Source organism: Leucoraja erinacea, unplaced genomic scaffold (genome assembly GCF_028641065.1).
Source record: "Leucoraja erinacea ecotype New England unplaced genomic scaffold, Leri_hhj_1 Leri_252S, whole genome shotgun sequence".
NCBI lineage: Eukaryota > Metazoa > Chordata > Chondrichthyes > Rajiformes > Rajidae > Leucoraja > Leucoraja erinaceus.
Window position 1 is genome coordinate 105,001 of NW_026576153.1, and position 70,030 is coordinate 175,030.

At 46.4% G+C, this 70,030-nt stretch overlaps 2 pseudogenes; one reads left to right on the forward strand and one right to left on the reverse strand.

Moving 5' to 3' along the window:
* Positions 1–10,231: 10,231 nt before the first annotated feature.
* Positions 10,232–10,756, reverse strand: LOC129716513 (serum amyloid P-component-like; annotated as a pseudogene).
* A 43,933-nt stretch (positions 10,757–54,689) lies between these two features.
* On the forward strand, positions 54,690–54,868 carry LOC129716514 (U2 spliceosomal RNA; annotated as a pseudogene).
* The last annotated feature ends 15,162 nt before the right edge of the window (positions 54,869–70,030 follow it).

The window sequence follows — 70,030 nt, forward strand, 5'->3', positions numbered from 1 at the left end:
GAGAGTCTAGGACGAGAGGTCATAGCCTCAGGTTAAAGGTCGTTCTTTTAGGAAGGGGATGAGGAGGAATATCTTTAGGCAGACGGTGGTGAAACATCAATTTATATTTGTATGGCAGAGATAGATAGATTCTTGATTTGTACGGCTGTCAGGGGTTATGGGGAGACATAGTAAGATTAAACGAGAACTTACCAGTTTGAAGTTTGATCTTTATTTTATGAGGAGGAATGTTGAGGGAATACGTGAAGAACCCCGCTTACGATGCATGCGTGTCATCCTTCAAAGCAGCGGTGTGAGGTCACAGATACACTATAATGACCTAAAATAGTAAGATTATTAAAGAGATACCAGTTTAAGATATGACCATTCGAGGGTGGGAGCGGAGGGCACGTATTCTCTCAACGTTCCTCCTCATAAAAATAAAGATCAAACTTCAAACTGGTAAGTTCTCGTTTAATCTTACTATTTTACTTCGGAGTCACGTGAGTGACTACGTGAAGATTTCAAAGCTCTGTGACCTCATGCCGTGGAACGAGTCCATGCTTCACAACTGCCTTGGTAGTTTGGGAGAAATTGTTAATGATATTCAAAACATTCATACCAATTATTTAATGGAAATGATAAATAATATCTAATTAATTCAAATCATAACCCTGTATTCTTCAGGGATAAATTATCATACAGAACTTAAATTTTTTTCCCCCTGAAAACGTTCCCATACTGCTAACTGGTTTGTTATAAAATTTCTGAAAACGTTTTCTCCGACAACCATCCTGCAATCCTGAGGATTTGGTCCATGGATACATCAAGGCGTTTTGCTGCGGATGTAGCTGCAGCCCTGGTGGAGTGAGATTTAAATATGTTAGTGTCCACTCCCGCCTATCTTAACCCATATTTCAGCCACCGCGAAATGGTCTGAGTTACAGTCTACGGTACGGTTTCTTAAAGCTGATAAAACGCCATTCCCTTGCCTCTGATAGCCTTTGTCCTTTCAATGTATAACAAAACGTGCTTCACTATACAGAAGGCGTTTGTCCTCCGGGTAGGCCATAAATTCTATGACCTGCCCCGCTGATCCTGGTCTATTTTGTTTAATAAGGTCCTGGATCACAAAAAACCCAAACTTCCTGCCGCCATAGTCAAGCCCTCCAGTCTTACTTTTTGCAATAACTGGACCCTTTGCGCTGTGACTAGCGCCATCAGCATTACCATATCTTAGTTAGTTTGTCCAGATTTAATGCTGTAGCCGGCGACCAATTCCTTAGCATGGTCAGGACCACACTTACATCCCAGATTTGGTTGTATCTTGTTTTGGGTGGCTTGGTGTTAAAAATGCCTCTTAAAAGTTTAACTACCAGAGGATGTGATCCCACAGACTGTCTTTCTGTTCCTTGCCACCAATAACTTGACAATGCACTTCTGGCACTATTCACAGTGCTGTAACTAAGTCCTCCATAGTGCAGGCTGGTGAGAAAACTCTAGCACCGCCGGAACATCCTTATTTCTGTGGTCCAGAAGGTTATTATGGCAGTAATTAGTCCATTTTTAATATGACCTAAATACTGTTTTTGTGTAGACCTTCTTTGTGCTGCTGTGATCATGTCCACAGTTCTTTTTGATAGCCCCATGTCCCGTAGCGGTCTTTTAGAGTCTATAAACTACTAAATCAATATTTTCTATGGCATGGATAGCTATCCTCAGTTACTGGATGCACCAGTAACTTAGGACTATGTCTTAAAGTTATACATGGTTCCAGCACCATGTCCTGTACCACGGAAAACCATGGTTGGGTAAGCCAATCAGGCACTAAGAAATCCCAGATGCCGATTCCTGTTGAATTTCCCTTAGTACCCGATTGATTAGGCAGAAAAGGAGGAAATACATAAATGAACCATTTCCCCCCTAGTGCAGTGAAAATGCATCTGTAGCTTCTGCCCCAGGATCTGGTTCCAATGATACATACCTCGGTAACTGGTGATTTAAACCTGGATGCAAATCTAATATCCGGCCTTCCATACTTTACTGTGATTTCAGCAAATACCATTCTATTCAACATCCATTCAGTACTTTCAATAAATTTTTGTGACCTGGTGTCTGCCACTAAATTAGTATCCCTGGTAGATACGTAGCCCATAATCAAATATTCCTTTGGACACACCATTGCCAAATTGATTTTGTCAATTCATCACAAGATGTTGATATATTTCCACCCATATGACTTATATATGCCACCACCGAGGTATTATCTATCTGCAATCTAACATGCTGCTGTTTCATTCCTGAGCAATAAGATTTTAACCCATAAAATGCACTTAACATTTCTAAGTACTTTATACCCTTAGTGTTAAGTAGGTTAGCTTCTTGTATATTCCATCTCCCCCCACAGCTCGAGATGGTATCAGTTGTACCCCAACCAATTGCACTGGCATCTGTTTGTAATAGCACAGACAGGTTGTCAATAACTATTGGGTTGGAGCCATACTTAACATTGTGTTCCCACCATTGTAATTCTTTTATGGCTTCAATTGTTAGCTCCATTGGCCATCAAAAAATGGCCTCTATTAATTTTGAGTGCTCTAATCCTTTTGTAACTCTGTGGCTTTTCCTATTAGTAAAGTCATTAACATATTAAATGTGTTAATGGTGTCAATTTTGACTTAATTGGATGGATAATGAATCCCAGCTGTTCAAACAATTGTTTTGTGGCAACCACTGCCTGACATGCCAATTCATAAATTATTCCCACAATAAGTATTCATCCAACTATGCCATTACTCTATGATTTTGTTGTTGCGGCAATGCCAAAGCTGGTTTAAGAATTTTACCTCTGATGGGTATTGTATAGTAAGCATCTTTAAGATCAATACTTGCCATAAAGTAGCCTGCTGAAACTAATTCTTTAGCAGTGCTAAAAGTATCCATTTTAAAATGAACATATTGCATAACATTGTGAAGCGTTGATAAATCAATAATAATACGGCAACCCCCATCTTTCTTATTTCTAATAAATATGTTTGAGACAAATTCCTGTTGTTCAGGTTTGGTTTGTTCAATTACCCCTTTAGTGAATAATCTTTATAGTTCTATGTGGGCTTTAGCTTGTTCCCATTTAGTAAGCATGTATATTCTGTCCGGTGTATGTTGTACTGGAGGGTTTTGTTTGTGTAGAAACTCTATCAGATATCCCTTAATACTGCTAAGAATATATCTGTCTATAGTTATATTACACCATGCTTCCAAATGAAGTTGCAATGTCCCTCCAACTTCCGTGCTCCCTATTAATTCTGGAGCCCCAGATTCACCTACCTCCATGGTTATCGGTGGTGCCGACCTTGGTGCTCTCGGGCACTAGTCGCACGCGGTATTTCCCGCAGCCGGTCCCCATGCCTACGGGCACTGGTCGCTCCCGGCCGCCCGATATAACTATGCCGTTCCTTGCGGTCCCAGTACTCAAGGGCACCTGCTGGCGACTTATCATCCTGCAGCCACTCGTACCGGCTTTCCAGCTCCCTGCTCCGGTACTGGTAGGTTTTATCCAGTGACTGCTCCAAATCCACATCACTTTCACAGTAATGTAGTTTTCTCTTTGCCTTCCCGCCCGGCCGAGAAGTTGATTTTGCCGACGTGGGAATAAGTCAGGCACAGCTCTCCATCCGAGACTCCTGTGCCTCCTGACTTACTTCCTGCACCTTCTCCGCAGCCTTCCTTCGCGTTACTCTGTCCATTCCTAGAAATTCAGAATGCAGTGCAACAAACCTGTTAATTCCAACCACTGGAACCGTCCCCGGTGCTCACGCACTGGTCCCTCGTGGTTGTTCTGCAGCCGGTCAAACCGGCACCAATGCCCTCAGCACACTGGCCGCTCCTGGCTGCTCGCTCTCGCCGCTGGGACCGACACTGGTGCTTACAGCACTGGTCCCTCGCGGTCTTCTGCAGCCGTTAAACCCAGCACCAATGCCCCCAGCACTGGCCGCTCCCGGCTGCTCGTTCTAGCCGCTGGGACCGACACTGCTGCTTACAGCACTGGTCCCTCATGGTCGTTGGCAGCGGTAACAACCTGCAGAAATGCCCCAAGCATAGGCCACCCGCAGCTGCTCGTAGGGCTTCAACCCCTCTGACCAACCCCGTACTCACGGTACTGGTCGCTCGCCCCGGTCCTCCAGCCGCTTCAATCAGCTCCAATGCCGCTAGCGACTGCATCCAACCCAGACTCGCCTGAGTCTGGAAACCCCCGGGACATGTTGCTTCGCTTCCCGCCCGGCAGCAGTGAATCTTGCCGGTGCGGGGAGCGACGTCGGGCACAGCTGTTTCCTCTCCGGAGGATTCGCGTGCCGTCGGCTGCTGCTGATGTTGCTGGCTGCCCGCTGTCTCCACGGTTCTCCCCTCCAGCTTTCCGGCAGCTTCTCCTGCAGTTTCCTACCTGCAAGGTAAGTGGCAAAAATGTTGCAGTCTCTTACCTGCTTCTTTCCATTTACCTCTAGGGAGACGTTCTCTCCCATGCCTGACTCGTGCAATGCGTGTATGCGATATGACACGCATGCGTCGTAAGCGGGGTTCTTCACGTAGTCACTCACGTGACTCCGAAGTAAAATCAGGAGAATGGGGTTAGAAGGGAGAGATAGATCAGCCATGATTGAATGGCAGAGTAGACTTGATGGGTTGAATGACCTAATTCTGCTCCTATCACTTTTGACCTTATGACCTTATAAGATGTGCAAAAACAACTCACTCAGATATAACTACAGGTTAACTTGTTACATGGAGTGAGTGGAAGAGGTAATGAAGGGGTAGGTTTCTCCCTCACATTTCCTGGAAACACACTTGTTATTAGTAGGCACTGATTGTAGATTGGTTATTTCCTACTAACCAATTGTATGCTTGTTAGTAGTTGCTTTGCCTAATATGTGATTTATATTACCAAGATCTTGCTTACGTAATTCAGTCTGAGTAGCTGCTAGTTACTGTAATGTCCAGCAGACCAATGCTGTAAGTGGACTTTAATAAATATGTGTTGTATCTTGATGTGAGTACGACTCGACTCATCACATGGTGTCAGAAGTGGGATACGAACACACGCCTCCATTTGGAGACCAGAAAAAACAGGTTTTGCGTCAGGAGATCATGCAAAACCAGCGAACAACAGTCCTCTGAACAGGACCAGTTCTCTGTAATGAAGGTATCGTATGTTCCCACTGATTGCCTAAGCTGCCTGGCAGAGCACACGGCTGCTGACGAGACTTTACAATTGCTGTCCGCAGTCATCCGGCGTAGCTGGCCAGATAAACAACACAGCACCCCGCTCGTGATCCGCCCATACTTCCTGGTTCACGATGAACTGGTGTTACAGGACGGGATTATAGTCAAGGGCCACAAGGCAGTTGTCCCAGCCGTCCTCTGGGACAAGTACTTCGACGACATCCACAGGGGCCACCCCACGTGGAGGTAACCTTACAACGGGCACAGAGCATGTTTTACTGGCCTGGTATGACCAAGTATATACGTGACAAAACTGAAGTCTACACCATCTGCAAAAGCCTGACGCCACACCAGCCGAAGCAGCCCTTACTGCCGCACCTGGTTCCTCCTTTACTGTGGTCCACGGTAGCCACCGATATATTTGAATGGCATGGGAAATACTATCTGGTTCTTGTCGACTCTTATTCGTGCTGGTTTGACATTGATCTACTCCAAACCATCACATCTGAAGCAGTTATCCAGAAGTTGCAACACCATTTCTGCGTACGCAGTTCCCCTGCACACCTTCTGGTATGCTGCACCATATACTTACGTCGGGACCACCGCTCCACGCCCGCACCTGCAGGCTGGCCCCCGACAAACTCCTGATCACAAAGGCGGTGTTTCGAAGCATGGAGGCTATGGGCATTGTCCAACGCTCCAACAGCCCGTGGGTCTCCCCGCTGCACATGGTGCGAAAGGGCTCCAGGGATTGGTGGCCTTGCGGTGACTATTGCCGCCTTAACAAGGTCACCATCATCGATTGTTACCCCATCCCCCACATCCAGAACTTCTCAGCCCATCTGGTCGGGGCTAAGTTCTTTTAAAAAATAGATTAGTCCGGGGCTACAACCAGATCCCCGTGCGACCGTAGGATGTCCCAAAGGCAGCAATAATCACCCCGTTCGGGTTGTTTTAGTTCCTGCTGAAGCCCTTTGGTCTTAAGAACACCGTGCAGGTCTTCCAAAGCCTAATAGACACCGTGGGTCACGGGCTCAACTTCCTATACATCCACTTAAATGACATCCTCATTTCGAGTCACTCACAGCAGGAAAACTGCGCCCACCTTCGTTTATTGTGTCAGCGCCTCAGTTTGCATGGCCTGGTCATCAACCCTGCCAAATGCCAGTTCGGCCTCTGTGCCATTGACTTTCTGGGCCCCCGGGTGATGCAGCAAGGTGCAGTGCCTCTACCGGACAGGGTCAAAGCAATTCGCCAGTTCCCATGGCCATCCACAGTGCGGGGCCTCTAGAAATTCATTAGGATGGTAACATTCTACCACCAGTTCGTGCCTGCGGCAGCTAGAATGATGTGCCCCCTCAATGCCGTGGCGGTGTTTGGGCAACATTGCTTGTGCATCCGCGGGCCGACGTCCCCACAGCTCTTTCCATGGACGCCTCAAACTCCGCAGTCGGTGACGTGTTGGAGCAGTCGTACGGCGGTCACTGGGTGAACCCGGCAGAGCCACGATATAGTGCATTCGACCAGGAGCTGCTCGCCTTGCACCTGTTGGTATTTCCCAGAGGGCTGGGACTTCATTGCTTTCACATACCATAGGTCCCTCATCTTTGCGTTCGCCAAGGTCTCGGATCCTATTCTGCCCACCAGCAGCGCCAGTTCGTGTCTATTTCATTGTTAACCACGGACTTCCGAAACATCGCCGGTAAATGTAACCTGGTTGCGGACGCCTTGTCCCGCCTGGCTATCGCAGCCGTTCTCAACGTGGCCCCCAGAATAGACTACTCCGCCCTGGCTGTGGCGCATATCGAACTGTGTTCTCGTGTTTGGTGCTCGAGGACGTGCTGTTGGGTCCCTCGGATTCCTCGGGCAGTACCATGCTGTGTGAAGTGTCCACGGGACAGCCACTGCCTATTGTTCCAGTGGCCAGGTGCCGTCACATTTCCGACGTGATTCATGGGTTGGCCCACCTGTCTATCCCAGCCACGGAGGCGATGGTGGCCACGAGGTTCATGTGGCACCGGTTGTAGAAGCAAGTCGGCCGCGGGGCCCGGGAGTACATTCCGTGCCAAACATCAAAGGGGTATTGGCACATCCGGGCTCCGGGCTCCGGGCTCAGGAGTTCGCAGTGCGTCGCTGGCACATCGACCACGTGCATGTTGTCATCGTGGGGCCGCTGCCTCCGTCCCGGGGTGTTTGGCAACTGCTGTCAGTGGAGGACCGTGTTACGTGGTGGCCGGAGGCCATCCCACTCATGGACACTTCTGCCCAGTCATGCGCTCGCGCCCTCGTGGCTAATTGTACTGCTGCTTCGGGGTTCCATTGGACATCACTTCCGACCGGGTGGCCCAGTTTACATCCGAACTGTGGTCTGCAATGGCCCACCTGCTGTGGATGCAGCTCCACCATTCAACAGCGTACCATCCCCTGTCGAATGGGTTGGCGGAGCGGTTCCACCGCCAACTTAAGGACGCCTTGAATACTCGCCTCACGGCCCTGAATGGATGGACGAGTTGCCGTGAATCCTGCTAGGAATTCGGACCGCCACGAAGGAGGATTTATCATCGTCCCCAGCAGTGTTGGCTTATGGCGCTCCGCTCACCGTTCCCAGGGAATTTATCCCAGCCGATGATAGGTCCCGGGAGCCGCCGTCATCTGTGTTGGTGCGCTTGCGGGAGAGGGTCGGCACACTGTCTCCCGTCCCGACGTCTTGTCATAGGGTGGCTCCATTCCATGTGCCACCGGCACTCATGGATAGTCCTTATGTCTTTCTGTGCCACGATGCCCACAGGTCACCCTTGCAGTGCCCATATGAGGGTCCCTTGTGGTTGCTGCGCCACAGGCCCACAACGTTTGTTTTGGACAGGGGGGGCGGCAAGAAACTGTGTATGTGGCTTGATGGAAGCCAGCCCATTTGGACCTGAGCGAGCCAGTACAGGTGGGTCAACCTCGCCATCGGGAGCATCCGCCATCCAAGCTTCCTCCAAAATCTTCAAAATCAGGCCGTATGTGCGAGATCTGGCCATCTAGCGTCCAGTCCTTTTCAGTGCCTCTGGTTGTGGGCGGGGTCATGTGGTGGCACCTGGTGGTGAGCCACGTGCAGTGCGAACCCTCAGGTCAGGAAGGAGGAGTCAATGTCTCGGTGATAGGAGGCGCAGGTCACGGGGCTCCCCTGGGAGTATATAAGGTCAGGCAACGCCCGTGCCCTGTTGAAGGAGTAGGGAGCTGTATTGTGAGGAACCAGTAAAGACCGATTGATTACACAAACTTTGTGTCCCGTTTCATTCATGGCTGGACATCTGCGAGTCCCGCCGCAATGTCCATCTTGTTTCTCGGCAACCTCACATTCCCCACTGTGGTGGAAGGTGAATAAAACCCATCTCACGGTGCGAGTTGACCCACGAGGTACCCCGAGTTTAAAACAAATTTAACTTGTGGTAACTACGTACAGTTAACGTAGCGGGAACGTTGGAACTCGTGGACCCAACTTAGCGACTCATGGCACTAACGGCAGGTACCCGTGAAACATTTATGAAACCCGTGAAATTCAAACATGTTTAAAGTTTTCCAGGAGTAAAATGTACTGCTGAAGTTAAAAATGTAAACATTTAAACTCGTTGTAAGAACGTTGTGGCCCATGTGTTTACCTTTGTGACTCGTGAGTCTACCGTGGGCACTCTTTAATAGCCCTGTCTCATGGTGCGAGTTGACCCACGAGTGACCCCGAGTGAAAGATTCATGGTTGTGTACGAGACTCCAAGGTTATGATCAAGAGTTTAACCGAGTTCCCACGGGTATGTATAAGTTTGCCGTTTACTTCTCATTTCTGCGATGTTCCAAGTTCATCTCCCGAGTTACTCTTGAGCCAACCATGAATGAAGGTCTGTTTTAAGTATCAAATATAGGAGCTGGACAGCATCTCATACAGTAAATATATTCTGATTCATTATTGAAAGTTATTCAATTTCAGAATTTAAAAAAACTAGGCAGGATCTCGGTCCCACATTCACTGCCATTGTGCAACAAGCAGGCGGTGGTGGTGAAGCAACAGTGTTAAAGACAGCTCCATCCTGCGGCTTTTTAAAGGTAGAATTCAGCACGGCCGCATCTATTGATATGACCTACAAAGGGAAAATGCGCACCGTCCACTGCCAGAGCTAGGCTGGGATCATTCTCTGCTCTCATCTCTCTCTTTCTGTGTGTGCATTTGCAGGGGGAAGAGCGGTCTACCTCGATTGGGCACAAGACCTCTGCCGCCTGCCCCTTGAAGCCACAAACTTGTTTGTTCCTTTGGTACGCCCCCTCTGCCCTGCACCCATCCCAGCGCTGCCCCAGCTCTCTGCCCCATTCTCTTGGAAATGTCGCTTCCGCCGCTGTAACGAGGAGGGGTCCGGCTGGCTGGCTTGGCAGGTGGGTGAGTGAGCAGGGAGGGGGAGTGGGTACATCCACCATGGTTCCCTGCTCCCCGGAATGGCCGAGACTCTAGTGTACTGAGTTTGAAGCCATTACCCTGTCAGTGAGGGTGATGAGAAACTGGAAGGACAGTGAGTTGTCCCTTACCCTGACGTAAACAGCCCTTTATTCTGGAATCGACACCACTACTTCTGCTGATCTGGTTTAGAGAGGAAAGATTGCAAAGCAAGGTCATATTTTTTCACACAGAGAGTGGTGAATCTCTGGAACTCTCTGCCACAGAGGGTAGTTGAGGCCAGTTCATTGGCTATATTTAAGAGGAAGTTAGATGTGGCCCTTGTGGCTAAGGGGATCAGGGGGTATGGAGAGAAGGCAGGTATGGGAACTGAGTTGGATGATCAGCCATGATCATATTGAATGGCGGTGCAGACTCGAAGGGCCGAATGGCCTACTCCTGCACCTAATTTCTATGTTTCTATGTTTCTATATTCAACAAGTGCAGTTTGAGGACATTGCGTTTTGCTCTCCACATTTTGTTGGTTTTTGTAGCCAGGAAAGTTGCAAACATGCAATCATTATTATCTTTAATTCTTACGTACCCTCGTGATGTAAACGTTGTTAGTCTTCAGTCAATGATGTTCCCCCCTTTACTGAAACAACCCTGACTGATCATCTCTATGCCACTGGGTTGGAGAACATGATCCCACAGGTGAACATCAGTTATCTCTGACAAACGACTGACTGGCGTCAAAACCTCCACCGACTGAGTCTTGTTCCTGACCTAAAATAAACTGACCAGACCCTTTCACAACGTGACCCTTTCCACCAATCTTCCGTACACTGTGTCTCCCATTGACCCAGACTGTTATCTCACCCCCTTGAGACTCCCAGGTCACACAGATGTGTCTCAGTAAAGAATTCGTGTCTGGGATGTAAAACTTTGTTACAAAACTTCTTAAATACAGCCAGTTGTGTTTTAGATTCTTCCCAAATCAGCAGTTCGTTGTCGGAAAAGCTTGTTGCGTCGGAGAGCAAACTGTAAGAGTGAGTCGCTTCAGAGGCTACCCTGAAAGGCGGTCAAACTGGTGAAGTCAGGCGCATGCAACCTGACAAAGCTGTTGGATGTCAGTTTAAAGTTGCAGCTTACCATCTGAGATGGAGCACAAAGATGCTGTCCGCCCGCTGTAAAACTTTTACCTTCTTTCCTCCTTTTCTCCCGCGGTCGGGGCGATCGAACCATTCATAGGGTGATTTCACGAAAGGTCACTGGAGCGTAGATCCGCACCCACGTGACAGAAAATTTGAAGTGGAGTACATGCTATACATCCGGTACATGTTAGTGAATGGGAAAACACGCACTTTCACACCCGTTAAAAACATCGAAAACGGCCAGTTTTTGAGCTGCAATTTACTGTGCCAGTCGGGGTGACCATGAGGCACAGCTACCTAAAGACGGAGTGTCTAAAGCGGCAAGGAAATAGGTTCCATGAAATCTATCTTCTGGTGCCAACAGTGAGTTGTTCTCTGAAGCTTCACCGAGTAGTGTTTGAAGTCTCCTTAACTAGAAACATTGAAGTTGAATTGCAGTAGACTATTGTTTAAACAAACTCAGTCTAGTCCAGTCCGGTCCAGGGTGGCACGCTGGCACAGCGGTAGAGTTGCTGCTTTACAGATCCTGACTATGGGTGCTGTCTGTACAGAGTTTATACGTTCTTCCCGTGACCTGTGTGGGTTTTTTCCCAAGATTTTCGGTTTCCTCCCACCCTCCAAAGTCATACAGGTTTGTAGGTTACTTGGCTTGGTAGAAATCTAAATTGCCCCTTGTGTGTGCACGATAGCGTAAGTGTGCGGGGATCGCTGGTTGGTACGGACCTGGTGGGCTGAAGGGCCTGTTTCCACATTGTATCTCTGAACTAAAGCTAAACTGGGAGCTTCCAGAACTGGAATGCAGACTGTGTGTAAATGGCAGTCGCCAGTAGGGGAATGTTAAAGCAGCTGGGTTGGCAGAGAGGGGGGGGGAGCAGCTGGGAATGAGACAAAATGACAACAGTGACTAATTCTCTCCAATTTACAGTATGCAGTCATATGCGTTCCTCCATATACGTTCCTCCTGTCAATCTCTTGAATATAGTTGCAACCTGTCTGCTCCTTGAGTTTTGTAAACGCAGTGTACGTTGTGGGTCTACAAACAGATATGTACAAAAAGGCAAACAGCTCCCACACAGTATGTTAGTGGGCTGGATTGTACATGATCAGACCCACTGCCTGTAATAACCTGTAGCTCCACACTGCACATGGCCTGCTGGACTCTGTTCCACCACTCTCCTGTGGGCAGCAACCTAGGAAGAGCGACCTGGACGATGCCATGGCAACGTCTGATCTCTTGTGTTGCCAACACATCTGACAACCTCTGTTGCCATGGCAACGTCTGACCTCTTCTGTTGCTAATAAGGGACAGTTGAAAACGATGCAAAACGAATAACTGATCATTTATAGCACATTTATTCTTGTTGTTGTTGCATCTAATGAACCAGTAGTTTAGTTTAGTTTAGTTCAGAGACACAGCACGGAAACAGGCCCTTCGGCCCACCGAGTCCTCTCCGATGAGCGATCCCCGCACAATAACCCCATCCTACACTGGGGACAGTTTTTACATTGAATGATTGATTGATACCAAGGTAATTTGTGTGGACAACGAAATGCAACGAAACCGAATATCTCGGAGAAAACCCACACAATTCTCAGAAGGAACATACAAACTTCGTACAGATAGCACCCGTAACCGAGATCGTACCCGGGTCTCTGGCGCTTTAAGCGCTGTAATGCAGCATCTCTACCGTTGTGCCACCGTGCTGTCGGCTGCTCTAAATAAGAATTTAATTGTTTAATTTCCTATCCAGTGCACATAACAAATAAACACTCTTGCCTCTTGAAATAATTTAAAGTTACTTCAAAAAGATCAATAGGTTTCATTTAAATTTATATTAATTTAACCTTCAATTAAGTTAAAGCATAAAGATACAGAGAGACACAGAGGTATCTCAGATAATGCAGCTAACTAGTGGCTCTTGGGTTTGTTCCTTGCCTCCAAAGCTGACAGTGTAGGTTTTACACATTCTCCCTGTGACCGCATAGATTTCCCCAGGGTGCTCTGGTTTCCTTCCATATCTAAAACATGTCCTGGTTAATAGGTTAATTGACAACAGTAAATTATCCCCAGTGTTGGCAGCTGATGGGATAGTTTGTGGTGGTTGGAGCCAGGATGAGTGCAGTTGATATACATGTGAGAGAGAATATGGGAAAAGGGAAATTAGTGCAGAGAAGATTAACAAGATGTTGCCAAGACTCAGGGGCCTGAGGTATGAGAAGAGATTTGGCAGGCTAGGACTTTATTTTGTTGGATAATACATGAGGCTTTATCTGATGGAGGTGTATAAAATCATGAGAGGAATGAATAGAATAAAAGCAAGGTCTTTTATGATCCTAGCGATGAGATTGGACCGGCGAGACCGACGTCGGGCAGACCTATAGTGGTGGGTGACTCCATTGTCTGGGGTATATACTGGAGATTCTGTGGTGGCAGGCGAGACTCGAGGATGGTCTGTTGCCTCCCTGGTGCCAGGGTTCAAGATATCACAAACCAAATTCAGAACATCCTCGAGAGGGAAGGTGAATAGCTGGCAGTAGTTGGGCACGTGGGCACAAACGACATTGGGAAGAAGAGGAAGGAGCGTGTGTTTAGAGAGTTGGGAAGAAGACTGAAAAGCAGAACTTCCAGGGTGGTTATCGCGGGATTGCTTCCAGTACCTCGTGCTAGTGTGGGCAGGAACAGGGAAATAGGGGATTCTCGATTTAATGTTGTGTAATGAACCAGATTTCATAAGGGAATTTGAGATTAAGGAGCCATATGGAGGTAGTGACCATAAAATTATGTTTTAATCTACAATTTGAGAGGGAGAAGGGTAAATCGAGAAGGGTAAATCAGAGGTGTCAGTGTTAAAACTAATAGTGGGGGGGGGGGGGGGGTGTTACATTTGAACAAAGTGGACTATTGAGCCATGAGGGAGGAGCTGGCCAAAGTTGACTGAAAATATACCCTACAAGGGAAGTCAGGGACAGTATAAACTAAAAGCGAAGAAGTACAACGTAGCAAAGATGAGCGGGAAGCAAGAAAATTGGGTAATGTTTAAAGAGCAACAGAAGATAACTAAAAAGGCAATATGGGGAGAAAAGATGAGGTACGAAGGTAAGCTAGCCAATAATATAAAGAAAGATAGTAAAAGCTTCTTCAGGTATGTGAAGAGGAAAAAAATTGTTAAGAACAAAGTTGGACCCTTGAAGACTGAAAAGGGTGAATTTATTATAGGGAACAAGGAAATGGCAGATGAGTTGAACAGATACTTTGGATCCGTCTTCACAAAGGAGGACACAAACAATCTCCCTGATGTATTAGCCAGAGGATCTGGGGTGATGGAGGTACTGAAGAAAAATCCACACGTGGTATGTTGGGTAGACTGATGGGACTGAAGGCTGATAGATCCCCAGGGCCCGATGGTCTGCATCCTAGGTACTTAAGGAAGTGGCTCTAGAAATTGTGGACACATTGGTGATCATTTCCCAATTTTCTATAGATTCAGGATCAGTTCCTGTGGATTGGAGGGTAGCTAATGTTATCTCAATTTTTAAGAAAGGCAGGAGAGAGAAAACAGGGAATTATAGACCAGTTAGCCTGACATCAATGGTGGGGAAGATGCTGGAATCAATAATAAAAGATGAAATAGCGGCACATTTGCAAGGCAGAAACAGGATCGATCCAAGTCAACATAGATTTACGAAGGGGAAATTATGCTTGGCTAATCTTCCGGAGTTTTTTGAGGATATAACTATGAAAATGGACAAGGGAGAGCCAATGGATGTAGTGTACCTGGACTTTCAGAAAACATTTGATAAGATCCCACATAGGAGATTAGTGGGCAAAATTAGAGCACATGGTATTGGGGGTAGAGTGCTGACATGGATAGAAAATTGGTTGGCTGACAGGAAACAAAGAGTAGGGATTAACAGGTCCCTTTCAGAATAGCAGGCAGTGACTAGTGGGACTGCAGCTATTTACAATATATATTAATGATTTAGATGAAGGGATTACAAGTGACTTCAGCAAATTTGCAGATGACACAAAACTGGGTGACAGTGTGAACTGTGAGGAGGATGCTATGAGAATGCAGGGTGACTTGAACAGGTTGGATGAATGAATGAATGAATGAATCTCTTTATTGTCATTGCACACGGTACAACAAAATTTAAAAGTCAATCCCACGGTGCGATTCACAAGAGCAATTTTAAATATATAAGAAAAGGTAAAAATATATACATATTAAAAAAAAATTACAGATAAATAACAATAGCAGCTGAGGTAGAACCATTCAGTTGAATGTGAGTGTTATTACTTATTTTGCATTGTTAAGTTCACGTATGGCTATGGGGTAGAAGCTGTCTCTGAGTCTGTTTGTGTGAGTTTTGAAAGACCTGTACCGTCTGCCAGAGGGCAGCAGGTGGAACAGGTTGTGTCCAGGGTGGGAAGGGTCCTTCAGGATGTTGGCTGCCCTGCCAAGGCAGCGAGAGCTGAAGATGTCCTTCAGGGAGGGCAGTGGGCAGCCAGTGATTTTTTGTGCGGTGTTGATGACCCTTTGAAGGGCTCTCCTGTCCGCTGCAGAGCAGCTGGCATACCATGTGGTTATACAGTACGCCAGCACACTCTCGATGGAGCAGCGGTAGAAGGACACCAGCAGCTTCTCCTCCAGGTTGTTTTTCCTGAGGATCCTCAGAAAGTAGAGTCGCTGCTGGGCCTTCTTGACTGCTGTGGTGGTGTTTGTAGTCCAGGAGAGATCCTCTGTAATTTGTGTGCCCAGGAATCTGAAGTCTGAGACCCTTTCCACACAGTCCCCATTGATGAATAGGGGTTTGGGGGCTGCACTGTTCTTACGGAAGTCTATGATAATTTCCTTTGTTTTTGTGGTGTTTAGGATAAGGTTGTTGTCTGAACACCACGCTGCCAGTCTTTGGACTTCCTCCCTGTAGGCTGTCTCATCTCCTCCTGAGATACGTCCAACCACAGTCGTGTCGTCCGCAAACTTGACGATGGTGTTGGTGGAGTGGGCGGGGGCACAATCGTGGGTGTAGAGGGCGTAGAGGAGGGGGCTCAACACACAGCCCTGTGGGGAGCCGGTGCTGAGTGTGATGGGGGTGGAGAGGTGATGGCCCAGTCTGACGGTCTGGGGGCGGTTAGACAGAAAGTCCTTGATCCAGAGGCAGATGGGTTGGGAGAGTCCTAAATTCATGAGTTTGGTGACCAGTCTGCTGGGGATGATGGTATTGAAGGCGGAGCTAAAGTCAATGAAAAGCATCCTCACATAGCTCCCCTGGTGTTCGAGGTGGGTCAGTGCAGTGTGAAGAGCAGTGGCGATGGCATCCTCAGTGGACCTATTTGCTCTGTAGGCAAACTGGTGTGGATCGAAGGTGGGCGGGAGGCTGGCTTTGATGTGCTGCTGGACCAGCCTCTCGAAACACTTCATGATGACTGGTGTGAGAGCGACCGGTCGGTAGTCGTTAAGGCCGCTGATAACAGGCTTTTTTGGTAGTGGGATGATTGTGGCAGACTTCAGGTACGGTGGGATGATGGATTTGGACAGGGACAGGTTGAAGATTTTCGTGAAGACCTCGGAGAGCTGGTCTGCACATTCCTTCAGAACCCTTCCTGTCACGCCATCCGGGCCGGCAGCCTTCCTCGGGTTCACCGCCCTGAGCACCTGCCTCACTTCATGCTCCTGCACAGTGAGTGGGCAAATGCATGGCAGATGCTGTTTAATGTGGATAAATGTGAGGTTATCTACTTTGGTAGCAAAAGCAGAAAGGAAGATTATTATCTTAATGGTGTCATGTTGGGAAAAGGGGAAGTACAACGGGATCTGGAGGTCCTTGTTCATCACTCAATGAAAGTAAGCATGCAGGTACAGCAGGCAATGAAGAAAGCGAATGGCATGTTGGCCTTCATAACAAGAGGAGTTGAGTATAGGAGCAAAGAGGTCCTCCTGCAGTTGTACAGGGCCCTAGTGAGACCACACCTGGAGTATTGCGTGCAGTTTTTGTCTCCAAATTTGAGGAAGGACATTCTTGCTATTCAGGGAGTGCAGCGTAGGTTCACAAGGTTAATTCCTGGGATGGCAGGACTGTCATATGCTAAGAGAATGGAACGGCTGGGCTTGTATACTCTGGAATTTGGGATGAGAGGGGATCTTATTGATAGGATTTGGACACGCTAGAGGCAGGAAACATGTTCAAGTTCAAGTGAGTTTATTGTCATGGGACCCTAATAGGACAATGAAATTCTTGCTTTGCTTCCCAATGTTGGGGGAGTCCAGTTTAAGAATAAGGGGTAAGCCATATAGAACGGAGATGAGCAAACACTGTTTCACACAGAGATTGTGGAATGCTCTGCCTCTGAGGGCGGTGGAGGCCGGTTCCCTGGATACTTTCAAGAGAGAGCTAGATAGGGCTCTTGAAGATAGCGGAGTCAGGGGATATGGAGAGAAGGCAGTAACGGGGTACTGATTGTGGATGATCAGCCATGATCACATAGAATGGTGGTGCTGGCTTGAAGGGCTGAATGGCCTACTCCTGCACCTATTGTCTATTGTTTAAGGTGAAAGGGGAAACATTAATAGGAAACTGGGAGATAATTGAACAGAGTAGGGAGGAACTGCAGTTGCTGGTTTAAACCAAAGATAGATACAAAATGCTGGAGTAACTCAGCAGGACAGGCAGCATTTCTGGATAGAAGGAATTGGTGACGTTTCGAGTCGAAACCCTTCTTCAGGCAATTGAACACCTTCAGAGAATTCTTTAGAATTCTTCAAATAATTTAACACTATGGTCTACCTCTTGCATTGACTTGGATATTTTTTCCAACTGTGTTTTGCACAAATATCGTCTTTTTGCACAGTCTTTTTTCTTACTATCTTGCAAAAATTGATGTGTAAATTGGGTATAATTATTCTATATTTGTGTTTGCCTATGATGTCGCTGCAAGCAAGATTTTCATTGTACCTGTACCTCGCCGTAATTGCGCAGAGGACAGTAAACTCAACACGACCTAATCCCAGACTGCACCGGTTTGACCAGCTAAGTTTCATATATGTCTGAGAGTCAGATGCAAAGAATATCTGACCGATCAGGTCATAATAGGATCAATGGGTCAGGCAGCATCTGCGGAGGTAAAGGGATAGTCGAGATTTTGGGTTGGGTCTCTAAATTAGGACAGGAATTAATGATGCTGTAGTGTAGCGCGTATTGTACCGAAGGATCTTCCTTCAACAGAACTCTCAGCCAGCCAACTACTGTGCAATTTACGTTTGTATTCCTTCATACAATACATATAACCATATAACATATAACAATTACAGCACGGAAACAGGCCATCTCGGCCCTACAAGTCCGTGCCGAACAACTTTTTTTCCCTTAGTCCCACCTGCCTGCACTCATACCATAACCCTCCATTCCCTTCTCATCCATATGCCTATCCAATTTATTTTTAAATGATACCAATGAACCTGCCTCCACCACTTCCACTGGAAGCTCATTCCACACCGCCACCACTCTCTGAGTAAAGAGGTTCCCCCTCATATTACCCCTAAACTTCTGTCCCTTAATTCTGAAGTCATGTCCTCTTGTTTGAATCTTCCCTATTCTCAAAGGGAAAAGCTTGTCCACATCAACTCTGTCTATCCCTCTCATCATTTTAAAGACCTCTATCAAGTCCCCCCTTAACCTTCTGCACTCCAGAGAATAAAGACCTAACTTATTCAACCTATCTCTGTAACTTAGTTGTTGAAACCCAGGCAACATGTATACATGCATTTGTTCATTTGAAAAAAAATTACACTTTACTAATTTTGAACATGTTTGTTGATAATCAATAAAAAGTGCAAATAAGAATATATTTATGAAGTTTCTAAGTAAACAACATCAATGGAGTTCATTTTCTTCGATTTCAAGTTCATATCCTAGTTTCTTGACTTTTTGTGGCCTTTACTAAAATGGATTTAGCAACCTTACATTGAGGAAACATTGAGGTTAGTATTGATCCTATGTAAGTGTATGTAAAAAATGGTGTTATTTAATGCATAAATGAACAGAATAATTCAAGAGCCTGGTGAAAAATGTGGTCCTTGGTGTGAAATAGGTCTGCGATTTAATTGAAGACCAACAGTCCAATAAATCAATTTGATCCTGGTATTTGGACCTAAGCAAGTTAATTAAATTTATAATCTTATTTTGGTGTGTTATGGGATAAAGATATTACTGATGGATTTGAGGGCATAAAAAAATTAACAAAATGGTAAAGTGAAGATTGGTGTGATAAATTTTTAGATTTGATGTTTTCAAATAATCTTAAATCATGAAGAATAATGGATGCTTGGGATTGATTTTGGATGTTGTGGGCCAAATCCGTAATTCATTTGAGGAGTGCCACTGTCATTTAAAAATAAAGGTCAAATACATTATTACTATTCTGCGAAAAGCAGCCTCAAAACTCTTTTACCCAAGATACATATTTTGTAACAAGGCATGTTGGTCATGTTTTTTTATTGCTGCTCAGAAGCGCTGATTAAAATTCTGTTTGCCAAGCATTTAATTAGGCTACCAATAGTTAAAACAAATGCCAGTTAATGTGTTTAATCGCGCACTGTGACATAATAACCAAACTGAAGCCTTCTAAATTGTGAAAGGATACAATTACACTGCATTCTGGAGACTTTAACTGGGGAATTCTCTGTGCTGCCTATTATATTAAACCAGCATGAGACTTGCAGATAGCACACAAATAATTGCATGAATACTGCCAAATGTCATTAACAGTTATTGTCATAGGGAGATACAGCATGGAAACAGGCCCTTCGGCCCAACATGCCCACACCGGTCAACACAATCCCAGCTACACTAGTCCAACCTATGGCCTCAGGTCCTCGATTCATCTACTCTGGGCAGGAAACTCTGTGCGTCTACCCGATCTATTCCTCTCATGATTTTGTACACGTCAAGATCAGCCCTCATCCTCCTATGATCCAAGGAATAGAATCCCAGCCTTCTCAATGTCTTCCTGTAACTCAGACCCTCCAGCCCTGGCAACATCCTCGTAAATCTTCTCTGTACCCTTTCCAGCTTGACAACATCTTTCCTATAACATGATGCCCAGACTGAACACAATGCTCTAAATGCGGCCTCACAAACGTCCTATAATAAATGTAACATGGCCACCCAACTTCTATATATCTGTACAGTTGGTAATGACAATTTATACACAGAGGGGCTTGAAAACTACCAGAGAAACATAGCAACATCATTGCTTGCTGCTTACTATTTTCAAAACCCATTGTTAAGGAATGATTAAAATAGTCTATGAACAACAGGTCCATGCGTGGGTTTTCTCCGAGATCTTCGGTTTCCTCCCACACTCCAAAGACGTACAGGTATATCAGTTAATTGGCTTGGTGTATGTGTAAATTGTTCCTCGTGTGTGTAGGATAGTGTTAATGTGCGGGGATCGCTGGTCGGTGGATCGAAGGGCCTGTTTCCACGCTGTATGTCTGAACTAAACTAAACTAAACTAAACTAAACTAAACTAAACTAAACAGGTCGTGAGAGCCTTCCAGATAACTGGCCTATACTGGAAATGCTTCTCCAGGAATAATACATGGAGCTTCACATGTCTCAATTCCTTTTTTGGGTTATGTTTAGTGTTAGGTTTAGTATTGTCACCTGTACTGAGATAGAGTGACAGGCTTTTGTTTGAACGCTATCTACACAAATCAGATAATATTATACATGAGCTAAAACAATCTAAACACAAGTACAACAGTTCCATAGACAAAGTCCAATTGTCCACAAAGGGGTAGAGGCTACTCGGACAGCACCCTAGCCTCTGGAAAGACTGTTCACAAGCCTGATTACAGAGGGGAAGATGCTGTTCCAAGGTCTAGTGGCACCTGCTTTCAAGCTTTTGTACATTCTGCCCAACTGGAGAGAGCAGGCAAAGGAATGACCAGGATGGGAAACCTCTTTCATTATGTTGGCTGGTTTCCTGAGGCAGCATGAAGTGTCGATTGAGTCAATGGTGTGGAGTTTGGACTGTGAGATGGACTGAGCTACATCCACAACTCTCTGCAATTTCTTGCAGTCTTGGGCAGAGCTGTTCCGAAACCAAGTTGGGCTAAGATCGGAAGTGCTTCTACAGGGTGCTTCTGAAGACGTTGGTGAGAGTCATTGGAGACCTGCCGAATACCTTCAATCACCTCAGGAACTACAGGTGTTGGTGTGCTTGATCCAGGACAGCTTGTGGATAATATATAGGAACCTGAAGCTGTTAACCATTTCCATGTCCACACCATTGTTGCTGATTGGGGCATGCGCTCCTTCATGCTTCCTGAAGTTGATATCTACGTCCTTCATGTGGCTAACATTGACGGAAAGGTTGTTGTCCTGACACCATGTTACTAAGCTCTCTATCTCCTTCCTGTACATCTTATCATTGTTCAAAATCTGGCCCATAACAGTGGTATCACCAGCAAACTTGTGAATGAAGTTAAAGCAGAATTTGGCCACACAGTCCTGAGTGAATAGGGAATATAGTAGCAGGTTGAGAACGCAACCTTGTGGGGCACTGGTTTTTAGAATTATTATGGAGGACCTAGCCTCCATGTGGTCTGATTGTGGTCTATCGGTCAAAAGTCAAGGATCCAGTGGCAGAGATGGGTGCTGACTCCTAACTACAGGAGTTTGGAGATGAGTTTGAATGGGATTAATATGTTAAAGGCAGAGCTGCAGTCACTAAATATGAGTTTGCCTAGGTGTTCCAAGGATGAGTGTATGGCCAGAACGATGGTGTCTGATGTAAAGGTAGCCACAAAATGCTGCAGTAACTCAGCGGGAGAGGCAGCATCTATAGAGAGAAGGAATTGGCAACGTTTTGGGTCGAGACCCTGCTGTGAAGCTGTTGTGATGATCATGGATCAAGGTTGTCTATGAAGCTGGAGTTAATGTGCGCCATCACCAGTATCTCAAAGCACTTCACAATAGTGGATATCGGAGCTACTGGACAGGAGTCATCAAAGCACACTATCTTGCTTTGCTTTGGCATGGATTGATAACAGTCATCTTAAAGCAGGTGGGGACCTCATAACAGATTAGTTAGAGATGAAAGGGCCTGTCCCGCTGTATGAGGTAATTCAAGAGTTTTCTCGAATTTCAACGACTCGAATTTGGAGAATTACGGTAATAGCCGCTCGTAGGTACTCGAGGCTCTCGTGGACATTTTTCAACGTTGAAAAAACTTCACGAGCTTACCACGTTTCCAGAGTACCTGCCGTTAGAGTTACGAGCCGCTAAAAGACGTCCGAGCTCCGATGTAATCGCTATGCACATTCTACATACTTACCACGAGTTTCTTTTTTTTTTTTAACTCGGGAGAGCTCTAGGGTAAACTCGTATAGTGGGACAGGCCCACTGCGAATACTTCTGCCAGCTGGATGCAGAGATATTGACCATGCAGCCGGGGATTCCACCCGGGCCAGTTGCTTTGCACTAGTTCACTTCTTGAAAGGCCAATCTTACATCAGCCACAGTCACTGTTGGTACAGGCAGCCACTGATACCAGACTAGCAGGGAGGGTGACATCTTTTCACCAACCTTCAGTTTAAAGCCAGCATGGAGTGCATTGAGCTTAGTTCAGTTTAGTTTAGATATACAGCATGAAAACAGGCCCTTCAGGCCACTGAGTCTGCGCTGACCAGCGATCCCTGCACACTAACACTATCCAACACACAAGGGACAATTGTACATGTATACAAAGTCAATTAACCTGCAAACCTGTACGCCTGTGGAGTGTGGGAAGAAACAAAAGATATCTGAAAAAAGCCATGCAGGTCATGGGGAGAACGTACAAACTCCGTACGGGCCCGTAGTCAGGTTCGAGCCTAGGTCTCTGGCGCTGTAAGACAGCAACTCTACCACTGTGCCACCATGCTGCCCAGAGAGGGCCAGCAATACTGTCTGACAATGTTTGTAGCCCATTACAGCAAGCAAGCCTTGCACAATCGATGGGAGAGATGTCTGAATGGCAGCGGTAGAGTTGCTGCCTTACAGCGCCAGAGTCTTGGGTTCGATCCTGACTACGGGTGCCCTCTGTATGGAGTTTGCACTTTCTCCCCGTGACCGCATGTGTTTTCCCCGAATGCTCCGGTTTCCTCCAACACTCTAAAGACACACAAGTTTGTAGGTTAATTTGGCTTCAGTAAAAATTGTAAATTGTCCCTAATGTGCATATGGATTGCAGGTCGGTGCAGCCTTGGTGAGCCGAAGATCCTGTCTCAACGCTACATCTCCAAACTAAACTAAACTAAACTAAAAATAACTTGCAACATGACATTGCCTCAGGATTCTAGATAGGTCTGGAAATCCATCTTGGCCTCCTTGATGACTTTGCAGAGGTTGTGAAGAGATGTCTTATACCACCTGGAGTCATTTGACTTGAACATGGCAGACTTGGACATCCCCTGGGAATGGACCTCGCCATTCATCCATAGTTTCCGGGTAGAGAACACACATATCATCTTGTGTAGGAAGGAACTGCAGATGCTGGTTCAAACCGAAGATCTAAGATGCAGTAATTCAAGCGGGTCAGGCAGTATCTCTGGAGAAAAGGAATAGGTAACGTTTCGGATCGGGACCATTCTTCAGCCTGAGAATCAGGGGAAGGGGAAACGAGAGATATAGACACATAATATCTTCATTGCTATTCATTTTTCTATCTACTTATGATGAAGTCTGTGGCTGCAGAGTATGTTTTTGGTTTTATTTTAGCTGTGTATATAGAAACATAGAAATTAGGTGCAGGAGTAGGCCATTCGGCCCTTCGAGCCTGCACCGCCATTCAATATGATCATGGCTGATCATCCAACTCAGTATCCCGTACCTGCCTTCTCTCCATACCCTCTGATCCCCTTAGCCACAAGTGCCACATCTAACTCCCTCTTAAATATAGCCAATGAACTGGCCTCAACTACCCTCTGTGGCAGAGAGTTCCAGAGATTCACCACTCTCTGTGTGAAAAAAGTTTTTCTCATCTCAGTTTTAAAGGATTTCCCCCTTATCCTTAAGCTGTGACCCCTTGGCCTGGACTTCCCCAACATCGGGAACAATCTTCCTGCATCTAGCCTGTCCAACCCCTTAAGAATGTTGTAAGTTTCTATAAGATCCCCTCTCAATCTCCTAAATTCTAGATAGTATAAACCAAGTCTATCCAGTCTTTCTTCATAAGACAGTCCTGACATCCCAGGAATCAGTCTGGTGAACCTTCTCTGCACTCCCTCTATGGCAATAATGTCCTTCCTCATATGTAGGGGGGTGGGGGGGGGGGGCAGGAGGGGAAACTTTTAAATCTCTTCCCTTTTCCCTTGTCGTGCCCTCGTTGTTGTTGGGACCTAACATCGTGGAGCCGGTGGCCTCCAACCAGAATCGACCTGAGGGCTCCAACTGGAGAGCCTGCGGACTCACCATCGCGGGCGGAGCTGGCTGACTTCGGAGCTATGGCGGCGTTGTAGCTGCGACCCGACTTCGGAGCTAAGGAGTTTAGGCCGCAGGCCCTGTGGACGGTGGAGTTGGGAGCTCGCAGGTCCCTGGTGGGAGACCGATTTTAGGAGCTCCCTCAACGGCAACTTCTTCCACCCGAATCGAAGGTTTGAATTGGCCCGGAGCAGGGCCTTGCATCGCCCGGCGCGGCTTAAACAGTTGCGGGACTTACCATCGCCCGCCAGGGGCTTTAACATCGGGAGCCCCGGTCACCTCGACATGCAGTTTTGGCTGCCTGGCCGTGGGAGAAAAAATAAGGACAGACACGATATAAGACTTTTGCCTTCCATCACTGCGAGGAGGTGTTTGGAGATTCACAGTGATGGATGTTTATGTGGAATTGTGTTAATTGTGTTTCGGGTTTTTTTGCTGTTATGACTGCAGGTATGAAATTTTGTTCAAAACTTGCATGTTTGAATGACAATAAAGAGCAATTGAATTGAATTGAATTGAATTGAATTGAATTGAATTGAATTGAATTGATAGGAGCAGAATTAGGCCATTCGGCCCATAAGTTCTAGTCCGCCATTCAATCGTGGCTGATCCATCTCTCCCTCCGAACCCCCAATCTCCTGCCTTCTCCCCGTAACCCGTGACACCCGTACAAATCAAATATCCAACACTGGAGGGAATAGCTATAAGGTGAGAGAGGGTGCATTTAATAGTGACGTGCTGTTTTTTTTACACAGAGAGTGATGGGGGCCTGGTATGGATTGCCAGGGATGATAGTGGAGGCAGATACGATGGTGGAGTTTAAGAGGCTTTTAGATAGGTACACGGAAGTGCAGGGAGTAAAAGAATATGGATCATGCCCAAGCAGATGAAATCAGTTTAACTTGGCACCATCTCGGACACAAACATTGTGGGCTGAAGGGCCCATTCAAGAGTCAAGAGTCAAGAGTCAAGAGTCAAGAGTCAATTTAATTGTCATTTGGACCCCTGGAGGTCCAAACGAAATGCCGTTTCTGCAGCCATACATTACACACAAATAGACCCCAGACACAATATAATTACATTTTACATAAACATCCATCACATAGCTGTGATGGAAGGCCAAAAAAACTTAACTCTCCACTGCACTCTCCCCCCCCGATGTCAGAGTCAAAGTCAAAGCCCCCGGCTGGCGATGGCGATTGTCCCGCGGCCATTGAAGCCACGCCGGGTGGTGCGAGGTCGCACACCGGGTCTTGGTGTTGGAGCCCCCGGTGTGCGCTCGCAAAGTCCCGCGGCCATTCCAGCCGCGCGGGGCAGTGATGTCAGGCCCCGCTCCAGGAGCTCTTCAACCCCGCAACACGGGCGGGAGAATTCGCCGTTGCAGGAGCCCCGAAAAGCGGTCTCCCTCCAGGGATCCGCGGGCTCCCGGTGCCGCCGTCCGCAGACCCGCAGTAGCAGCCTCCGCATCAGCAGCAGCAGCGGCATCGGCAGCAGCGGCAGCAGCAGCAGCAGCGCTCCTCCACCGCTCCACCCGCTCCGGTCTCGGCCAGCTCCGCGACGGCAACGGTGAGTCGGCACCAGAGTCCCCGGCTTCTTCCCGTTGGAGGCCGCTCCTCGTTGCGGCCTCAACGACACCTGAGACCCGACGAGAAAAGGTCGGGTCTCCAGTGCAGGGAGAGATTCAAAAGTTTCCCCCCCCCCCCTCCCACCCCACCCCCATAGGTGTCCCCCCACACACACACACCCCAACATAAAAATAACAAAAACTACATAAAAACACAGACAAAAAATAATAAAAACGCGGACAGGCTGCAGCCGCTGCTGGCCCATTCCTGTGCTGTACTGTGCTATGTTAAATCATCAGGAACTGTTTGGCTTCTTGTTCACCTGTATTTAATAATGTTTAATGCTGGAATCCATGTCATTTGCAATCTATCTCATTACATAGGTTACAGAGAGAGTCATAGAATCATACACCTTAGAAACAGGTCCTTTGGCCCAACTAGCACATGCCAACCAACATGCCCCATGCACCATAGTCCAACCGGCCTGCATTTGGCTCATATCCTTCCTATCCATGTACCTGCCCAAATGTTTCTTTTGATTGTGTCACAGTATCTGCCTAAACTACTTCCTCTGGCAGCTTGTTCCATATACCTACCACCCTTTATGTAAAAATGTTGCCCCTCAGGTTGTTATTAAATCTTCCCACCTCACAATAAACCCACTGACTCCCATGGCTATCGGGGCTACACCCTGCTTCCTGTAAGGACTCCATCCCCTGCTCCCAATTCCTCCGCCTACGCCGCATCTGCACCCAGGATGAGGTGTTCCACACCAGGGCATCGTAGAAGTCCTAATTCTTGAGGGAACGGGGGTTCCCTTCTTCTACTATAGATGAGACTCTCACCAGGGCCTCTTCTATACCCAGAACTCTGCTCTCACTCCCCATCCTCCCACTCGTACCAAGGGCAGAGCCCCCCTTGTCCTCACCATCCACCCTACCAGCCGTCACATGCAACAAATAATCCTCCGACATTTTCGCCACCTCCAACGGGATCTCACCACTGGCCTCATCTTCCTATCTCCTCCCCTGTCTGCTTTCCGCAGAGACCGTTCCCTCCGTAACTCCCTGGTCAATTTGTCCCTTCCCACCCAAACAACCCCCTCTCCTGGCACTTTCCCTTGCAACTGCAGGAAATGCTACACTTGTCGCTTTACCTCCCCCTTTGGCTCCATTCAAGGACCCATGCAGTCTTTCCAGGTGCGGTAGAGGTTCACCTGCACCTGCTCCAAACTCGTCTATTGCATCCGCTGTTCTAGGTGTCAGCTGCTCTACATCGGTGAGACCAAGCGTAGGCTTCGCGATCGCTTCGCCCAACATCTCCCGCTCAGTTCGCAATAACCAACCTGATCTCCCGGTGGCTCAGCACTTCAACTCCCCCTCCCATTCTGAATCCGACCTTTCTGTCCTGGGCCTCCTCCATGGCCAGAGTGAGGCCCACCGTAAATTGGAGGACGAGCACCTCATATTTCGCTTGGGCAGTTTACACCCCAGCGGTACGAACATTGAACATTCCAATTTCAGGTAGTCCCTGCTTTCTCCTCCTCTTCCCAGCTCTCCCTCAGCTCTCCGCCTCTTCCTTTCTTCTTCCTTCCCACCCTCACATTGGTCTGACGAAGGGTCTCAACCCAAAACAACGCCTATTTCCTTCGCTCCATAGATGCTGCCTTACCCGCTGAGTTTCTCCAGCATTTTTGTCTACCTTCACCTTAAACCTATGTCCTCAGGTTCTAGATTCACATTCTCTAGGTAAAAGATTGTGTATTTACCCGATATTTTCTTCTCTCTTATACGTCGGTATAAGATCATCCCTTATCCGTTTGCGCTCCAACGAATAGTGTCCTAGCCTGCTCAACTTCTCCCTATAGCTCTGGCCCTCGAGTCCTGGCAGTATCCTCATAAATCTTCTCTACATCCTTTTCAGCTTAACGACATCTTTCCTATAAAAGGGTTACCAAAATTGTGCACAATACTCACTATCTTTTAAAACTGTAGCAAGACCTCCCAACTTCTACACTCAATGGCCAAAAGCCTTTTTGACCATCCTATCTACCTGTGACGCCACTTTCAAGGAACTATGTACTGCACTCCTTGCTCTCTCTGTTCTAGAACATTCCTGCCCTAGTTAGACTACCCAAAATGCAGCCGCTCGTACTTCTTTGTATTAATTGCCATCAACCATTCCTCAGCCCACCTGCCCAACCGATCAAGATCCTGCTGCAATTTTTGACAACCGTATTCACTATAGTGTCCACTTAAGTGTCATCTGCAAACTTTCTAATCGTGCCTTGTACATTCTCATCCAAATGTTTGCTGTAGATGACAACCAGCAATGGGTCCAGCACTGAACCCTGAGGAACACCACTGGTCACAGGCCTCCATTCCAAAAAACAACCTTCCACCATCACCCTCAGCTTCCTTCCATGAAGCCACTTGTCTACCCAGTCGGTGAGCTCTCCTTGGATCCCATACGATCTATCTAATTGAAGTTCGAAATTAGAGGGGAGTTGACAAAATAAATTTGATTCAGAGTGCGGTGACTGCCTAGAACTCAGGAACAACCCGAACATGGCAGAAACCCACATTACTTTTAAGGTCGACCTGGAGATATATATCAAGTGCCACCACTCTATAGGGCCAAAACAACAACATATTTCTTGATCTTATGGATGTGTAAAAGATCATGAGAGGAAAAGATTGGGTAAATGCACAGAGTCTTTTACCCAGAGTGTGGGAATCGAGAACCAGAGGACATAGGTTTAAGGTGGAGGAAGGGGTGAAGATTTACGTCAACATTTGTTCTCATGTCTCATGGACATGATGGATTGCGAGTCCTCCCACGCGCTGTAACTCCTGCATTTTCCTTCAAGTTGGAAAGGGTACAGAGAAGATTTACGAGGATGTTGCCAGAACTCGAGGGTCTGGGCTGTAGGGAGAGGTTGAGTAGGCTGGGACTCTATTCCTTGGAGCGCAGGAGGATGAGGAATGATCTTATAGAGGTGAACAAAATCATGAGAGCAATAGATGCACAGAGACTTTTGCCCAGAGTAGGGGAATGGAGGACCAGAGGACATAGGCTTAAGGTGAAGGGGAAAAGATTTAATAGGAATGTGAGGGGTAACTTTTTCACACAAAGGGTGGTAGGTGTATGGAACAAGCTGCCAGAGGAGGTAGTTGAGGCTGGGACTATCCCAACATTTAAGAAACAGTTAGAAGGTACATGGATAGGACAAATTTGGAGGGATATGGACCAAGCGCAGGCAGGTGGGAATAGTGTAGCTATGACATGTTGATTGGTGTGGGCAAGTAGGGCTGAGGGGCCTGTTTCCACACTGTATCACTCTATGAATCTATGAGTATTACAGAGACCATGAGGAAACTCAGGCTGGGGAAAAAATAAATAAACCAGAACAATGTTTTCCAAGGGAATTAATGTACATCTGTTCTATGCAGATAATATATGTTTTTTATATTCACTTGAGTATTGCTGGCAGGGAAACAATTATTGTCCATCCATAATTGCACTTTGATTACAAGAGGCATAACTGCAGTATTATATCAAACCCAAAATCTAATTATAGACAGCCTTGACAAAAGGGAGCTGATCACACCAGTACAACATGCCACATTTTAGAGGAAAAAAAAACCTCATGAATCTATTCTTCATTTGCTTAGTTTGCAATATTAGTATTTTTATATTGTTAAATACTTTGTTGTATGAATCTACTAAGAATCTACTAAACCAGACTTACGTCATTTTGTTTAACTGTAATCCAGACACCTTTAGTCAGAAATGATCGTCGAGTCTTACACACTGCAGGAATGTATCAAATTTGAGGAATGCAACGAGGGTGGACATTTTACATACATCAATCTTCTTCATCTTGTTATTTAGTTAAACGGATTTTCAATCACATTTCTTACAGACACGGTGGCACAGCAGCACAGTTGCTGCCTTAAGGGGCTGTCCCACAGTACGAGGTAATTCAAGAGTTCTCCCGAAATCTCCCCTGATTCGAGCTCATGTCATGTACGTAGCGGGTACGTAGGAGCTCGTGGATGTCACGTAGCGACTCGTACGAGTAACGGTAGGTACTCGGGAAATCCGGTAAACTCGTGACGTTTTTTCAACACTGTGAAAAATGTCCACGAGTAAAAAAATACTCGTGATGGAAAAATTGTTACTTTTTACTCGTACGAGCCCCTACCTACCCGCTACGTACATTACACAAGCTGGAATCAGGGGAGAGCTCGGGAGAACTCTTGAATTACCTCGTACAGTGGGACAGGCCCTTTATAGTGCCAGGGACTTGGGTTCGATCTGGACTAGGGGTGCCTGTCTGTATATTCTCCCTGTGACTTGCGTGGGTTTTCTCTGGGATCACCAGCTTTCTCCCACACTCCAAAGGCGTACAGGTTTGCAGGTTAATAGGCTTGGTATCATTGTAAATTGTCCCGAGTGTTTGTTGGAAAGTGGTAGTGTGCGGGGATCGCTGGTTGGCACGGACTCGGTGGGCCGAAAGGCCTGTTTTCTCATTATATCTCTAAAAATAAAAAATAAAACAAAAATTCAGATATTATACTTCCTAATTCAAATGACCATCATCAAATAGAATTGTTCAAGTCATAAGCCCAGCAGGTACACAGGAAACCTTGATGCACAGCTTTGTCAAAGACCAAAAACAACAGAACCTTTGAATAATGTGATTCATTACCTTCACATTTGCTCCTACAAGTTCTCCAACTGAGAGTTTTGCCAACATGTTCAATAAAACTACACAAATAAGTGGCATGAATGATCTGTAACAACTGCATAATGATTATGTGTTATCCATGCTTAGCTATAGTATTGTGTGGCAAGTATCTTGCAGAATGGTAGCACACTAGTTATATTGGTGTACTGTTAATCAACAGGCCTGGACAAATGGTCTGGAGACATGAACTCAAATCCCACTAAATCAGCTTGGAAATTAAATTCAGTTTAGTTTAGAAACAGGCCCTTCGGCCCAATGAGTTCGCGCCGACCAGCGATCCCCGCACATTAACACTATCCTACGCACACTAGGGACAATTTGCACATACACCAAGCCAATTAACCTGCAAACATGTACGTCTTTGGAGTGTGGAAGGAAACTGAAGATCTCTGAGAAAACCCACGCAGGTCACGGGGAGAATGTACAAACTCCGTACAGGTAGTCGGGATCAAAATAATTAACTGGTGAATATGAACTCATTGAAATACCTCAGAAGACAACTTGGTTCACTTTCGCCAAGTATCAAGGTATGGCTGATCATACCTGACATCTAAATGTTTAGGCCTAGATAGCACACTGCTTGTAACGCTGAAGAGTTTAGGTCCACAGCTAGTTGAGCTTCCAGATATTTCAGCCCAGTTACAACACAAAGAGTAGGGCAAATCCAATTCAAACATCCCATCAGTCCACACTTAGTCTATTTTAGAGATACAGCATGGTAACAGGTCCTTCGGCCCACCGAGTCTGTGATGACCGGCCCACCGAGTCTGTGACGACCAATGATTACCCATTCACTGTAGAAAGATATTTAACCTACAAAACTTGCATGTCTTTGTTTGTAATGTGGGAGGAAACAGGAGCATCTGTAAATTGCTTGTTTCTAAGCTTCCCCGCAGTCTAGTTTCAGTAAAAACACTGTATCAAGCACATGAAACAACTAAATGTTATTTTAACAAAAGCGCATTACATTTCAACCACTATACCTATCCCACCATGGGTTTGATCCACGTATCTGCCTGTTCAAGCCCTCTAGGCCTCGCTCAGACAGAGACACTGCAGATGTTCATGCAGTCCTAAGCGCTCTCCCAGAAGATCGATGTTGGACCTCGTGGCAGGGGACTTTTATATGTCCCGGGACCTCGAGGGACCGAACCACATCGGAAGGGTCTCTTAATAACCCAATTATAGATATCGATTAACCTCGTACATATCAGGCATTTCCCTAACGCAATAATACAACAGCTCAATACATTGTATTCAAACAGAACTTCGTAAGGAAGCCAACTTAGAAAAAATTACCCTGATCTCCCAGAAACCCAGACAAGGCTCAATACTTCATCCAATCAACACTCGGCAAAGTTGAACTCTGCAACATTATTTACAATTATTTACAAGGTGTATGTCTGGTTTGCAGCCATCAAATCCATTCTAAGCATTTTGCACTTAATTGACTGGGTCTGCAGATGTTCTTATTTTTTGCTTGCAAATGGTATCTAAGCTCCAGACACTCTGGCATCTCTCCGCAACTTGTCCCAGCTCTGGAGAGTGCAATTCCAAATTGACCAAATCTCCCAGCAACCCTGAAGCTTTTATCCCATTTTGAAGTCCTAGCCTCTCCAATTTAGCCAGGTTAACATACCCAGACAAAACAGAAAAATGTACAAACTCTGTACAGATAGCACCTGTGGTCAGGATCAAACCCAGTTCTCTGGAGCTTTAAGCAGCTACTACACGGCTGTGCCACCATGCCATTCTTTAATTCAGATCTCCAATGAAACTGTCACTGACTAAGGGTATAAGTTTCTCCAGCATTTCTACCCTGGGTAAAAGTGAAGTATATTCATCAATAATTGATATTCATCCAATTTTAGTTGTGCACCTGTATAACTGAGCTTTAGAGATCATTAGACCAAATGCAGACCCGTTGGGTCGGTTTCCCCAACGGCATTTGGGGGGGGAGACTGCGGCATCACACTCACATTAACACACAGGTGGGGGAGGGGGATGAGATGAGGGGAGGGAGGAGAGAGGAGGAGGAGGAAACAGGACAGATTTGGGAGGGAAAGGAGAGCGGGGTAGGGGGTGAGAGAGATGTGGGGGGGGGGGGGGGGAGGGAGGGGAGGGAGGGAGGGAGGGGGAGAGGGGTGGGGGGAGAGAGGGGAAAGAGTGGGGAGGGAGAGTGGAGGGGGAAGGGGGGAGAGAAGTGGAAGAGTGGGGAGGGAGGGGTAGGTGGAGTGGTGGAAGAGGGACAGAGGGGTAGGGGGAAGGGGGCGGCGGAGAGGGAAGGGGGTGGGATAGAGAGTGAAAGGGGGTGGGGGAGAGAGGGATGGGTGGGAGAGGAAGAGGGGTGAGGAGAGGGAAACATAGAAACATAAGATTCTATAAGACCCCCCCCCCCTCAATCTTGTAAATTCTAGCGAGTACAAACCAAGTCTATCCAGTCTTTCTTTATATGAAAGTCCTGACACACCAGGAATCAGTCTGGTTAACCTTCTCTGTACTCCTTCTATGGCAACAATGTCTTTGGGCATTGGGCATTGTGACATCACACGATGGAACGTTCACCAGGGCTGGGGCTGGGGCTGGTGCAAAGGCAAATGTAAATCCATTCCACTCTGCGAGCATTGGGCATTGTGACATCACACGATGGAATGAGTCAAAAGGCAGAAAGGCAGCCGGATGGACGCCGGATGGCAGGCGGCAGCCACACAGTTTTAAATATAGACTAGACCAAGTGCAGACCAGTTGGGTCTGTTTCCCCAATGGCGTTTGCGGGGTGGGGGGGAACAGCAGCATCACACTCACACTAACCACCCCCCAAACACACAGGTGGGGGGAGTGGGATGAGGGGAGGGGAGGGAGGAGAGAGGAGAAGGAGGATACGGGACAGATTTGGGAGGGAAAGGAGAGCGGAGTAAGGGGTGAGAGAGGGGGATGGGGAGAGAGATGTGGGGGAGGGGGGGATGGGGAGGGAGGGGATAAGGGAGGGAGGGGAAGAGGGGGGGAGAGAGGGGAAAGAGTGGGGAGGAAGATTGGAGGGGGAAGGACGTTTGGGGGAGAGGTGCAAGTGGGGGGAGGGGGGAGGAGAGGGGTAGAGGGAGTGATGGAAGAGGGACAGAGGTGTAGGAAGAAAGGGGCGGGTGGAGAGAGGGAAGGGGTGGGGTAGAGAGGGAAGGGGGTTGGGGAGAGAGGGATGGGTGGGAGAGGGAGAGGAGTGAGGAGAGGGAAACATAGAAACATAGAAATTAAGTGCAGGAGTAGTCCATTCAGCCCTTCGAGGCTGCACAACCATTCAATATGATCATGGCTGATCATCCAACTCACTATCCTGTACCTGCCTTCTCTCCATACCCCCTGATCTCTTTAGCCACACAAGTGCCTCGTAAATATAGCCAATGAACTGGCCTCAACTACCTTCTGTGCCAGTGAATTCCAGAGATTCACCACTCTCTGTGTGAAAAATGTTGTTCTAATCTCGGTCCTAAAAGATTTATACCTTATCCTTAAACTGTGACCCCTTGTTCTGTTCTTCCTCAACATCTGGAACAATCTTCCTGCATCTAGCCTATCCAACTCCTTAAGAATTTTGTAAGTTTCTATAAGATACTTCTTCTAAAATCTTCTAAAATCTAGCGAGTACAAGCCGAGTCTATCCAGTCTTTATTCATATGAAAGTCCTGACATCCCAGGAATCAGTCTGGTGAACCTTCTCTGTACTCCCTCTATGGCAACAATGTCTTTGAGCATTGGGCATTGTGACATCACACGATGGAACGTTCACCAGGGGCTGGGGCTGGGGCTGCTTCTATGGGTGAGAAGCCAGTTTATTTTTGAAATATTGGGGGGGGGGGGGGGGGGGGGGGGTAGGGGGAGGATTTGATTAAAAACGCGTACATAAACACGACGAAATGTAATCAGGAGCGGATACTTAGAAAGAAAAGTGAAATCTCTACCGAAGTGGAAAAGATCTCGGCGATTCTGCGTCTGGTTTCGGATTAGCAATGAATCAAAGGAAGAAAGGCGGCCGGCAGCCGTCCATGTAAGTGGATCCATTCCGATTGGACATCTGCGAGCATTGGACATTGTGACATCACATGATGGAACGAATCAAAAGGCAGAAAGGCAGCCGGACGGACGGCGGGCGGCAGCCACAGAGTTTTATATAAAGATAAATAGATAGATAGATAGATAGATAGATAGATAGATAGATAGATAGATAGATAGATAGATAGATAGATAGATAGATAGATAGATAGATAGATAGAGAGATAGATAGATAGAAGATAGATAGAAGATAGATAGATAGATAGATAGATAGATAGATAGATAGATAGATAGATAGATAGATAGATAGATAGATAGATAGATAGATAGATAGATAGATAGATAGATAGATAGATAGATAGATAGATAGATAGATAGATAGATAGATAGAAGATAGATGGGTCAAAGATAAACAGAAGAGTTCAGAACAGAACAAAGGCCAGTTTCCCGCACTATATCTCTAAACTAAAAGGGTTGATTTCCAGGAATGAAATGTGGCATCAAATAACTCTAGTGAAATTGAACTCAATGGGAATCAAGGATCAAACCTTGACTGGCTAAAGTTGTACCTCAACACAATGATCGCGGTTATTGGAGATGTCCATCATAACTCCAGCACATCACCACTGAAATGCTACAGAGCGTTATTCTAAATCCAGACATCCTCAGCTGCTTCATTATTGACCGCCTCTCCCTCCAAAGCGAAGAGTGGGCTATTAATTGGTGATTGCAACTAACCTCTCTTCCGTTTACTCCATTAATATCACACGCTGCCTCGGCAAGGCCAGCAGCATAATCAAGGACAGCCATACACTGGCCACTCCCTCTTCTCCCCTCTCCCATCAGGCAAAAGGTACAGAAGTGTGAAAACGCACACCTCCAGATTCAGGGACAATTTTTTCCCAGCTGTTATGAGGCAACTGAACCATCCTACTACAACTAGAGAGCAGTGATGAACTACTGTCTACCTCATTGGAGACCTTCAGACTATCTTTGATCAGACGTTTCTGGCCGTATCTTGCACTAAATGTTATTCCCTTATCATGTATCTGTACATTGTAAATGGCTTGATTGTAATCATGTATTGTCTGGTTAGCATGCAACAAAAGCTCTTCGATGTACCTCAGTACCCAAGACAATAAACTGAACTGAACTGAGCATAATTCGATTCCATTCCAAATGCTTCAGAAAATGAAGCAGGTTTGGCCTGGGACCAAGATGTAACCAGGAACTTCTGTAATGCACAAATGCCAAAAAGCGATCCTCGCTAACAATCTCACTCAACCTTCAATGCTATTATCACCACCACATTCACAATAACATTCTCAGAGTAAAGGGCCTGTCCCACTTGCATGGGATTGTGTGCGTTTGGCGTGACCAACCGGAAGCAGAGTTTACGTGAAGTTCGTGCTAAGTTTGCGCTAAATTCACACGTGACATCATTTACGTCATACTTACAAATCAGCTGGGCAGGAGGCGGGCCGACTGAATTTGGGCATTGCACGGCGTCGGGCGGTGACGTCATCATGCAATGCCACGCCGGACGGTGATGTCATCACACAACACCACGCGCTAGGTGTAAGCTGTCAAGACATTGCGTACGTGGTCAAGATGCTGCGTACGACTTCAAGACACTGTGTACGACCGCAATGCGCCTGCGTGCGTACGCGGGCCAACAGGCCGTTGGTGCGTGAAGATTTCGGTCACTGAAGGAATTTCAGAGCCCCGCGTGATGTCGGGACCAGCCCCGCACAACTTCGGGCTTCTAAGTGGGACCGGCCCCGCGCGGCCATATGGTGCCTGTACGCCTCAAGCAACCGCGAGGTCACGTAATTTGCGAGCCAATGTCGCGGAAGTGGGACAGGTCCATTACACTGACAAGACAGTTAACTTGACCAGCCAAGTCAATATTGATGTCAGTCAAAGGCTGGGTAGGATCTTTCATCTCATTGATGCTTTGGAACCTTTCCCATATTTACCAGGAGTGGAACAGAAAATTCCCAATTTGTGTGGACAAGTCCTGCTCCATGGGCACTGAAGAAGCTCAATATCACGCAGGGCAAGGCAACATGCGGAACAAGGTTTCCGTCTGACACCCAGTACTTTTGCCAAATGCTCCATCATGGTAACAGTGAGGATCACGTAAAAATACACAGCAGTGACTTGTCAACAATTTTTTCAACAGTATCTTTATTCTAGAGATACGGTGCAGAAACCAGCCCTTCGACCCACCAAGTCCACACTGACCAGCAATTCCCGCATACTAACACTATCCTGCACACACTAGAGATAATTTACATTTATACCAAGCCAATTAATCTACAAATCTGTGGATCTTTGGGTGTGGGAGGACATTGGAGATCTCGGAGAAAACCCAGGCAGGTCACGGGGAGAACGTACAAACCCCGTACAGACAGCACCTGTAGTCAGGATCGAACCCGGGTCTCTGGCAGTGTGAGGCAGTAGCTCTACCGCTGCACCACCATGCCACCCGCTAGTTCCTAGAATAGAATAGTTTCTTTATTGTCATTGCAACATGAACCATGTACAACAAAATTTAAAAATGTCAGCCAGTCAGTGCACCATTCAAACATTTCTAAAAGCTAACGATACATACAAGATAAAATATTAAAAGATAAACAACTAAAATAAATATCATGCCTAAGAAGATCCTGCCGGCCATAGGCGTTGTTCGCCCGACAGTAAGTACACAGGGCACAAAACAACACGTACACATACACAAAAAACACGAAGCACTGACCGGGAGGACATCGAGCCGCTGCAACTGTGTGCGCCGCCATTTTGTAATTCCTGCAAACTCCTCTCCGTTTATCACCAAGAACGACAAGGTAGAGTTGCATGGCGACACCACCATGTACAGATTCCCCTTCAACTAACATGCAGGCTTGCCAAGGTAATTCCTTCATTACCATTAGTTTCAAACAGCTTCACGTTGCAGTATAATGTCACTTCTGAAAGGAAGAGAGAGCAAGTAGTATTTCATTTGCCGTTTAATCAATCGTTTGGTACAGTTTACCTCTTGGGTCAGTTATTTTTAACAGGAAATAATTTTTCCAAAGATTTGAAAATCCTACACGATGTAGACAATGCATTTGCCACCCCCAGCTCCAGGTTCAGACATCATTGGATCTCATTCCGTAATTAAAAGTGACTTTCCAGGTATTTGTTGGGAGCTTTAAAGAGCATTTACATGTTATCCTCAGCAGTCAAAATGTTCTTTATTGATAATATTTCTAATCACATTATCGCCTTGCCCTGCCTCCAAGGAAATTCATCCACTTATCAAATCATCAGAGAACACTTTCATTTTCATTGCAAGCAACTCTAGGGTATTAAATGAGCATGTTATCGTAGCTTGAATAATGAATAACAGATCAGAGCAAAGATAGTTGAGAGAACAGCATAGGGATGGAAAATTAAACTATCGCTACACGTATCTACGAGAGAGAACATAAAATCAAACCTACGCCTTACACATCCATAAAATTAGAACCAGCTCGCAACGACAGAGCTTAGTGATCAAAACATCAAAACCAAACCCCTACAAAACCCGAGACCATAAAACAAATCCACCCCACTCTTGTAATGAAAAGACAATGAAATCAAACCCAAGACCTCTAAATGTTGCAAATAGGGCAGTCACAGTGGTGCATCCATAGAGTTATTTTTGCCTTACAGCAAATGCAGCGCCAAAGACCCGGGTTCGATCCTGACTACGGGTGATTACTGTACGGAGTTTGTACGTTCACCCCGTGACCTGCGTGGGTTTTCTCAGAGGTCTTTGGTTTCCTCCCACACTCCAAAGACACACGGGTTTGTTGGTTAAATGGCTTGGTATAAATGTCTAAATTGTCCCTAGTGGGTGTCGGATAGCAGTACTGTGTGGGAATCATTGGTCGGCGCACATTCCTGGGCCTGTTTCCGCACTGTATCTCTAAACTAACCTAAATGTAAATTTATACACAGCTCTCGAAACACTGTAGAGAGGATAAAGTCAAAAGCTATTCGGCACAATCCGTCAGATGAATCCCCACCAAATAACCTCACCGTGTAGATACTACAGGCTCACACCCATCCCCACAAACATACAGTACAGACCATGAAATGAACACAACCCCTCAAGCACACTCCGGAGACCAGATAATCAAACCCAGCCCATTATTAGCACCACAAATCATTTTTTTTATTATTTGTCCAGACCATAAATTAAAGCCGAACTCTCTCATTCCCATTCCCTGAGCTATGAATTAAATTTGCTCTTAAGTCGAGTCAAGTGGACTCCTATATATCGGCGAGACTAAGCCAAGGCTCGGCGATCATTTCGCTGATCACCTCCGCTCAGTCTGCCTAAATCTACCTGATCTCCCGGTTGCCAAACACTTTAACTCTCCCTCCCATTTCCACACTCGCTTTTCTGTCCTTGGCCTTCTCCATTGTCAGAGTGAGGCCCAGCACAAAATGGGGGAACAGCATCTCATATTCCGCATGGGCGGCTTACACACTAGCAGTATTAATATTGCCTTCACTAACTTCAAGTAACCCTTGCTTTCTCTCTCTCTCCCTCCCTCCCCATCCAAGTTCTCTGGCCAGTCTGACTGTGTTCCTGATTTAATTTTATCTCTGTATGCTCTGTTGCCACCTTCACCAAGCCAACATCGATCTGTTCTATATTTTCCTTGACCGCATCCTCTTTGATGTCTCATTTTCATACCTTAACCGTCCATATCTCTGTGTCTCCCTCTTCCCTGATTCTCAGTGAAGAAAGGTCTCAACCCGAAACATCACCCATTCTTTCATTCCAGAGATGCTGCCTGTCCTGCTGAGTTACTCCAGCATTTAGCGTCTATCTTCGGTGTAAACCAGCATCTGCAGTTCCTTCCTACTCAAGTCAAGTTGTCAAGTCAAGATTATTGTCATAAGCACAAGTACAATGAAGTAAAGGTGCACTGGAAATCCTGCTTGCAATAGTGTCACAGGTGCAGTAACTCAAATGCCCCTGTCCCACTTAGGAAATCTGAACGGAAACCTCTGGAGACTTTCTGCCCCACCCAAGGTTTGTGCCCCACCCAAGGTTTCCACCTGGAGGTTCCGGAGGTTTTTGTCAGTCTCCCTACCTGCTTCCACTACCTGCAACCTCCGGCAACCACCTGCAACCTCCGGGAACCGCACGGAAACCTTGGGTGAGGCGCAAAGTCTCCAGAGGTTTCCGTTCAGGTTTCCTAAGTGGCACAGGGGCAATAGGGTCACAGAGTCTTACAACATAGAAATAGGCCCTTCAGCCCAATTCATCCACACTGACCATGCCTATTGTATCGAGTCCCATTTGCGAGCATTTGGCCCATATCCCTCTAAGTCTTTCCATGTATCTGTCCAAATGTGTTTTACATTTTATTATTGAACCAATTACTTTCTCTGGCAATTCGTTCCATATACCCACCACATTCTGTGTGAACATTTTGCACCCCATTAAATCTTTCCCCTGTCACTTTAACTTATGCACTCGGATGCACTCTGATTCTTGATTTTCTTATTTTGACAAATGGATGCAGTGTGTGCATTAACCTTGTGACATTATAGTTCCAAAAAAATTGTATCTTGCCATCCTGTGCTCCAAGGAATAAAGTCATCACCTGCTCAACTTCTCCCTACAGTTCTGACCCTAACGTCCTGGCAACACATTCCTAAATATTCTCTGCACTCTTTCATACTTGGGTCATCAAAACACAATACTCCAAGTGCAAGCTCGCCAACATTTTGCACAAATGTAACATGGCATTCCAACCTCTATACTCAATGTCTTTTCAAATTATGTTCAGTTTTGGGTACCATATGATGGGAAAGATGTTGTCAAACTGGAGAGGGCACAGAGAAGGAATACAAGGATGTTGCCAGGACTAGAGGGTCTGAGCTATAGGGACAGGTTGAGTAGGCTGGGGCACCAATCCTTGGAGCAGAGGAGGGAGGATGAGGGGAGATCTTATAGAGGTGTATAAAATAATGTGAGGAATAGATCGGGTCGATGCACAGAGTCTATTGGCCAGAGTAGATGAATCGAGGACCAGGCATAGGTTTAAGGTGAAGAGTTAAAGATTTAATAGGACGATGATGGCTAACTTTTTCACACAAAGGGTGATTGATGGGTGTATGGAACAAGCTGCCAGAGGAGGTAGTTGAGGCAGGAACTATCACAATGTTTAAGAAATAGTTAGACAGGTACAGGGATAAGACAAGTTTGGAGAGATATGAACCAAATGCAGGCAGGTGGGACAAGTGTAGCTGGGACATGTTGGCCGGTGTGGACAAGTTGGGCTGAAGGGCATGTTTCCATGCTGTATCACTCTCTAACTCTATAAATGCATGTACATCTTATACCTCAGAATTTTCTCTAGTAAACTGCCTACCACAGATGGAAGGCGTACTCATCTATAGATCCAGGTTTTTTTCCAGCCCTTCTTAGAAACAACAATATCCTTCCTCAAGTCACCCAGCACCTCACCGTGTCTATATATTTCCTGAAATAATTGTTCCTGCAATTTTCTCTCTAACTTCCCACAGATTCCATGGATATTCCTGATAATGCTGCAGAGATATATTTACCTTCATATCTACTATTTAGGACATCCAACACCTCCCCGACAATGCTCGGATGTGCAGCGGGGTGGCAGAAGGCTCTTGGGATGCGCCGCAAAGTCAGAAGAAGGAAGATCAGGTGGTCGGCTCGTGACCACGTGCGGCGGCAGGCCTAACTCACCGCCGCAAGGAAAGATCCGGGGGTCCGCAGCCTGCAGGGGGAGGCCCCAAAGACCGGAGAGTGGAGGAGCAGGGAGCCACTGGCAAAGACGGATGCGAGGATTGGGCCGGTAGGAGAGGAACTGGGATATTGCCTCCAGCGCCTTCAAGGTGTGCTGCCGGGACACAGACGCGGTCGGGCAAGGAGAAGGACGTCGGTTCGTGGGCCGAGCCGGTCGAGGGCGATGGAGGAGGCCCTGTGGCTGCGTGGGGCTGACCTAGATCAGGAGCCCCTCGCGTACGTCGAACGCATGGTCCGAACTTTGGACATTTTGTAAATGGCACCAAAATATGGCGACTCGTGCATGTGTGATCTAGGGGTAAATGATTTCACAATGCAGTGCCCACGTGACAATAATGCACCATTGAACCATTGATTGTATTACAGACTGACCTCAAAACATCACCATTAACTTTCCCAAGTTTCCTGTTCCTGCATCAATGTGCTGATGAAGGACAGGTCATCCGAGATGTTGACACCCAGGAAATTTGAAGATGCCCACTCTCACCACCATCAGCCCACCAGGAAAACTGCCATGTGGTCTCCCAACTTCCTTGGCCACAGAGTTCCAATTCCTGAGCACAGAGGATAGTCACAAATTCATTTCACTTGCACTTTATGTGCAATGTGATGAATAAAACCGTATTGTATTGTATTGTATTGTAGTCAACATGCATTTGATTAGCATGATACACTTGCATTTGAGGATTTTTGCAATACGTCCAAACCTGTACATAATCCCCTGTCTTCCTGGAGCTCTTTGAAACAATCGATCTCAGTGGGAAATGCCAGAGGAAACAGAGGAGGCATGTCTAGCAACTTGACACAACACATGCAGAGCAAAGGCACGATCAAATCCATCATTACTATGACAGTGAAGTAGTTTACTTCACTCAAGTGTATAGAGTCTCTCCAACATGTCTGACATGCACAATACAAGGAAATCTGGTCCAGTATTGTATCACAATTAGTTGCTGGCTTCGAGAATACAGGATCCAACAGTCCTACATAGAAGGCTATCCGTTCAAGGAATGTTTGAACCATCCTGCCACTTTTCTTTGGTCTTTTCATGCACCACAATGGTGCAGCTGGTAGAGCCACTGCCTCACAGTGACAAAGGCCTTGATGTCTGCTGCTGCCTGTGTGGAGTTTGCCTCAGGGTCAAGTTCTCCCTGTGACCACATGGGTTTCCTTAGGATGATCCGCTTTTCTCCCACATCCTAAAGACATGCACGTTTGTAAGTAAATTGGCCTCTTGAAAATACTTCTATTGTATAGAGAGTTGTTGCAAACATGGGATAACGTAGAATTAATGAGATGGAGAGCGTGGACTTGGTGGGCTGAAGGACCTGTTTCTTTGCTGTATCTTTCAATCTTTCAGTCAATCATTTAATCTTTCTTGATCAAACCAAGACTATTTCCTGGTGACCTAATCAAGCCAAGCCCAATCTTGCAGAAGGGTCTTGACAAACCTCGAAGAAGGGTCTCGGCCTGAAATGTGACCCATTCCTTCTCTCCAGAGATGCTGCCTGTCCCGCTGGGTCACTCCACCATTTTGTGTTTACCTCCAATCTTGTTCAATGCTTTTGAGCACTATGGTGACACAGCGGTAGAGTTGCTGCCTTGCAGCATTTACAGCACCAGAGATGTGGATTTGGATGCTTGTCTGTACGGAGTTCGTACATTCTCCCTGTGACCTGCGTGGGTTTCGTGCGAGACCTTCGGTTTCCTCCCACGCTCCAAAGAAATACTGGTTTGCAGGTTAATTGGCTTTATGCAAATGTAAAAATGATCCCTAGTATAGAATAGTGTTAATGTGCGGGCATCGCTGGTCGGTCCAGACTCGGTGGGATAAAGGCCCTGTATCTGTGCGGTCTCTAAACTAAACCAAAGTAAACCATCGGGTGCTGATGTACATCTCAGCTGGGGACCCAGTAATATTCATGTGCAGGTTCATTGTGATCATGAAATTGCACAACTCAGAGTCATCTCACGCTCCATGTTTGCTGACACTGACTGCAAATCATGACCCGTTTCACACCTTGGTTAACTCATCTTGCAGATAAAATAGCATACAGTATGAAGCAAAACCTCAAAGTCTGTCACTGTGTTTCTGCTATGAGCACTTTCCACATTGCAAATTCTTGAAAATATGGGAAAAGTTAACAGACTAATAATTATCCTGCATAATATTCTGCATCCCATTTGCTCTTTAGAATACTGACTACAACTCTATCCAGAGCCTGCTTTACACCATTCTGCATTAATATTGCATCTAAACAAGAACAGAGAATATCTGTCCACATGCATTGCTAAGTAGTAACTCTGAATACAACCTGACTATATAGCAACTATTTTTTGCATTATTATATTTGTTTGGAGTAAGCTGGTAGATGCATTAACTTGTCACTAAGGAGAACATGTATAAAGTCATGTATAAAATATGTGTATAAAAACATGATCGGGTGGATGCACAGAGTCTCTTGCCCAGAGTAAGTGAATCGAGGACCACAAGACATTGGTTTAAGGTGAAGGATTAAAGATGTGACAGGAATCTGAGGGGTAACGTTTTTACACATGGGTGGTGGGTGTACGGAACAAGCTGCCAGAGGAGGTAGTTGAGGCAGGGACTATCCCAAAGTTTAAGAAACAATTAGACCGGTACATGGATAGGACAGGTTTGGAGGGTTATGGGCCAAACACATGCAGGTGGGACTAGTGTAGCTGGGGCATGTTGGGCCGAAGGGCAAGTGGGCAAGTTGTGGGCAAGTTGGGTCGTGGGTGGGTGTGGGCAAGTTGGGCCGAAGGGCCTGTTTCCACGCTGTATCACTCTGTGACCCTGGGAGAGAATATTCCCATTTCCTACACAGCATCAAAACAACTTACTGGGGATTTGTTTTCAGCCAGGTTGTCCAGATGTTTGTGTTGGAAAATGACTGGTCAAAGGCAGCTTGAAGCAGCCATTTTGTGAGCAATTTCTTCTTGGCTTCAAGTGAGGAAATAAAATCCAAAACCCAGATTCAGATCGTCTAAATCTACAAGATTTTCCACGGGGGATTATAAATATTATACATTATGTGCGGACAAGGGAGCAGACAAGTTAATCCAAAATTCTTCCTTTACGCTCTTGTTTCCGCGATTTGTTATATTCAGAATCTTGTCTTCTGAAATCCCAACCTTCATTTAAATCTCTTTCATAAAGACATCTCCCAGAGGGTAAGGTTCATTCAGAACTCGTGTATTGAAATGTGGATTACCCTGTTTTCATTATAAACGCATTACATAAAGCCAAACCAAGATTCACATACATTTCGATGATGGAAACAAACTGGTCAGGCTTCAGTGAACTGATAACCACTCTGCCAGATATTTCATTAGGAACCAGCAAAGCCAGCGCTGTTGCTGCATTTATAATGCGTCTGTGTGACTTATATCTTCAGTTTTCCTGCAGCTTAAATTCTTTCCCTTATTTTTCATTCTCCTTTTCTCATTTATTCTAAACCCAAATGAAATCGCTGAGATCAAATTATAAGAACCATTTGCATTTTGTATTGTCTTGCATGCAAAATAAAAATGGTTTTATTCGCAATATGTTGCACCTATGCTCGATGTGCTTCTTCATTGCAACAAGGTGTTTTCTCACCAGCACTGAGAGAGCTGCTTCTCCAGGAGGCCTGTTGTTGTTAAGGCCAGATCACCATCACCTTCTCATGGATTATTACAGATAGATAATAAACGTTGATCTTCACAAAAGTGATCAAAACTAATAAATTACTTTAAAAAAATGCAAAACAACACGTGTTTATGTCTTTGAGCCCCTTGTTACGGACTGGTTTGATTCCTGGAAAACCATCCCTATCACTATTTCTTCAGTGATACAGCGTGGTAAAAAGCCCTTCAGCCCACCGAGTCTGTGCCGACTACCAATCCCCACACACTAACGCTATCCAACACATGCTAGGGGCAATTTACAATTATACCTAGCCAATTAACCTACAAGCCTGAAGGGACACAAAAATGTTGGGGAAACTCAGCAGGTGCAGCTTCGGCCCGAAACGTTGCCTATCTCTTTCGCTCCATAGATGCTGCTGCCTTCCTGTGGCAGTGTTTTCTGCAGACCCCTTTGATGGTTTCGAGAGACCATTACCATTCCAAGAGGGACCTCAATAGGAATACATTGTTGTGAACTGTGGAACTGGTTAATTGACTTTTTAGTGAAGGGGGGGGGGGGGGGGGGGGGGGGGGGGGGGGGGGGGGGAGGGGGAGGGGTGGGGGTGGGGGGGGGGTGTGTTTTTGAACAAGTTACCTAATATCAGAGAATTCAATGTTCATACGTCAGGGTTGTAAGCTACAACCCAGGTGACACGTGAGGTGCTGTTCCTTGGATTTCTGTGTGACCTCACTCTGACAATGGAGGAGGCCCATCGCAGAAAGGTCAGTGTGGGAATGGGAAGGAGAGTTCAAATCAGCAAACCGGGAGATCCAGGACCCCTTGTGGAATGAGCGGAATTGTTCGCCGAAACGGTTGAAGTCAAAGCAGACGGACATTGCAGAAGCTCGACACAAAATACTGGAGCAACTCAGCGGGTCAGGCAGCATCTCTGGAGCGAAGGAATGGGTGATGTTTTGGGTCGAGACCCTTCTTCAGGCGGATGCTGTGTCATGGGTAGCTCATGAGAAGTGGTGATGGGATGAAAGTAGATTTACACAGTAAATGTTTAGGAAGGAACTGCAGATGCTGGGTTAAAGAGAAGATGGACACAAAATGCTGGAGTAACTCAGCGGGACAGACAGCATCTCTGTAGAGAAGGAACGGGTAAGTAAAAGCTGTTGCTGAGAACTTTCCAGGGACTGTCTCAATCTAGCAATGGAGGAGGCCAAGGACAGAAAGATCAGTAACGGAATGGAAAGGGGAGTTAAAATGGTTAGCAACCAGGAAGTCCAATAGGCCTTGGCGGACTGAGCATAAGTGTTCGGCAAAATGATTGCCGAGTCTACGCTTGGTTTTACCGCTGCATGGGAACACCAGAAGCTGTAGACGAGTTTAAAGATGCAAGTGAACCTCTGTCACACCTGGAAGGACTGGCTGGGTGTAAAGAGAGGAGGTATAGGGACAGGTGTTGCATCTCCTGTGGTTGCAGAGTGGAGTACCTGGGGAGGGGGTGGTTCGGGTGGAAGGGATGAGCTGCAGAGAGAGCGGTCACTGTAGAAGGCAGGAGACCTGATTAGTGGTGGGATCACGTTGGAGGTGACAGAAATGTCGGAGGATGATGTGTTGGATGTGGAGGCCGGTGGGGTGAACGGTGAGAGATGACCAGTTGCATACATAACTCCTCATTACCCTTTCACAATATTAGGCTGCTTTATGACCTTTTGCAGACTGTCTCTGCAGTCCCACTAATTGTTTCCCCCCATCAACGTCCATCAACAACTTTCATAATGGAAATAGGCACAGGTTTGGTTTCACATGGTGGAACAGTTCAAATTGCATCCTGAATTTAAAACATCTGACCCCGTTTGAAAAAGAAGTGTCAGCCAATTTTACTGAAGGGCTGTTGTAAATTCACACCCCTGCTCTTGCAGGGACAGTAGAATGTGTCTGGGGATTGTGTTTGCTCGAATAATCTAAGCTCTTTGTTCTTTGAACAACAGGGAAAAGAGAAAAAGGTACAGCACATGAACAGGCCCTACGGCCCACATTGGCTGTGTGAAGTTAATGCCAAGATAAACAAAACTCATGATCTATATCCCTCCACTCCCTGCAATCAATATCATTATCCAAAAGAGTGTTAAATGCCACCGTCATATCTGCCTCCTTCATCAAGAGCGGAACTCGCTATGAAAACATGGAGGGGACAGGGGACACAATTTTTGGCAGCCGCACGCACATGCGCACACACACACACACGCACGCGCGCACACACACGCACACACACACACACACACACGCACACGCGAGGCTTCGGAGGCTCAATCTCAACTCTGCCTGTCTCACCGGGTTAACTACATCCCTGTCTGGACTGACGGGATACCAGCGCTGCTTCTCCGCGCTGGCCATATTTCCCGCATGTCCACGGAGGTTAACCTGGCGGGACAGGCAGAATCTGACTCCCGACCTCTCTGGCCACCCGTGGAGGGGGGAGGGGTACTCGGGAGGGGACAGGCCAGCGCCGGAGACCCGGCCGGGATCGATCCTATCTGCGGATGAGGCGCAGGTCTGTGTCACATCTCCCTCCTCCAATCGCCGCGCTCTATCCTCAGTCCCACCCCACTCCTCCCTCCTCCAGTCATCGCGCCCGCGATCATCAGTCCCACCCCCACTGCCCCGCGGAAAGCGGAGATTTTTAAATCGGGATCACAAAAACTTGGGAGGGACGTGTCTCCTCTGGCCCCCCCGGGTTTTCCGCCCTTGTCCATCATCACCCTTGGCAGCTTGTTCCAGGCACTCATCGCCCTGTGTGTCAAAAATTTGACCTGCACATCTCCTTTAAACGTTGTACCTCCCACCTTAAACCTATGTCCTCGAGTCTATGACTACAAAAAGTGATAAACACTGCCCAGTCCATCATCGGCTCTGACCTCCCATCCATCGAGGGGATCTATCGCAGTCGCTGCCTCAAAAAGGCTGGCAGCATCATCAAGTACCCACACCATCCAGGCCACACACTCATCTCCCCGCTACCTTCAGGTAGAAGGTACAGGAGCCTGAAGACTGCAACGACCAGGTTCAGGAATAGCTATTTCCCCACAGCCATCAGGCTGTTAAACTCGGCTCGGACAAAACTCTGAACATTAATAGCCAATAATCTGTTTATTTGCACTTTATCAGTTTAATTGTCCACGTGTGTATATATTTATACAATGGTATATGGACACGCTGATCTGTTCAGTATTCATGCCTACTATGTTCTGCCGTGCTAAAGCAAAGCAAGAATTTTGTTGTCCTATCAGGGACACATGACAATAAAACTGTCCTGATCACTTGATCTCTTGACATTTTCACTCTGGGAAAAAGGCTCTGAATGTCCACCCTGTCTATACCACTCGTTATTTTATATACTTCTATCAGTATCCCTTCAACTCTAACATTCCACAGAAAATAATCCAAGTTTTTCATAACTGTAACTTTCTTGAATATGTTGGTTGCATCGGAACCATATTGTAATAAATTGGCACTTTGCAACAGTCATCAGTCTAATTGGCTTTCTGCAGAGACACTGGAATCAAAGGCACACTTTCTATATGGATATGAGAGTGACTAAAGGACAGAAAATAAAGACTGATCAGCGTGCAAAGGCGTTTTCAGGGCTGGTATTCTTTCTGACATGCATTGATTTTCATCATGTGTCAGTCCCGCCATACTGGGAATTAACCTAAACTGCACTCCCTCAATAGCAATAATGTCCTTCTTCAAATTAGGAGACCAAAATTGCACACAATACTCCGTGCAGTCTCACCAGGGCCCTATACACTGCAGTAAGTCCTTATTGTTCCTAAACTCAAATATCTCTCGCAATGAAGGCCAACATGCCATTAACTTTCTTCCCTGCCTGCTGTACCTGCGTGCTTACTTTCAGTGACTGGTGTACAAGGACACCCAGGTCTCATTGCACCTCCCCTTTTCCTAATCTGACACCATTCAGATAATAATCTGCCTTCCTGTTCTTGCCACCAAAGTGGATAACCTCACATTATATGAGGATATATGGATATCCACATTATATTGTATCTGCCATGCGTCTGCCCACTCACCCAATCTGTCCAAGTCACCCTGCAATCTCATAGCATCATCATCGCAGCTGACACTGCCACCCAGCTTTGTGTCATCCGCAAACTTGGAGATATCTCATTTAATTCCCTCATCTAAATCGTTAATATATATTGTAAACAACTGGCGTCCCAGCACTGAGCTTTGCGGCACCCCATTAGTCACTGCCTGCAATTCTGAGAAGGACCCGTTAATTCCTACTCTTTGCTTCCCGTCTGCCAACCAGTTCTCTATCCATGTCACTACCCTACCCCCAATAACATAGATTACACACTAATCTCTTGTGTGGGACCTTGTCAAACGATTTTTGATAGTCCAGATACACTGGCTCTCCCTTATCCATTTTACTTGTTACATCCTCAAAAAATTCCAGAAGATTAGTCAAGCATGATTTCACCTTCATAAATCCATGCTGACTTTGACCGATCCCATCACTGCTTTTCAAATGCGCTACTATAACATCTTTAATAATCAACCAGCATCTTCCCCACTACCAATGTAAGGCTAACTGGTCTATAATTCCCTGTTTTCTCTCTCCATCCTTTCTTAAAAAGTGGAGTTACATTGGCTACCCTCCAGTACATAGAAACTGATCCAGATTCGAGAGAACATTGGAAAATGATCACCAATGCATCCACGATTTCTAGGGCCACCTCCTTGAGTACTCTGGGATGCAGATCATCAGGCCCTGGTAATTTATCTGCCTTCAGGTCCAACAGTTTACCTAACACAATTTCCTGACTAATGTGGATTCCCTTCAGCTCATCCCTCCCACTAGATCATTGGTCCCCAGTATTTCTGGGATCTGCAGTTCGTTCCTACACATACCTTCAGAGTGTAGTTGCACACAATGAAGGCACTGCTGCAAACATCATGTTAGTGGCCACTGAACCTTAAGTATGACACAAAGAGCTGGAGTAACTCAACTGATAATAATTAAAATGAAACAAAACACAATTCTAAGCATCCAGATTTTGTGTGTAATAAGTCCAACAGGTTGTCAGGAATTAGATATAGGATATCGCAACTTGAGATAAATATCTCTGGCATAAGTTTCCTTTACAGCAAGAGATTGCAAGCAATCCAATGGTACTTGTGTAGAAACACAAGGAACTGCAATAATGCGATTTTAAGCAAACACAAAGCCTTGGGTCAGGCAGCATCTGTGGAGGGAATGGATATGTGATGTTTCGGGTCGGAACCCTTCTTAAGTACCGTGTGTGCGGTTCTGGTCACCCAGCTATGGGAAAGATGCCATTAAGTTGGAAAGAATGCAGAACAACTTTGATAGGATGTTACTTGGGTTTGCGGGCTTGTGTTATACAGGTTGGATAGATTGTTTTTTCTTTTATATGGAGCATAGGAGGCTGAGGCGTTTGTTCTGATTAACTTTCCTTGCAGACGGTGTTCCTACTCTGATATAATCTTTAAGTTACCTTTCCTAAGTTAGCCTGATTTTCCCATCAAACCTTTCCAGTAAGCCACTTGGGTTAACCATTTTGCAAACTTAGCCAATTTATCTTCCAGAAATTCCCACTTCACAGGTCAACAGATCAACTTTAAGTTCCTGCTTCAACTTAGCAGTGATCAATGTTCGCATACCACTTGGGCCACATCAGATTTTTTAAATTCCAAAACCTGCTCATTTTCCATCTGTTTGTTCTGTAAGTAACTGGTTTAATGTGCACAGATACAGAATGAAGAGAGCATAAATGTGTGCATGATCATTTCTGAAACGCAGCGGGGATATTAGTGAGAGGAAAAGAGAGAGAAAGTTGAAGAAGGAGATGGAAAATTGATGGAAAGTTAATGAGCGAGAACAAGGAAAGTGAGTGAGAATTAGAGGGAATGCCTACATGTCATTATCACTGCATTTTCATTTGAAAGTTTTCCTTCCTCATTAGCACAGTCTCATCTTGAATTACGCAATGTAAATGATTCCCACTTCAGTGGAAATAATAGTTTCATTCACTTCCATTTTTGGTGATTTTTCTATCCTTCCATGTGTCGATAACTACGTCACACGAAAAAACTGTGTAAGATGCAATATTTTGTAGAGAATATTTAATAACATTATTAAATAGCACATTGGTGGCGCAGTGGTAGAGTTGCTGCCTCACAGCTCTTGCAGTGCCAGGGACTCAGGTTCAATCCCGAGTTCGGGTGCTGTCTGTACGGAGTTTGTATGTTCTCCGCATGACCTGCGTGGGTTTTCTCCGGTATCTTCTGTTTCCTCCCAAATTCCAAAGACATACAGATTTATAGGTAAATTGGATCGATATAAGTGTAAAGTATCCCTAGTGTATGTTGGATAGTGTTAATGTGCGGGGATTGCTAGTCGGTGCTCTAAACCGCAGTGATTGAGTAATGAGGAAGGGTTAGTTAGCAGTCTTGTTGCGCGTGGCCCCATGGGCAAGAGTGACCATAATATGGTTGAGTTCTTCATTAGGATGGAGAGTGACATAATTAATTCAGAAACATGGGTTTTGAACTTAAAGAAAGGTAACTTTGAGGGTATGAGACGTGAATTGGCCAAGATAGACTGGCAATTGATTCTTAAAGGTTTGATGGTGAATGTGCAAAGGAAGGCATTTAAAGACCGCATGGATGAACTACAACAATTGTTCATCCCTGTTTAGCAAAATAATAAATCAGGGAAGGTAGTGCATCCATGGATAACAAGAGAAATCAGGGATAGTATCAAAACAAAAGATGAAGCATACAAATTAGCCAGAAAAATCAGCCTACCAGAGGACTGGGAGATATTCAGAGTCCAGCAGAGGAGGACAAAGGGCTTAATTAGGAAAGGGAAAATAGATTATGAAAGAAAACTGGCAGTTAACATAAAAACTAACTGCAAACATTTTTATAGATATGTGAAGAGAAAAAGATTAGTTAAACAAATGTAGGTCCCTTGCAGTCATAAACAGGTGAATTGATCATGGGGAACAAGGACATGGCAGACCAATTGAATAACTACTTTGGTTATGTCTTCACTAAGGAAGACTTAAATAATCTGCCGGAAATAGCAGGGGTCCGAGGGTCAAATGAGATGGAGGAACTGAGTGAAATCCAGGTTAGCCAGGAAGTGGTGTTAGGTAAATTGAATGGATTATAGGCCGATAAATCCCCAGGGCCTGATAGGCTGCATCCCAGAGTACTCAAGGAAGTAGCCCCAGAAATAGTGGATGCATTAGTGATAATTTTTCAAAACTCTTTAGATTCTGGGGTAGTTCCTGAGGACTGGAGGGTAGCTAATGTAACACCACTTTTTAAAAAGTGAGGGAGAGAGACAACGGGGAATTTTACTTTGGCGTCACGTGAGTGACTACGTGAAGAGCCCGCTCAGCACACATGCGCAACATTGCGTTCACGCAGGCAACAACGATGCAGCGGGAGTCAGGCGCTCCCGCTACAAGCCTGAAGGAAAGGACCGTTAGATAAGGACTTACCTTCAGTTTAAACTAGCGACTTTGCGTTTGTTTTTGGTCCAGGGAGAGCAAAGCAGCAGAGGGAAGTGGCCCCCGTTCGACTCCAGCGAAGGAGCCGACAGTGGAGGGGGGGAGAGGCGGCAACGGGACCGCACACGCTGCGGTCCACAGACACGGGTGCTGCGCTGATGCCCAGTCCGCTAAACAGCTGTCTGACCAACAGTAGCGGACTGGAGGGAAATTTAAAAACCGGCAGGCACCCCTGCAGACTCCCGACAAGGAGACTCGCCGCCCGAGAACCGCTGAAATGCCGCCCGAAAACGGCAGACAGCCTCTAACAGCAAGATCAGGACCAACCTCAGGCTGGAGACAGACACGGAAGATGGAATCAACACTTCAAACAAGAAACAAGAGTTTCTGTTTCTCCAAGCCAGAGGAAGGTCATGGAGCTAAAAACTCCAGCGAGACTTGCCTCAGGAGCAGGGGCAAGTCCGCCAAGGGAGCTAACACTCCCACTCCAGTGCCTAACAGCATTGGCCATCTTCCTTGTCGAGGGATTGATGGGGACCAGACTGGACTGGTCAAGAAGAGGGGTCACTGGCTGAAGTTTATCGGGAGTATGCTTGAGGTACAGGATCAGGAACAGCTGCTGGGTGTGGCCGCTATGTGGCTCCATTGCTAGCGAGATGGCTTTTCAGTCTCAACTGATGTCCAGCTTACTACCTGTTCTTTTCAAAAAACCTCTCCAAGACAGGTAGTCATGAGGTGTTATATTCATCACGCCTCCCGTAAATTGCATTTACTCAAAGTGCCCACCGTTATTGGGGGGTACATTGAGCATAGATTTAAAACCCAAATATCTTAAAATGCGTTTGATATCCCTGACGTCAGTTATCATTTTGCATGCTCATTTCAGAGGGACAGGGTAGTATGGCAAAACACCTGACCCTGCTGCTTGCAGTGCTCCGCAACTTCTTAGGAAGTTATAAAACCTGCCCTCAACTTAAAAAATTACAGGACTGTGAGATTGCCGACCTCTCAACCACAGATCCTGCTAGCTGGCTAAGTTATTAAACCAAGGCTAAAAAACTGGAGAAGTATCCAAAATCTAGAGGGCAGGGTCTGGAATGAGCACCACACGAAACCAGCAGCAGTGCCTCTACGCGTCCACCAGTAGGCGTCCACCTAATAGTATTGGTGTAAGCTCGGGGCCCGCATGCCCTGTATTTTCAGGCCAGGGTCCAGAGGGGGGACCCCTGGAAAAATGTGCCACCCCCAACAACACCATCCCTACGGACAAGGAACCGGAAACCGAAGAGATTAACACACCACGGAACAACAGTGAAATAAGATACGTATGGTTCCTGCCATCACACAAAAGATGAAGGGTTTGTACTAACAAAGTATTCAAGGATAAAATTAAATTAGATCCCATCCTGCTCGGCCTTTTGGCTAAGATTAGTAGTAACTGCCTTATCAGTTTATACCTGATATGTCCCTTCCCAGGGACCATATAATACCAGTACAGCATGCACCCTAGGGGTCTACCCTCCCACTAATAAGAACATGAGGGACTAGCAACTGGGGGTAATAATTATACAGGGGTCATATAGAAGCCTATATGAACGTTTGGTACCAACTAACCAAGATGGTAATGTCACCATCATTGATATCAAGGGGCCATAATAAACCCAGTATGAACATTTGGCTCTAAAAATCCCAACATGGTATATGTCGCACCGTCATTGACTTGCCACTTGAGTATCTCGCCAGGCCATGCTTGGAATATTGAAACTGCCAACCTTTCATTCCAAGCATACTTAATGGTAGACATCAACTTAAAAGATGCATACTATTCAGTACCCATTCAAAAAACTTGGAGAGAACTTGGCAGTATTAGTTATCGACTATGGCTATTACAGCCAAATTGGTTCCAGATATTCTAACCAGCCCTGGCTATATTAAGGAACTATCGTGATGGCATGTTCCAATGATATTAACGACAACTAATCCATGGGTATAGCTATCACAGCTTTAGTTATTATTCTTTTAGCCGAGCTTGTCATGCAATCCAGATAGATCTACGATTGAAACCATCGCTCTCAGCCTTGACAAAGATCGAGCGGAGTATCTGTTGTTGTTAGTTCTATTTTGACTCGTCCCTTATCAAGGGACCATGTATCAATTGATTTGGGACAGGGAGATGGGGAGGGGCTTGCTCCGTCCACTCCACGCATCAACCAGTATTGCAGTACCTTGAAATATAAATCCTCTACTGTTGACTATTTGGTATTCAACACTCTACCCACTTATCTTTAACTTGGCATAGGAGAGTCAGTATGACACAACCTGTAACAATTAATGGTATCTACCTACCATTCAACAGTGGCAAGAGTATTGGGAGTTAGTAGCAGCTGTTCCAGCTACTTAACTTGAACCTTCCATTAAGGCTAGGTGCTAATGTTTAAACTACCCTCACCCAAACCATGGTGGCATATGGACTAATCTGGAGTCGTCATCACTATAGACACTAGGCGTAAAACCTAGTTTGGAAATTTTGAGTACACTCTATTGGCAAAGCATATTATCCTGCAGTGCACCATTTTGCATGTTCATTTATAATTAACAACATCACAGTAGTGACATACACAAACCACTTGGGCAGAATAAATTGATATCATGTGACATTTATTTAACAATTGGAAACTACAGGTCGTCAAAAATATATACGACCATCAGCAAACTTACCTACTAGGTGAGCTAAATACTGTAAACAGACATATTAAACCCAAGTATTGCTGGAATTACAAAGCAATATGGAACACCCGATATCGATTTCACTATATTCAATTGAATTCTCCACGTACCAATGTATGTCGCAAAAAAACAAATTTGAGGCAGGGGCAATGAATTTAATCCCACTGAATTAGGAAGCATGAGGGGGGAATCTAATCTATGTTTTTCCTACCACATCAGGTACTACGGCCTCATCAGTCGGGTACTACGCACATGCCACGATAAATTAAACTACAGGTGCACAACCTTTTATCCGAAAGCCTTGGGACCAGACACTTTTCGTAATTCAGAATTTTTCGGCTTTCGGAATGGAAGATTTTTAGCGTAGATTTTAATGGCTGGCTCAGTGGCAGAGTGCTCGGCTCATATCCACAAGGTCGTGAGTTTGCGCCTCGATCCCGGCAGTTACTCGATCGCGAGTTTGAGTCTTCAATGTAGTTTTTTCTTGCAGAATAGGAGAGAATAGGGAGGGTTAGGCTGGGATAATTCTCTGCGAGATAATCTTAGTGCGGGAGACAAGTGTAGGAGAGGTGTACTGACTGTGTGGGCAGAACTTTGGAAGTGATTGCCCACCATTCTCAAAAGCCGCTGTGTCTCCCTGTCCCTCCAACTCCAGAGGAATACGCTGCCCGATGGGGCACTACGGCGACAAGTGGCAGTTCGCCCACAGCCCGAGCTGCGCCCCCTCAACCGCAACCCGGGTTCCTCTGGAGTTGGAGCGGGGCTGGGCTAGAGTTGTTGCTGGCTGTGAGTCTCTGGGATCTCCGTGCTTGCAGTGGGCCTGGGGGTCGGTGTCCCGATGAGGGGGCGCAGCTCGGGCTGTGGGCAAATGCCACTTGTCGCTGTAGCGGCACATCGGGAGCGGCTTCTGGTGGTCCTGACGTCTCTCAGCTCCTGTCCAGGGGGATGGCCGGAGACGTCAGGACCAACAAGAACCCGCTCCCCGATGGGCCGCTACAGCGACAAGTGGCACTTCGCACACAACTCGAGCTGTGCCCCCTCATCCGCAACCCGGGTTCCTCTGGAGTTGGAGCGGGGCTGGGCTAGAGTTGCTGCTGGCTGTGAGTCTCTGGGATCTCCGTGCTTGCAGTCGGTGTCCCGTTGGTCCTGACGTCTCCGGTCACCCCCTAGAATGGAGCTGAGACTGGGAACTGTACCGCCCTTGCCCCCTCCCTCTGCAACTGCAAACAACCCCACAGTTCCCAGTCTCAGCTCCTGTACAGGGGGGTGGCCGGAGACGTCACAGCCCGAGCTGCGCCCCCTCATCCGCAACCTCAAGACCAAGACGTACCTTGCACATCATCAGCTTCGGTCCCTACGGGGAGCGTGTTCCTCTGGAATTGGAACGGGGCTGGGCTGCTGCTGGCTGTGGGTCTCTGGGATCTCCGTGCTTGCAGTGGGCCTGGGGGCCGGTGTCCCGTTGATCCTGACGTCTCCGGTGACTGGCACTGGCTCCGACGTGAAGGCAGTGCAAAGCCCCCGCGCCGGTGCAATGGGCGGGGAGCTGGAGAGAGGAGGGAAGGGGTCACACATATGGCCGGGAAGCAGAGGGGTGTAGGTGGGGTGAAACTGAAGGGAGCGACAATTTGCTGCTGCCTGCCCGCTGAGTTAAAAAGTTCCCACGCAAGACTCACGATACACTGTGTATCGTGAGTCTACCGTGGGAACGTTTTAACTCAGCGGGCAGGCAGCAGCAGATTGTCAATTATTAACCCTCCCACGCAATATACCCTCACCTTCTCTTTTATGAATGGGGATTTAGTTCCCCTTTCTTCGAGGACCGACCGGAGGTTCCGCTGTCACCTCTGCGGGCCGCCCTCGGTGAACGTTTTCAAGGACCTTTCTTCAAGGACTGAAAAAATGTCGCTATTCGGAGGTTTTCGTTATTTGGATCGTCGGATAAAAGGTTGTGCACCTGTACTGGATTGCAGATTTGAAAAGACCATCAGTGGGCCTGGATTGCAGAATTGGGAAGACCTCTGCTGGGCCTGGATTGTCAATAGCGCTATCAACACAAGGATAGCATCCCATCGCATATCCACCAGGGAACATACTTGGCGAACATCAAGAAGTGGGAAGATACCATTCAAATACAGGAACTACATATTCAACCACAACAAACCTGTACTGGAGTTCTGGCAGGTCTTCACCACTATGAAGGATTCAGCCAGAAGTGCTCTGTCAGCCTACTTAACTCGGGCACCAGGACCACAGGCCATAGGGTACCTCCCGCTGGTGATCAAATTCAGGAGAGGTTAATCCCCCAGACCCAGGTACACCCAAATCTGGGATGTCAGTATGGACCTGACGTACCTTAGGGGATGGTCACCAGCCAGGTCCCTCACCCTGGAACAGCCCACCCTGAAGGGACATGCTGATGGCCTTGTCTCAGCACAAAGAGTCCAGTTTTCCTCCATCCACTACGATTGGACAATATGGTCCACTAAACCACGTTACATTACCATTAGGGACTGGGCAAACAGAGCAGACCAGGAACATCAGGTCTAGTTATGGAATTCCGGGCATACCCACCTGAACCACGGTTATGTGTCATGACCCACTTATTGAACTACATCGACACAATAAGTAGTCCTCGAGGGAGAGAAAAAGCCTTATGGGTCAGCCACAAGAAACGTTATGGTCAGGTGACGAGCCAAACTATCTCAAGTGGCTCAAGCAGGTACTGGGAGTTGCTGAAGTACATATTAACGTGTATAAATCTTACTCCACCAGGACAGCATCCACATCAGTGACTAAGAGGATGGACATGCCAATGGACTACATCCTGGCTACAGCGGGGTGGTCCAGGGAGTATACGTTCCAAACTTTTATAACAAACCACTGACAGAACCTGTATCGTTTGCAGAAAAAGAATCTGCAAAAAATATATAATTTAAGCCCGGGGGAGCATTTGGTCTTGTTGTTGTTAATAGCACCATTATTGTTTTTACAGACAGATTCATGGTTGATTACGATAACATACTTCCTCCCTCGAAAGACTTCGGCAGCGAGTGAAGTATGAACTGTTACACGGTTGGAATCACAGAGCTTTATAATCTTCACGTAGTCACTCACGTGACTCCGAAGTAAAATAGTCAAATTAAACAAGAACTTATCAGTTTGAAGTTTGATCTGTATTTTATAGAAACATAGAAATTAGGTGCAGGAGTAGGCCATTCGGCCCTTCGAGCCTGCACCGCTATTCAATATGATCATGGCTGATCATCCAACTCAGTATCCCGTACCTGCCTTCTCTCCATACCCCCTGATCCCCTTAGCCACAAGGGCCACATCTAACTCCCTCTTAAATATAGCCAATGAACTGGCCTCAACTACCCTCTGTGGCAGAGAGTGCCAGAGATTCACCACTCTCTGCGTGAAAAAAAGTTCTTCTCATCTTCGTTTTAAAGGATTTCCCCCTTATCCTTAAGCTGTGATCCCTTGTCCTGGACTTCCCTAACATCGGGAACAATCTTCCTGCATCTAGCCTGTCCAACCCCTTAAGAATTTTGATCTGTATTTTATGAGGAGTTACGATGAGAGATTACGTGCCCTCGGCTCCTACCCTCAATAATATGGGTCAAACTGATAACTAAGGTCTCCTTTTCTTTACTATGTTTATTTCAATAACTGTGTCTGTCTGTGATTCCACACCGCTGCTTTGAAGTGTGTCGCGCATGCGTGCTGAGCGGGCTCTTCACGTAATCCCTCATCGTAACTCCTCATGAAATACAGATCAAACGTCAAACTGGTAAGTTCTCGTTTAATCTTACTATTACAGACTAGTTAGTCTAACATCGGTAGTGGGGAAACTGCTAGAGTCAGTTATTAAAGATGGGATAGCAGCACATTTGGAAAGTGGTGAAATCATTGGACAAAGTCAGCATGGATTTATGAAAGGTAAATCATGTCTGATGAATCTTATAGACCTTTTGGAGGATGCAACTAGTAGAGTGGATAAGGGAGAACCAGTGGATGGGCTATATCTGGACAAGGTCCCACATAAGAGATTAGTATGCAAACTTAAAGCACACGGTATTGGGGGTTCAGTATTGATGTGGATAGAGAACAGGCTGGCAGACAGGAAGCAAAGAGTAGGAGTAAACGGGTCCTTTTCAGAATGGCAGGCAGTGGCTAGTGGGGTACCGCACGGCTCAGTAACTATTAACAATATATATTAATGATCTGGACGAGGGAATTGAATGCAACATCTACAAGTTTGCGGATGACACGAAGCTGGGGGGCAGTGTTAGCTGTGAGGAGGATGCTAGGAGGCTGCAAGGTGACTTGGATAGGAAGGGTGAGTGGGAAAATGCATGGCAGATGCAGTATAATGTGGATAAATGTGGTTATCCACTTTGGTGGCAAAAACAGGAAAGTAGACTAATATCTAAATGGTGGCCGATTAGGAAAAGGGGAGATGCAACGAAACCTGGATGTCATGGTACACCAGTCATTGAAAGTAGGCATGCAGGTGCAGCAGGCAGTGAAGAAAGCGAATGGTATGTTAGCATTCATAGCAAAATGATTTGAGTATAGGAGTAGGGAGGTTCTACTGCAGTTGTATAGGATCTTGGTGAGACCACACCTGGAGTATTGCGTATAGTTTTGGTCTCCTAATCTGAGGAAGGACATTCTTGCCATAGAGGGAATACAGAGAAGGTTCACCAGACTGATTCTTGGGATGTCAGGACTTTCATATGAAGAAAGACTGGATAGACTCGGCTTGTACTCACTAGATTTTAGAAGATTGAGGGGGGATCTTATAGAAACTTACAAAATTCTTAAGGTGTTGGACAGGCTAGATGCAGGAAGATTGTTCTCGATGTTGGGGAAGTCCAGAACAAGGGGTCACAGTTTAAGGATAATGGGGAAATCGGACTGAGATGAGAAAAACATTTTTCACACAGAGAATGGTGAATCTCTAGAATTCTCTGCCACAGAAGGTAGTTGAGGCCAGTTCATAAGCTATATTTAAGCGGGAGTTAGATGTGGCCCTTGTGGCTAAAGGGATCAAGGGGTATGAAGAGAAGGCAGGCACAGGATACCAAGTTGGATGATCAGCCATGATCATATTGAATGGCGGTGCAGGCTCGAAGGGCCGAATGGCCTACTCCTGCACCTATTTTCTATGTTTCTATGTAAACTAATCTAAACTAAAAAACTAAACATGTCCACCAGTTTTTGGTTTTACTGACAACAGCTATAACAGATGCTGCTTTCCATTCAAGATATTTTCAGAGTATTTTATTTCTAGCGGGGAAGAAAGGAGTGGATGGAGGCATAATCCCTAAACACCATAAACTGATATAGCATAGTAAAATATATGTTACCTTCACTGCATCTTTCAAAGGAGTGCCAAATTAGCCAGACGATAGGCACTCAGTGGGTCAGGCAGTGGGCTGACTAAGGATCTGCTGTCTGAACTGTCTGCTGGGTTCCGACCTGATTTGCCCCAGTTCCTTTCTCCAGAGATGCTGCCCGCTGAGTTGCTCCAGTATTTGTGTCTGTCTTCGTTAAAAACAGCATCGGCAGTTCCTTCCTGCACATCAAATTAGTCATGTTTCCTTTTTTCTCTCCATAGCTCTGTATTCTCTCTCACTCTGAATATTAATTCAATTCCATTTTAAAAGGCACAACACCTTTTCAGGCAATGCTGGTGTGAAACAGATCATTACAAGTTCTCACTGTGACATTTTTATTACCTTCAGACTTAACCCTATGTTTTTCTGTTACCAACACTTCTGCCAAAAACCTATTCTGCTCTAAGGAAAACAAGGCCACCCTTTCCTGTCTCGCCAACCCCAAATTCACTGAGCCCATTAAATAAAATCTCCCCATACTCTCTCTAATACAATTTCTTTCTTAACTTGTGGGGCAATGAATTGGGCGTAATTCTCTACATGAGTTCTCATCACCAATTTGTAAACAGTTAGCATAATTTTCTTGCTTTTTCGTATTTTCATATTTCCTTACAAACCAAAAGGAGGGAATTCAGCCTGTCAAGTTTATGCTAGCTCAAAGGGTAACCCTATTCCTTAACAGTGTTTCCTTGTAACCTACAATCCCAGTTAATCTACCACCTACTTATAACATCATGAGAGGAATAGATCGGGTAAATGCACAGAGTCACCTGCCCAGTGTAGGTGAATCGAGGACCAGAGGACCTAGGTTTATGTTGAAGGGGGGAAAAAATTTAAAAGGAATCTGAGGGGTGACGTTTTCACACAAAGGGTGGTGTGTGTATGGAACAAGCTGCCAGAGGAGGTGGTTGAGGCTGGGACTATCCCAAAGTTTAAGAAACAGTTAGACAGGTACATGGATAGGATAGGTTTGGAGGGATATGGACCAAACTTAGGTGGGTGGGACTAGTGTTGCAAGGACATGTTGGCCGGTGTGGGCAAGATGGGCCGAGGGCCTGTTTCCACACTGCATCACTCTATTACCGACACCAAGTGCAATTTATAGTGGCCAACGCACAACTTATGGTGGTGTTTTTGGAACATCAATCTGAGCCTCTTCATGCTGCTACTGTTGGGTAGGAGATACAGTCACCTGAAGTCCAACACCAACAGAATGTGGAACAGCTATGTTCCTACAGCCATCATGTCTTTGAACCAAAGATAGACACAAAAACCTGGAGTAACTGAGCGGGACAGGCAGCATCTCTGGAGAGAAGGAATGGGGGACCTGCCAAAGTAATTGATGCTAAAATCAGCATTTACTGAACGTGTAACTTTTAAAAATCAAAATCAAAATACGGTCTTATTGTGGAAATCTGAACTAAATATATAAAATGCTGCAAACACTCAGTGGCAACCAGTATTTATGGAGAAAACAAGAAAGTTAACAATTCAGGCCCGAGAACATTGGAAGAATCAGGAAAGAGAGATTCAAGATGTTTTAAAGAGCAAAGAAAGTGGTGCAACTTCTCCATTAGACTAGCCTGACCTCGATGAGTCCCACAGCCCTGTTAATTGAGAGAGTGGGCAGAGAAGTGGCAGATGGAATATAGTGTAACAGAATGTGGAGTCATGCACTTTGGTAGTAGAAATAAAGGCGTAGACTATTTTCTACATGGGGTTAAAATCCAAAAATCGGAGGTGCAAAGGTGTTTGGGAGTGCTGGTGCAGGATTCCCAAAAAGTTTATCTGCAAGTCAAATCAGTAGTAAAGAAAGTAAATGCAACGCTAGCATTTATTTCGAAAGGGTTTGTACACCAAAAACAGGGATGTTATGCTGAGGATCTGTAATTTGGAATATTGCATTTGGAATATTGTGAGCAATTTTTGGCACCATATCTGAGGAAGGATGTACTGGCTCTGGAGAGGGTCATAGAAACATAGAAACATAGAAATTAGGTGCAGGAGTAGGCCATTCGGCCCTTCGAGCCTGCACCGCCATTCAATATGATCATAGCTGATCATCCAACTCAGTATCCCGTACCTGCCTTCTCTCCATACCCTCTGATCCCCTTGGCCACAAGGGCCACATCTAACTCCCTCTTAAATATAGCCAATGAACTGGCCTCGACTACCCTCTGTGGCAGAGAGTTCCAGAGATTCACCACTCTCTGTGTGAAAAAAGTTCTCCTCATCTCGGTTTTAAAGGATTTCCCCCTTATCCTTAAGCTGTGACCCCTTTGTCCTGGACTTCCCCAACATCGGGAACAATCTTCCTGCATCTAGCCTGTCCAACCCCTTAAGAATTTTGTAAGTTTCTATAAGATCCCCTCTCAATCTCCTAAATTCTAGAGAGTATAAACCAAGTCTATCCAGTCTTTCTTCATAAGACAGTCCTGACATCCCAGGAATCAATCTGGTGAACCTTCTCTGCACTCCCTCTATGGCAATAATGTCCTTCCTCAGATTTGGAGACCAAAACTGCACGCAATACTCCAGGTGTGGTCTCACCAAGACCCTGTGCAACTGCAGTAGAACCTCCCTGCTCCTATACTCAAATCCTCTTGCTATGAAAGCCAACATACCATTCGCTTTCTTTACTGCCTGCTGCACCTGCATGCCTACCTTCAATGACTGGTGTCCCATGACCCCCAGGTCTCGCTGCATCTCCCCCTTTCCCAATCGGCCACCATTTAGATAATAGTCTCCTTTCCCGTTTTTGCCACCAAAATGGATAACCTCACATTTATCCACATTATACTGCATCTGCCAAACATTTGCCCACTCACCCAGCCTATCCAAGTCACCTTGCAGTCTCCTAGCATCCTCCTCACACCTAACACTGCCCCCCAGCTTAGTGTCATCTGCAAACTTGGAGATATTGCCTTCAATTCCCTCATCCAGATCATTAATGGAGGAGGTCCAGAGGAGGTTTACAAGAATGATCCCAGGAATCAGTCGATTTACATAAGATGAACGTTTGACGGTACTGGATCAATATTCGCTGGAGTTTAGAAGAATGATGGGGACCTGATTGAAACATACAGGATAGTTAAAAGTTTGGATGTGGAGAGGATGTTTCCATTAGTGGGAGAGTCCAGGACTAGAGGCCATAGCCTCAGAATTAAAGGACAATCTTTTAGGAAGGAGATGAGGAGGAATTTATTTAGTCAGAGGGTGGTGAATCTGTGGAATTCTTTGCCACAGGAGGCTGTGGAGACCAAGTCAGTGGATGTATATGTATGCAGTAGATAGATTATTGATTAGTATAGGTGTCAGAGGTTATAGGGAGAAATCAGGAGAATGGGGTTAGGAGAGATAGATTGAATGGCAGAGCATACTTGATGGGCCAAAGGGCCTAATTCTACTCCTATTCCTTATGACCTTATGACCTTATCTGATCACTGATATCCTTTTATTCTATCCAAACCTTCCACCAAATTGCAACTTAGCTGCACCTTTTTAGCCTTTCCTTAAAGGGCCTGTCCCACTTTCACGACCTAATTCACGACCTTTTTTACTCGTGGACATTTTTCATCAGGCTGGAAAAAAGGCCCCGACCTACTTGATGCCACGAGTACCTACGACTAGCATCACGACCTGCTACGACCTACCTACGACCTCCTACGACCTTGTGACAACCATGCTGCGAGTATGAGTCAAGGGTAAACTCGGCAGAGGTCGTGAATTAGGTCGATAAAGTGGGACAAGCCCATTACCTGTCTTTGATCAGAAGCATTAATAGCCCTGCCCACAGTACGAGTTCATTCCAATTGCTGGAAGGCAGCAACTTTCCATCTGCACCAAAAGTGCTGCCTTCCAGCTCCAAAGACCACGGTTCGATCATGACTACGGGTGCTGCCTGTACGGAATTTGTACACTCTCCCCCCGTGACTGAGTCCACCATGGATGGAAGAATGAGGTTTTGGTGGTCACCCTTGGTGAGTTTTTCAGTGTCATGTTGATCCAACCCAAAGAACTGCCAAAGCAGATAATGGGCGAGCTCTGACCTGCCAGTGAAGAGTTGTGATATGCCATGGACTTGTCACATTTGTGATCTGTAGTTCAGCAATGTAACTGAGGCCAAGGAGTGTGAGCTGTATACCAGGATCGAATCCACAAACTTAGCTGGTGGGACTCATCAGCGGAGATGACGAATCAATGTACAGGGAGGAAGTAAAACAACTAGTGGACTGGTGCGGCAAAAATAATCTAGAATTAAATGTCGACAAAACAAAGGAGATGGTTGTCGACTTCAGGAGGGCGCAGCCAAAGCATACACCCCTCAACATCAGTGGCACTACAGTGGAGAGAGTGGAGTGCATAAAGTTCCTCGGTGTGCAAATTACAGACAGCCTCACCTGGTCCAGGAACACCACTGGGACCGTCAAACGGGCCCATCAGCGACTGCACTTCCTGAGGAAACTAAAACAGGCCTCACTCCCCACCAACAACCTCAGGACTTTCTACAGGGGTTCGGTGGAGTCTGTACTCACGTACTGCATAAATACGTGGTATTCCACCTGCAACTGCTCGGACAGGAAGGCTCTGCAGAGGGTAGTGAGGGGAGCAGAGAGGATCATTGGCGTCTCCCTACCCTCGGTACAAGAACTGTTCCAGAGCCGCTGTCTGAACAAAGCTCAGAGAATTGCTAAGGACAAACTGCACCCCCTCCACATACACCTGGATCTCCTGCCATCAGGCAAGAGATATCGAAGCATCAAAGCCTGGACAACCAGACTGCTAAACAGCTTCCTACCACAGGCTGTGAGGCTGCTAAACAGTCACTCTGTACTCACAGTCACTTGATTCTGCGGCTGGCACGGACACTTTAATAACTGGCACTGGCCACTCAATTCAGCTGCCCCGGACATTTTTGTTATGATTGGTTTTATTGTATTTTAACGTTGTGTTTTTACCTGCTTTTAACTATTTATACTGTTCCATCAAGGACTGGATGTTTTTAGTGTTATTATGTGTGAAATGTTTTAAATTTCATGTGCGATGCTCCGCTATTCCCTGGGAAACGTCTTTTCATTTTGCACTGTACAACTGTTGCTTGCAAGATGACAATAAAGGTTGATTGGTTGAGCTCTAACACTGAGTACATATTCTCTTTTGAAAGGGGAGACCTGTTTCATTGGTGAACCTCACCTAAATTGGTTAAATCAGAATTTTTAGGAAGGAGATGTGGTGGAATTTCTCTAGTCAGAGGGCAGTGAATCTGTGGAATTCTTTGCCACAGAAGGCTGTGGAGGCCAAGTCAATTAATATTTTAAAGGCAGAGACTGATAGATTCTTGATTAGTACGGATGTCAGAGGTTATGGGGAGAAGGCAGGAGAATGGGGTTAGGAGGGAGAGATACATCAGCATGATTGAATGGCAGAGTAGACTTGATGGGCCGAATGGCCTAATTCTACTCCTATTCCTTATGACCCTATGACCCCACTGCCTATCATGTTGGTGAGCTCAAAGACTTCAGCAAAGCATCTGCAGCCAGGTGAGGCTCTAGTCTGCTGGCATTCTCAATGAACCATTGTTCTATGCTGCTCCCATAGTCATTCAGCTCAGCCATTGATCACACACCAGAACCTGCTCAGTCTTGGCCACATGAACGCCGGGACTAAAGTGCAACTGAAGAAGGGTCTCGACCCGAAACATCACCCATTCCTTCTCTCCAGAGATGACGCCAGTCTAGTTGAGTTACTCCAGCATTTTGTGTCTATCTTTGCTCTAAACCAGCATCTGCAGTTCCTTCCTACACATTTCGTCTGCACCAGATTCGCCTGGGTGAGTGTTTTTGTGCCAAATATGCCACGTTGGTCCAACCCAAAGAACTGCTGAAGCAGATAATGGGCAAACTCTAACCTGCCGGTGAATAATTATTATATGCCATCAGTACCTGGAGGCAAATCTCACATTCCAGTGGCCTGCCACGCCACCATCAATTACCACTGATAATATATATCATGGGGCTGCTGACAGATTGCACATAGCAAGGCTCCACAACTCACAACACCTTGTTACTTGATGCTAAAATCAACATGCTCATTGCAAACTTTGCAGCTGTTACATCCAAACTCAGTAAGTATGTGGACACACGGCAACCTGATTGAATGCATCAAACTGTGGCTTCAGCAAGTCTACCTGTGTGAAATTGTACATCACAAATCAGATAGAGTTTTTGAAGCTCGACACAAAACGCTGGAGTAACTCAGTGGGACAGGCAACATCTCTGGAGAGAAGGAATGGGTGACGTTTCAGGTCGAGACCCTTCTTTTTGATGTGGTCATCAAGAGGGCTAATTAGGGCAGGGCAGTTGGCAAGGTCCCGCTTGGTAATAAAAAAGAACTGCCTATGTATTCAAAGTATCCAAAGGTTTTTATTAGTCACATTCACATACACCGAGGTGTAATGAAGTGAAATGTTTTTTGCCATTTTGCAGCACACAAAAAAAGAATACAGACATAACACCAATGAGAGTCTTAAACACAAAGAACATCCCCCCCACAATGGCTCCCACAATGAGGGAAGGCACAAAGTCCAGTCCCCAACCCCAGTTCACCCATAGTCGGGCCTATTGAGGCCTCCACAGTTGCCTCTACGGAGGCCTGATGTTCCTGGCCGTTCTCGCCGGGTGGTGGTGCTCCGGCGTCGGGAGAGTCCTCACAGCGGCCTGGGAACCCTGGAACGGCCGCCTCCGTACTGGAGGCCGCGGCTTCCGAAGCCGACAAGGCCGCGCCAGTTGGAGCTCCACAACTGGCGATCGCGTCGCGAGATCCCAAGGTCCCGGTGTAAAGTTCGGCGCCGCCGCCCACAGCTGGCCGCTCCACAGTCCCGCAGCTCCACGATGTTGTTCCCGGCGGTCTCAGCTCACCGGAGCTCCAGCGCGGCGACCCAGGCAAGGCATCGCCCGCTCCACGATAGCGTCCAGCGCTGTGCCGCCGCCGAAGCCAAGGTTCTGGGCGGTCCGCGACAGGAAACGCCGCTCCAGGCCCGCTGGTAGGCCGCGAGGACGGGTCGAAGATGCAGCCCGGAGGAATGCTGCCTCTCCGACCAGGTAGGGACCCTGACAGGCAGTTTCCCCCTCCCCCCCCCCCCCCCCCCCCCCCCCCCCCCCACCCACACAAAAAGTCTAGACCTCCAAACAAAACACTTTAACTAACTAAAAATAAAAATGAAACGGTGAAAAGACAGACAACTGCTGGCAGGGCAGCCGCGGCCAACGACAGTGACCCCTATGTTGGCTTATACCTATGATAAACACAAACTGCTGGAGTAACTCAGCGGGTCAGACAGCATCTCTGGGGAAAATGGATAAGTGACCCTTCACCAAACCGATTATTGTCGGGAGAGTGGGGGCGAAAAACTAGAAGCAAAGAAATTAAGGGAAAATTAGGGCTGGCAACAGATGACTTCAGACAAGGTGGGTCCCCGATAGGTCAATTATTGGATGGAGACAGGTGTAAGCCCACGAGGGATGCATAGTTGTCAACTGCGGAACTAGTTACCCGACTTTTAGTGATGGGTGGGTGGGGGGGGGGGGGGGGGGGGGGGGGGGGGGGGGGGATGGAGGTGGGTTTTGTAGAATTTACCTAATATTGGAGAATTCAATGTTTAAACAGTTGGGTTGTAAGATACCCAGGCGAAATATGAGGTGCTGTTCCCTCAATGTGTATGTGGACCCACACTGGCAATGGAGAAGGCTTAGGACCAGAGAGGCTGGTATGGGAATGGAAAGTGGTTAGCAACCAGGAGATTGAGTAGACCTTGGCAGACTGAGTGTAAGTGTTCTGTGAAACAGTCATCGAGTCGACACTTGGTTTTGCAGATGTTCAAGAGCCCACATCAGGAACACTGGATGCAGTAGATGAGGTTGGAGAAGGTGCAGGTGAATCTCTGTCTCACCTGCTGGAGTCCCTGGTTGTGTTAAGGGAGTAGATGTTGCATCTCCTGCAATTGCAGGGGAAAGGTCCTGGGAGGGGATGGTTTGGGTGGGAAGGTGTGAGTGAACCAAGGAGTTGTGCAGGGAGTGGTCTCTGAGGAAAGCAGAAAGGGGTGGAGATGGGAAGATGTGATTATTGGTGTGAAAGGTGAGGACCAGGGGAACTCTGTCCAAGTTGTGTCTGGGGGGAGAGGGAGGGAGAGCAGAACTCTGAGACACAGAAGGAACGAGGGTGAGGGATCCATGTATGACAGCCAGAGAGAAACTACTTTCACTAAAGCATGAGGACCTCAGATGTCCTCATATGGAAAGCCTCATCTTAGGATCAGATGTGACAAAGATAGAGGACTTGACAGTGGTCTAGTTTAATTTAGTTTAGTTTAGTGATGCGATGTGGGAACAGGCCCTTCAGTCCATCAACTCGGTGCTGACCAATGATCCCCCATACACTAATTCTGTGTGACCTAGTGTTGCATCCTACACATTAAGGGACATTTTACAGAAGCTGATTCACCAACAAACATAATAATAGCAAGGTGTCAACTGCTAGTGAAAAGCATGAGAAAAGGTTTAATATTTTCTACTTTGTCTGTCTGCAAAGTGTCCGTGGAAATTCTGGTGGAAAAGCACAATAGATTACAAATGCTGGATGAAAGATCCCGTACCAAAATGTTACTTTCCTTTCCCCCCGCAGATGCTGCCTGTCTCTGAGTTCCTCCAGCCTCTGGGGGGGAAACAAGTTGACAAACACCCAAGTCAGAGAACTTCACTCTTTACTAAGCTCACGACACTGGCGATCGCCCACTTTCATCAGATGGATGTCCACCTTCTTTCTAAGATCGTACAGTTTGGGGACTGGGCCACTTGATGACCACGCCTTGACTACAGCTGCAGATGGTGAGACACAATGGTCAGGATCTCAGGATGATGTCTGCTCAGCAGGACATTAGAAGAGGCAAGGAAAGATGGAAAGGTCCGTGGCAGAGAATGAAGCCCAGAGAGAATAGATCGAGTACCAGCACGTTGTCTAGTTTTACACCCGACTTATCTAAACAAAGAGGGCCAAAATACTTCACTAACAGGCAGCCAATGTCCCTGACAGTGAACATTGGGATTTCTTCGTTCTTTCCCATGAGGGAACCATCACTCTTGTGTTATTTTCTCCAACCATAACCTAGAGTTTTTCAATAGGTGGCTGATTGAGGTTTGTTGTGGGTGGTGGATCATGGTGTTGGTTCTCTGCAGAAACATAAAGATGGTTCCGGGAGGAGGTGGGAGGCTTCCATTTCACC